The sequence below is a fragment of the Salmo trutta genome, unplaced genomic scaffold (genome assembly GCF_901001165.1).
Source record: "Salmo trutta unplaced genomic scaffold, fSalTru1.1, whole genome shotgun sequence".
NCBI lineage: Eukaryota > Metazoa > Chordata > Actinopteri > Salmoniformes > Salmonidae > Salmo > Salmo trutta.
In genome coordinates this window covers 707,720-779,808 of record NW_021822962.1, presented here as the reverse complement: position 1 = coordinate 779,808, position 72,089 = coordinate 707,720, and the positions used below count along the sequence as shown (strand labels likewise).

Here is a 72,089-nt window from a genome sequence, read left to right as displayed (position 1 = left end):
GGCTACCTGCTGGTTACTGGCCCAACTGCTCTAAACCACTAGGCTACCTGCTGGTTACTGGCCCAACGCTCTAAACCACTAGGCTACCTGCTGGTTACTGGCCCAACGCTCTAAACCACTAGGCTACCTGCTGGTTACTGGCCCAACGCTCTAAACCACTAGGCTACCTGCTGGTTACTGGCCCAACGCTCTAAACCACTAGGCTACCTGCTGGTTACTGGCCCAACGCTCTAAACCACTAGGCTACCTGCTGGTTACTGGCCCAACGCTCTAAACCACTAGGCTACCTGCTGGTTACTGGCCCAACGCTCTAAACCACTAGGCTACCTGCTGGTTACTGGCCCAACGCTCTAAACCACTAGGCTACCTGCTGGTTACTGGCCCAACGCTCTAAACCACTAGGCTACCTGCTGGTTACTGGCCCAACGCTCTAAACCACTAGGCTACCTGCTGGTTACTGGCCCAACGCTCTAAACCACTAGGCTACCTGCTGGTTACTGGCCCAACGCTCTAAACCACTAGGCTACCTGCTGGTTACTGGCCCAACGCTCTAAACCACTAGGCTACCTGCTGGTTACTGGCCCAACGCTCTAAACCACTAGGCTACCTGCTGGTTACTGGCCCAACGCTCTAAACCACTAGGCTACCTGCTGGTTACTGGCCCAACGCTCTAAACCACTAGGCTACCTGCTGGTTACTGGCCCAACGCTCTAAACCACTAGGCTACCTGCTGGTTACTGGCCCAACGCTCTAAACCACTAGGCTACCTGCTGGTTACTGGCCCAACGCTCTAAACCACTAGGCTACCTGCTGGTTACTGGCCCAACGCTCTAAACCACTAGGCTACCTGCTGGTTACTGGCCCAACGCTCTAAACCACTAGGCTACCTGCTGGCTACTGGCCCAACGCTCTAAACCACTAGGCTACCTGCTGGCTACTGGCCCAACGCTCTAAACCACTAGGCTACCTGCTGGTTACTGGCCCAACGCTCTAAACCACTAGGCTACCTGCTGCTACTGGCCCAACGCTCTAAACCACTAGGCTACCTGCTGGTTACTGGCCCAACGCTCTAAACCACTAGGCTACCTGCCGCCCCAACTCCTCCCTCTCTCTACCTCCCAAATGAGGAAGTAGAATACATAGCCTAGCTATGGATTACAAACTATAACAGTGAACCTGAACCATGTCAACATTTGGACACACCCACCCACAGTTTGACCCTGCGCTTCTCATCATCCACAGTACAGCATAATGAAGAGACTGGAACCAGACTGTCTCAACACGCTGTCATTTGGCCCTGAGCCTGGGTGTGTCTCTCTCTCAGTGTAGAGATAGGCTCAGGGCCAAATAAGACTGTCTACAGGCCCTCTGGAGAGAGAGCAGCTCAACTGTAGCTACTCCTGAGGACTCTCTCTCTCTACCTTTGCTCTCCCCTCCTTTCTACTCACCCACCTCTCCATAATCTCCCCCCTCTCTCTCCCCCCACCCCTCGTCAATCTACTCTCAAAGACTGGGTAATTACTATTTCAAGCCCCCAGAGTGTTGGGAACGGGAGACAGAGGGGGAGGGAGGGGAGAGAGACTAGTCCATTTCTCCACCACACAAAAAGCAGAGAAGCTGCTCAGCTTTTCATCGCCATGGCAGCCAGTATTGAGGATAAAAGGGGGGGGTGAAGGAGTATTGGCAGATATGGGGGGCTCTCTTACTGGGACCTGGATTGTATTCATTAGGCAAGAAATAAAAGACAACGGACTAAAATAGGGAGGGACTACTAGAACTTTTCCAACAAGAAATGCTCGTTTTCATTTTCCATTGCAAAAATGGTTTTGCTACGGTGTTCCCTAATGAATACCACCCTGTGTTGATGATGTAAAGCAGTGGAACTTATTCAAGTTCACCATCTATCCATCCATCAATCACACGGTGTGGTGGGGCGCTGTCCCCTGTCCAGAAACTGTCACATGTCTTCCAGCTAGTTTTTCACTCTTTAAGTAATGAGTTTTCAATAAGAACATGCCAGGCAGAATCCCCATATACCGTAGCAGTCAAAAGTTTGGACACACCTACTCATTCCAGGGTTTTTCTTTATTTTGACTATTTTCTACATTGTAGAATAATAGTGAAGACATCAAAATTATGAAATAACACATACAGAATCATGCAGTAAATATTTTATATTTGAGATTCTTCAAAGTAGCCACCATTTGCCTTGACAGCTTTGCATTCTACAATGTAGAAAATAGTTTTAAAAAAGAAACCCTGGAATGAGTAGGTGTGTCCAAACTTTTGACTGCTACGGTATTTGGGGATTCTGCCTGGCATGTTCTTATTGAAAACTCATTACTTAAAGAGTGAAAAACTAGCCGGAAGACATGTGACAGTTTCTGGACAGGGGACAGCGCCCCACCACACCGTGGGATGGATGGATAGATGGTGAACTTGAATAAGTTCCACTGCTTTACATCATCAACCCAGGGTCATATTCATTAGGGAACACCGTAGCAAAACCATTTCTGCAATGGAAAATACCTATACCTAGTGCTAACCGCTAACCCCCGTCAGACCAGAACTCCCCGTATACCTAGTGCTAACCGCTAACCCCCGTCAGACCAGAACTCCCCGTATACCTAGTGCTAACCGCTAACCCCCGTCAGACCAGAACTCCCCGTATACCTAGTGCTAACCGCTAACCCCCGTCAGACCAGAACTCCCCATATACCTAGTGCTAACCGCTAACCCCCGTCAGACCAGAACTCCCCGTATACCTAGTGCTAACCGCTAACCCCCGTCAGACCAGAACTCCCCGTATACCTAGTGCTAACCGCTAACCCCCGTCAGACCAGAACTCCCCGTATACCTAGTGCTAACCGCTAACCCCCGTCAGACCAGAACTCCCCGTATACCTAGTGCTAACCGCTAACCCCCGTCAGACCAGAACTCCCCGTATACCTAGTGCTAACCGCTAACCCCCGTCAGACCAGAACTCCCCGTATACCTAGTGCTAACCGCTAACCCCCGTCAGACCAGAACTCCCCGTATACCTAGTGCTAACCGCTAACCCCCGTCAGACCAGAACTCCCCGTATACCTAGTGCTAACCGCTAACCCCCGTCAGACCAGAACTCCCCGTATACCTAGTGCTAACCGCTAACCCCCGTCAGACCAGAACTCCCCGTATACCTAGTGCTAACCGCTAACCCCCGTCAGACCAGAACTCCCCGTATACCTAGTGCTAACCGCTAACCCCCGTCAGACCAGAACTCCCCGTATACCTAGTGCTAACCGCTAACCCCCGTCAGACCAGAACTCCCCATGTACCTAGTGCTAACCGCTAACCCCCGTCAGAGCAGAACTCCCCATATACCTAGTGCTAACCGCTAACCCCCGTCAGACCAGAACTCCCCATATACCTAGTGCTAACCGCTAACCCCCGTCAGACCAGAACTCCCCATATACCTAGTGCTAACCGCTAACCCCCGTCAGACCAGAACTCCCCATATACCTAGTGCTAACCGCTAACCCCCGTCAGACCAGAACTCCCCATATACCTAGTGCTAACCGCTAACCCCCGTCAGACCAGAACTCCCCATATACCTAGTGCTAACCGCAACCCCCGTCAGACCAGAACTCCCCATATACCTAGTGCTAACCGCTAACCCCCGTCAGACCAGAACTCCCCATATACCTAGTGCTAACCGCTAACCCCTGTCAGACCAGAACTCCCCATATACCTGGTGCTAACCGCTAACCCCCGTCAGACCAGAACTCCCCATATACCTAGTGCTAACCGCTAACCCCTGTCAGACCAGAACTCCCCATATACCTAGTGCTAACCGCTAACCCCTGTCAGACCAGAACTCCCCATATACCTGGTGCTGTCAGGTCAGATAGACTTTGACCAGGGCCCTAAAGTAGTGCACTATAGGGTGTTATTGGACGTGGGTGCATTAGAAATAGAATGACAGTTGTACGTTTGAACCCAGAAACATACCTGCCAGATGACAGTTGTACGTTTGAACCCAGGAACATACCTGCCAGATGACAGTTGTACGTTTGAACCCAGAAACATACCTGCCAGATGACAGTTGTACGTTTGAACCCAGGAACATACCTGCCAGATGATCATGAAGAGGTAGACCCCGGTGACGCGCTGCAGGGAAGACTTGGGGTCAAACCAGCGGACGTAGGTCCAGCTAGCCGGGGTGAACTGGAGCGCAGCACGTTTGATCTTCCCTGTCGTGGTGTGGATGTCCCTGGACAGGTAGAGAGAGACACACACACACACGGCAGAAGAGTTAACAAGGCTTGTGAATAGACATACAAAAAGATAAGTAACACACAGCTAACTAGGGTGAAAACAATGCCATTACATAAATCATTCAAGTCCACCTCATTACCAGGCAACGGGCCTGATAATGCTAAACGAACGCTAAACTGTAAGTGGCTCTGGATCAGAGAGTCTGACAAATGACTAAAAGGTCAATGTAAAAATGTAGGAAGTCAATTTCCATACGGTTTTGTTTCTGAGACGTGAACAAATGTCACTCTATTCCCTAGATACAGCAAGTAGCCTTGTCTGAGCCAGAACGGCCCATAGGGCAGAAGCAGATCTCCTGTTTAGTTAGTGTGAGGCAGCTTGACGAACAAGTACACCCCCAGGACAGGACGCTATTGCAGAGCCCCATGGGCCCTGGTCAAAAGAACTGCTCTAATACAGGGAAAAGGGTGCCAATTGTGACACAGCCAGTAAAGTGAGAGAGGGAGGGGACCTACATGATGATGGAGGCCCAGTGGTAGGGCTAGGAGGACCTACATGATGATGGAGGTCCAGTGGTAGGGCTAGGAGGACCTACACTAAATAGCCAAAAGTATGTGGACACCCCTTCAAATTAGTGGATTCGGCAATTTCAGCTACACCCGGTTGCTGACCTGTATATAAAAATCGAGCACACCGCCATGCAATCTCCATAGACAAACATTGACAGTAGAATGGCACGTACTGAAGAGCTCAGTGACTATCAACGTGGCACCGTCATAGGATGCCACCTTTCCAACAAGTCAGTTTGTCAAATTTCTGACCTGCTAGAGCTGCTCCGGTCAACTGTAAGTAACGTTATTGTGAAGTGGAAACGTCTAGGAGCAACAACAGCTCAGCTGCGAAGTGGTACGCCACACAAGCTCACAGAACACAGAACAGGACCGCTGAGTGCTGAAGCGAGTAAAAATTGTCTGTCCTCGGTTGCAACACTCACAAGGACTTCCAAACTGCCTCTGGAAGCAACGTCAGCACAAGAACTGTTCGTCGCAAGCTTCATGAAATGGGTTTCCATGGCCGAGCAGCCGCACACAAGCCTAAGATCACCATGCGCAATGCCAAGCTTCGGCTAGAGTGGTGTAAAGCTCTCCACCATTGGACTCTGGAAAAGTGGAAATGTGTTCTCTAGAGTGATGAATCACGCTTCACCATCTGGCAGTCAGACGGAAGAATCTGGGTTTGACAGAATAATGGTCTGGGTCTGTTTTTCATGGTTCGGGAAGGGAAATCTTAACGCTACAGCATACAATAACATTCTATATGACTCTGTGCTCCTAACTTTGTGGCAAACATTTGGGAAAGGCCCTTTCCTGTTTCAGCAACAGCCCCCGACCCTACTAATGCTCATGGCTGAATGGAAGCAAGTGCCCACAGTAATGTTCCAACATCTAGTGGAAAGCCTTCCCAGAATTGTTGAGTCTGTTATAGCAGAAAGGTGGGGGGCTAACTCAATTTTTATGCCCATGATTTTGGAATGAGATGTTTGATGAGCAGGTGTCCATATACTTTTGTGTACCCGATGGAGGCCCAGTGACAGGGTCAGGAGGACCTACCCGATGGAGGCCCAGTGACAGGGTCAGGAGGACCTACCCGATGGAGGCCCAGTGTCACAGTTATGGGTACCTACCTGATGGAGGCCCAGTGGTAGGGTTACGTGAACCTACTTGATGGAGGCCCAGTGGTAGGGTTACGGGAATCTACTTGATGGAGGCCCAGTGGTAGGGTTACGGGAACCTACTTGATGGAGGCCCAGTGGTAGGGTTACGGGAACCTACTTGATGGAGGCCCAGTGGTAGGGTTACGGGAACCTACTTGATGGAGGCCCAGTGGTAGGGTTACGGGAACCTACTTGATGGAGGCCCAGTGGTAGGGTTACGGGAACCTACTTGATGGAGGCCCAGTGGTAGGGTTACGGGAACCTACTTGATGGAGGCCCAGTGGTAGGGTTACGGGAACCTACTTGGAGGCCCAGTGGTAGGGTTACGGGAAACTACTTGGAGGCCCAGTGGTAGGGTTACGGGTACCTACTTGATGGAGGCCCAGTGGTAGGGTTACGGGAACCTACTTGATGGAGGCCCAGTGGTAGGGTTACGGGAACCTACTTGATGGAGGCCCAGTGGTAGGGTTACGGGAACCTACTTGATGGAGGCCCAGTGGTAGGGTTACGGGAAACTACTTGATGGAGGCCCAGTGGTAGGGTTACGGGTACCTACTTGATGGAGGCCCAGTGGTAGGGTTACGGGAACCTACTTGATGGAGGCCCAGTGGTAGGGTTACGGGAACCTACTTGATGGAGGCCCAGTGGTAGGGTTACGGGTACCTACTTGATGGAGGCCCAGTGGTAGGGTTATGGGTACCTACTTGATGGAGGCCCAGTGGTAGGTCCTCATCTCCAGGAAGCGACAGACAGTCATACCCATCCAGATGCCTCCTCCATTACACAACAGGATGTCCAGGATCAGCTGGTCCCACCAGCACTCAGCAAAGTTAGGCAGCAGGTGCATGAAGAACAGCTGAGGAGGAGAGGAGAGGATGAGGAGGGGGAAAAGAGGGAGAGGAAGAGGAATCATTTCTAGCTCTCCTAAACTCCTTCTCTGACACTCTCCTAACCAAATGTTCTGACATTTTGTGTGTGTGTGTGTTCGTGCTTTGGGGCGTGTGTGTGTGTGTACCTCAGTGAGCTCCCAGGTGATGCTGATGGTCCAACAGAGGCCGTAGCTGCGGATGAGCAGGGCCTTCATGCCCCAGCCCCAGAAGTGACTGAAGGCAAATATGTCAAAGTGGCTCAGGATTCGCTCCCAGGTGATCACGTGACAGTTCACTGCATACTCCTACAAGCAGAGCACAGCGGCCAGAGCCGACATCAACAACATCCAATCAGAACAAGAGCATGAGGAAGTGAGTGTTGGTGCTAGAAGAGGGCTGTATCCTGTTTCTCCACCCTTTTCCCCAATGTGTGGACTTGCACACTTCCCATCATGGATTAAAAGCATTGGATTGGTGTAAGTATTGGCTGGAAGGAGTTTCCCAATTGTTAAAAGGCATGACAGAAAGTGTGCACCTCAGGTGGAGAATCAGGAAGTGGCCGAGGTCAATGTGCTAACAAAGAGACTGATTGCTAAGAGATCAAAAACTGATAGTAAAGAAAGGGTGCGTCCCAAATGGCACTCTATTCCCCTATTATAACGCACTACTTTTGACCACGGCTCTAGTGAAAAGTAGTGCACTCTATAGGGAACAGGGTGAGTTGGGATGCAGCCACAGAGACTGATAGGAGAGCAAGGCTGCTGCTTACTCACCATGATGTCAGCCTCCCGGGTGGCGTAGCGCAGGTTGGGGTCCAGCCAGTACATGACGTTCTTCACCTGCTCCCAGTTTAGGAAGATGATGAACACCAGGAACAGGAAGTACAGCACACTCAGACCTGACAATAACAGAGAGATATCAGATCACCAGGAACAGGAAGTACAGCACACTCACACCTGGCGTTAACAGAGTAATAACAGATTAAGCGGAATCTCATTCAATCAGGGCAAAACTGGTTTTAGCAATTTAGAAAGCCCTTTTTACGTCAACAGCTGTCAGAAAGTAGGCCTAAACCCCAAAGAGCAACCGAAGCAGAAGCACAGTGGCCAGGAAACACTCCCTAGAAGGAAGGAACCTATAAAGAAACCTAGAGAGAGTACCAACTCTCATGAATTGGGTGGATAATTCATGGTTAAGCTCATTCAAAGTGAACTGGAATGGTAGCTAGGCCTATACAAAAAAAGGGATTGTTATATTTGTCACTTAATGTCACTCACCGAAAACTATTCGCCATATCGCCGGATGTGGTCTGGTAAATGGTCCTAGAGAGAGATGTGTCAAACAACATGGAATCAACAACTTCATACACACAGAAGAGTTACAGGGCTGGTACAATGACATGTGGAGATGTCTGACACATACAACGTTTTAATCTCAACATATTATTGCACCAGCACAATGTTTTTATCTCAACATATTAGTGTACCAACACAACTTTATTACCAGGACCTGGTGTAACAGAGTTACTTCCATCCCTCTCCTCACCCCAACCTGTGATTGAACCAGGGACCCTCTGAACACAGACAACAGTCACCCTCGAAGCATCGTTACCCATCACACCACAAAAGCCACGGCCCTTGCAGAGTAAGGGAAACAACTACTTCAAGATCTCAGAGCGAGTGACATCACCGTTTCAAACACTACTAGCGTGCACTAGCTAGCCATTTCACACTGGTTACACTAGCACCCTATTCCCTATATAGTACACTACATATGACCAGAGCCCAGGTATAAAGTAGTGCACTATATAGGGAATAGGGTGCCATTTGATGTCAGAAGCAGCTTGGACAAGCTTGTCCTTACCGTTAGGGAAGGCCAGAACACTGATGACCAGGAAGAAGGAGATGACCAGGATGAGGCCCACCCACAAGTTAGCGTCTTCGTTTGTCTCATCCCTAACATAACAAAAAGGATTATTAACACACACCAACACCAGCATTAACACATTTCAGAGTCAGTGAGATAAAAACAGTTAGAAAACTGATGCACTGATGGGACAGGTGGGTTTGAAACCCAGATTATATCCCCACCTCTGTCCCCACATATCCTGCTGTACTGTGCTCTCCTTCAATCCCACTTATTAAAGATCAGTGAGAGGGCTGAAATGATATTAGAATTCACTCATCACTGCTGAGTGACCTACTCCAGACACCCCCATTCCATTTGGTTATTGAGGATAAACCACTCTTGATGAGAGCAGCAGATAAGGGATTTGTCCCAAATGGCACCCCATTCCACATAGTGAAATACTTTTGACCAGGGCGCTATATGGAATAGGATGCTATTTGGACACAGACAAGCTGTGCATCATGGGCTGCGTTCAGCACGCAAAAACGTAGCGGAAACGGTGCTGTACGAACGACCAGTTGAAAAACGGGAGAGGTTGGGTTGTGAGTTCAAAATGCACAGCTCTCCTTTAAAATACGTAACTTATTGCTTCAACCACAGCCTGCCACACCCAACAAACGGCGCAAAGTACCTCAAAGACTGTTCAAGAACGGTCAATGCAAACGGTTCCGCAACGTAGCAAATGTTCAATCGAACTGAACGCACCCATGATGTAAGAAACGGCTAGATGCATCTTGCAGATAAAAATGGACCACCCGGAACCAGGATGGGAGATCCTTCCCCACAGTATAGAAAACATACAAACGTGGCACTTTGCCACAATGTGGCAAATAATCAGCCCACTTGCTACATCGTAACCAAACAAATGAAACATTCTCCTTCATTCGAGACGAGAGAGGAGCCAGATGGCCAGTCCCGCACCAGAGAACTTAAACTAGCTAACTACTTCATCGAAAGACCTAAGTTACACATGTCAATTGTCGGAAATACTAGCGAACTGAATTACTTTTTGACTGCATTAACAAACACTTAGCTGCTCTGGCAGTTGGCCCAGTCAATATCGTTAGCATGTAGCTAGCTACTGTTAACTACCAGTAGTTAGCTGGCTAACCACTCTACTTACCTTGTAAATGCGAAATACATCAAGCTGAGCACTGTGCATGTTAACAGTGTTATTGTGTGCGGCTTGTAGAAAAAGTCCAGTGTAATATCCTCCACTTGCTGCTCGTTGATCATACGGAAATGCATCCTGTAGTTCACATCATCTTTGCCTATGGTCCGCGATTCGTACCCATATCCGGACGCCATAACTGCGGGAGGGCGACCAGAGGAATCCGCCTCACCTCCTGCGGGCTCCTTTAGATTGACGTTCAGCGAAATGAATGATTCATGTTGTCCTCTAGTAAAGACCAACACGACCAGACGCACGTCCGTTAAATATGTGCGCAACAGCACAACCTAAAGAAAAACAGAGTCACGCATGAACTGCTGCCTTCTTGCGAGTGCGAACATCACGGGTTAAATTTACTGAAACGTTTTAGGGGAAAAGAAACTCTCGATTTTTTGATTGGTTTGTAAGTCTAGGGGAGTAGCACTATGGAAAGCCGAAGGGTTCAGTTTATGAGATCAATCACGCGCTATTTTCTTAACGTTTGTAAACCACCAAGACAAACCCACATAAATAGAATGGATTATATTTCTATGGTTCAACCAAGCTCAGTTCCACACCGCGTGAGGTTATTTACGTTCATGTCACAGGAGGGCAAAAAGTTATATGAATATTTTCCAACCACAAGCATTGATGTCACGAGTGGCCTGACCTACATTATTCCTAAACTACATTATTCCTAATCTACATTATTCCTAACCTACATTAGTTATCTGAAAAGCGGGAGAGATCGTCATGAAATCACTGCATTATGAAAAGCCATTAGTAAAATGTATATCATTATCATTCTCTGTTAGGGCTTCACATAATGTATGAAAAACCATCAACATGGACATTATAATAATAGAATAGAACATAATGGAATTAAACAACGTTATTCTACTGTCCACTAAGACTGGGAATCGCCAGGGATGTCACGATAAGATATTATCACGATAACTTTGGTGCGAACACCCAGAGAAATGATTTAGTGTAGAGGTGCTGACTAACTGCAAATTAACTGTAAGCTATAAAAACAAAGAAAGATAGTCACACTCTATATAAACTCCCAGTAATGTATTGGGTTAAACACCAACGTTTTGGTCACCCTGAAGAAGGCACAGTGAGGCAGAAACGTTGGTGTTTTACCCAATACATTACTGGGAGTTTATACATAGAATGTGTGACTCTGTTTATTTTTATACCAAACATATTGCTCACCATATGCTGTTGTCTGTGATAGAATATGTTTGTACCATGTTTTGTGCTGCTACCATGTTCGGTTGCTACCATGTTGTTGTCATGTTGTGTTGCTACCATGCTGTGTTGCTGCCTTGCTATGTTGTTGTCTTAGGTCTCTCTTTATGAACAGTAGTGTTGTGTTGTCTCTCTTGTCTTGATGTGTGTTTTGTCATATATATAAAAAAATATATATATATAGAATTTTTTTTTTTGAGCCCTGTCCCATCCCAATAAATAAGAATTTGTTCTTAACTGGCTTACATAGTTAAATAAAGGTCTAATTAAAATTAAAAAGAGCCACGAGAAAACAAGTTTTGATCAGTCATGGAAATAAAAGTGCTGAAAACCAATTGGCTCCCTATTTAAGAAGAAGATGGAGAACAAGTTATGAAGGAAAAATACTGGAGTTTTGGAGCAGGTACAGCAAACTAGAGCAAAAATAATATTGCAAAAATGTGAAAATGATACGATATATTGTCAAAAAGAATATCCTGATATGTAACTGTGGATTATTTCCCCCATCACTACTGTCTACTGTCAACTTGACTAATGGTCTCTTGTTTACCAACTAAACATCACAATGACTGTATTGCCCCACAGTCTGGTATTTTTTCACATAGCCTAATGTTATCTATTTCTGTGCCTCTGACACCCTCAAGTGGTGACTTTTAGGGCTTGATAAAGCCTATCAGAAACAAAATAGTCTCAGCCCAGTCAAAGAACTTCTCTATCCTGGCACCACAATAGTAGAACCAGCTTCCCCTTGAAGTTAGGACAGCAGAGTCCCTGCCCATCTTCTGAAAACATCTGAAACCCTATCTCTTCAAAGACTATCTTAAATAATCCCACGGCACCCCCCTGCACCCTCAAAATGCCTTTCGTGAACTAACACTGGTACTTGACTTTCCCCTACTAGCTCTGACTTTACTGATTAGCTCTGGGATTTTGCCTGTGCTTACCCCCATTCCATGTATTTTGTATCCTGAAAAACTCCCCAGTCCTTAACGATTACAAGCATCAAATCAAATCGTATTTGTCACATGCGCCAAATACAACAGGTGTAGACCTTACAGTGAAATGCTTACTTACAAGCCCTTAACCAAAAATGCAGTTTTAAGAAAAATAAGTGTTAAGTAAAAAATAGGTAAGTAAAAAATAAAAGTAACAAATAATTAAAGAGCAGCAGTAAAGTAACAGTAGCGAGGCTATATACAGGGGGTGCCAGTACAGAGTCAATGTGCGGGGGCACCAGTTAAAGTTCCTTGGTGTCCACAAGCTGTTGAGCTGTTTTGAAACTTCTCTTTTGTGGAACCTCACATGCACCCTGCTAACTCCCCAGAGGCCTGAGTGTTGTGCTTCTCAGGGGCCACTCCGGATAGTGTGGTGTAGGTGACACAGCATCAGCACATCAAGCCTAGACCCTAGACCTCTGTTAAAACAAACCTCAATTATGTCCAAAGAAATAGTTCCTCTCTGAGAACTCATGTACTTCTCAGTCTCACCAAAATAAAATGCCATATAACATATAAAATATATACAGAATATTCAATTAAAAATACTTTTTTGATCGTGCTATTCATTGGTGATCATTTGTAGTTTAATAAGTCCTATTTTTTGGTATATTATCTAAGAGTTGGTTGGAAAATATTCTGTTGGCTTTGGTGCGTAAAATATAGCTGTATTATTATGACAACGTGATCAGGAAGGCAGGGAATTACAGGTCTATTGTTACAAAAAGAAGACATTAAACAATACATGTTTATATTCATTTTAGTCAGATACAAGTCAAATGAAAATATAGCCTACATTTTAAAATGTCATTTTTACTATTATTAACCTTTAACCTGTAATTTTGTATTTTTATTAACCTTGATTTAACTAGGCAAGTCAGTTAAGAACAAATTCTTATTTCCAATGACGGCCTACCGGTTAACAGGGGGTTAACTGCCGTGTTCAGGGGCAGAATGACAGATTTTTACCTTGTCAGCTCGGGGATTCGACCAAGCAAGCTTTCGGTTACTGCCCCAAAACTCTAACCACTAGGCTACCTGCCGCCCCTATTACACTATTAATCACTATTACATCATAGGTAATCACTAATACATCATAGGTAATCACTAATACATAATAAGTCATCAATACTACATTACAGGTAATCACTACCACACCGTAGGTAATCACTACTACATCATAGGTAATCACTAATACATAATAAGTCATCAATACTACATTACAGGTAATCACTACCACACCGTAGGTAATCACTACTACATCATAGGTAATCACTAATACATAATAAGTCATCAATACTACATTACAGGTAATCACTACCACACCGTAGGTAATCACTACTACATCATAGGTAACGACTACTACATCATAGATAATCACTACTACATTATAGGTAATCAATACTACATCATAATAACAAACACAAAGTGAAGACTATCTGTATCCACTATAAATTGGCACAAGTAAAACAAATGTCATACAAGTTTAGTAATGATTTCACTTCATTGTTTGTTGCTGGTTCATACGTCCTGCTTCAGGGTGACCATGGGCTGGAGAGAGAAATTGCAAGCATCTTATTTTATTTATTTAACCAAACAGGAAGTCATCATTGAGACCCATGTCTCTTTTTTGAGTGAGCTCTGCAAGGAATGTGGTGTTTGGTTATTTAGTGTGTGCACTCAGTAAATACACTTCTCGCTATATAAGAAGTATATAAATAATTATATGTACACTCCAGTATAATAAATGTACACAGTCTCACCAGAATGTTCAGCCCAGTCAGTATAATAAACAGTAGAGTCTCAGCAGAATGTTCAGCCCAGTCAGTATAATAAACAGTAGAGTCTCAGCAGAATGTTCAGCCCAGTCAGTATAATAAACAGTAGAGTCTCACCAGAATGTTCAGCCCAGTCAGTATAATAAACAGTAGAGTCTCAGCAGAATGTTCAGCCCAGTCAGTATAATAAACAGTAGAGTCTCACCAGAATGTCAGCCCAGTCAGTATAATAAACAGTAGAGTCTCAGCAGAATGTTCAGCCCAGTCAGTATAATAAACAGTAGAGTCTCAGCAGAATGTTCAGCCCAGTCAGTATAATAAACAGTAGAGTCTCAGCAGAATGTTTCAGCCCAGTCAGTATAATAAACAGTAGAGTCTCAGCAGAATGTTCAGCCCAGTCAGTATAATAAACAGTAGAGTCTCAGCAGAATGTTCAGCCCAGTCAGTATAATAAACAGTAGAGTCTCAGCAGAATGTTCAGCCCAGTCAGTATAATAAACAGTAGAGTCTCAGCAGAATGTTCAGCCCAGTCAGTATAATAAACAGTAGAGTCTCAGCAGAATGTTCAGCCCAGTCAGTATAATAAACAGTCTCACCAGAATGTTGAAGTGCTGTCTGCACACTGCTTTACTCTCCCAGTAGATCACCACCATGGCAACAACCAGTTCAATGACCAGGAGAACTACAATCATCCATTTGATTCCAGAAAATACCTGACAAAGTAAAGAGAATAGTAACTTAATACACAAATAACTTAATACACTAATAACTTAATACACTAATAACTTAATAACTTAATACACTAATAACTTAATAACTTAATACACTAATAACTTAATACACAAATAACTTAATACACAAATAACTTAATACACTAATAACTTAATACACTAATAACTTAATACACTAATAACTTAATACACTAATAACTTAATAACTTAATACACAAATAACTTAATACACTAATAACTTAATAACTTAATACACTAATAACTTAATACACTAATAACTTAATAACTTAATACACTAATAACTTAATACACTAATAACTTAATACACTAATAACTTAATACACTAATAACTTAATAACTTAATACACTAATAACTTAATAACTTAATACACTAATAACTTAATACACTAATAACTTAATAACTTAATACACTAATAACTTAATAACTTAATACAATAACTTAGTACCTTAATACACTAATAATTTAACTTAACTTAATACACTAATAACTTAACTTAATACACTAATATCTTAACTTAACTTAATACACTAATAACTTAACTTAATACACTAATAACCTAATACACTAATAACTTAACTTAACTTAATACACTAATAACTTAATACACTAATAACTTAATACACTTAATACACTAATAACTTAATACACTAATAACTTAACTTAACTTAATACACTAATAACTTAATACACTAATAACTTAATACACTAATAACTTAATACACTAATAACTTAATCACTTAATACACTAATAACTTAACTTAACTTAATACACTAATAACTTAATACACTAATAACTTAATCACTTAATACACATGTTTTTTTCTGGTTTCATTTTATGTTGATAAGCTATTGTGGTTTAGTATTTTGTTTGTGTAGAACATTTACACAGAATTACAAAGCAAACAAAAAATTCAGTATCCGTATTGCATTATCTAATTTCAATGCTTGTACTCTTCCACCTCATTAAAAAATCAATACTAATGAATTAACTCATTGTAATAACCAAACAATTAAGTCATTAACTCTGGAACCTGTTGATGGTCCCCGTAGAAACCATGAGAGACGTCGACAGTGCAGAGAACAACAGCAGCTACTGTCCAGAAACAGCTGACGATGTTCAAGGTAAATGACAGTTTGGCCTGTTGATAGTGGAGAAAAACACAATCACCTCACTATTCAATTGGTATGTTTTGATATATTTCATGTGTAATATTTTCATAATAATTTAAATAATCTACAATAATTTCATATTTGATCCATGACTGAATTTAGGTATGTTTATAAAGCTTGAACTTACCACACACATATCTGGAGAATGACCTGCAGCATAGGTCAGCATTCCGGCAGCAACAAACTTTATAAAACAAATATGGTTTTTTGTTCCTTCATTATTTGGGAGACTGATTACAAATTCAATCAACAGTACATGTATTATCCTCATTGTAGAGTACACACTTCACACACAATGCACACTGACGACAGGAGAGAATAACACATAGAGACGACACAGAGCTTTGGTCCAACATCGGCTTTATCAACATGTGTCTAATCTAATAACTGATGATGACACAAACTACTTAGTGGGCTGATTGCCGTGGTTCTTACCAGGACACTGGGCATGGTGTAGATCAGAACTATTGCGCTGTGCTGGACAAGCAGCAGCCCCAGAATCAAGACAAGGACTCCAGCAATGAGCTGAGCCGTCTAAAAACGAGAATAAGATGTAATCAGACTAACAGAGGAGAAAATATCCCGGAAACTGGCCTTTACATGAACATGTACCAAATGTTCAACGTAACTTCTGCTCGTCATGAATGTATTTTAATAATCCACAGATCAGCCTGCCTGAAATAAATGTTTACTCGGCTGTATAGGAACATGTTTGCCATTCATACCCCCAGAGCTTTAGGCTGACCCTTGAGGAAGACCTTGTAGACATCTTTGAAGACACAGTGGAACTTCTCAGGCATCAGCTGGCCCTCCTGAGCATCTCTGAGACTGCCCAGAGGTATAGTGATGACCATGCACTCATCTGACTGAAATGTGTACTTCATTTACCTGGGAACAATACATTTCATTAAAGGGAGAAAAATAAAATAAAAACTACTTTAGTGAATATAGAGGAAGACAACTACTTCCAATGACATAATTAGTAAAGAATGAATAGGTAATTAGTAGGCAATGCCTCCTCACAACTGGTCAAAATCACACGATGCACAATGATGATGTCATTGGAAACACATCTTTCTCTATATTATTTTACTACAGAACATAGAAACGCACAATTTCCACATATGTTGGTGTTGGGGTGGTGCTGGAGACGATGAATATGAAGTTTCCCTTTATTAAGACATCATGTAGACAATAACACTACTGATGTAATGAGGACACTGTAATGTAACGTGTTACCAATAAAAACTATCGGAATAATATTGCTGAAATAAACCATAAACTGTTGTAATAACTCTATGGATATTGTTATTAAATGGGAAACACGTCATGAATGGTTAAAGATAATAGCAGAACAAGCTTTCATGAAGTTTACATACCTGCTGCTGTTTGTTTCTAACTTTATGGAGGAAGTCACACTTGGAGGGCATCTGCGCTGGTCTGGTAAGCAAGCTGTGATGGACAAAGACATTTTCAGAGAGAGAGAGAGAGAGAGAGAGAGAGGGAGAGAGAGAGAGAGAGAGAGAGAGAGAGAGAGGAGAAGAGAGAGAGATGAGAGAGGAGAGAGAGAGAGGAGAGGAGAGAGAGAGAGAGATAGGAGAGAGAGAGAGAGACGAGAGATAGAGAGAGAGAGAGAGAGAGAGAGAGAGAGGGAGAGAGAGAGAGAGAGAGAGAGAGAGAGAGCAGAGAGAGAGATAGAGAGAGAGAGAGATGAGAGAGAGAGAGAGAGAGAGTAAGTGTACACTGTTTGTTGAAAACACTAAAGCTGAGTGGATGAGCTCCGGGTACAAGGTCAAGGTGAACTGAATTCACAGGTGGAAAACTTCTTCAGAAACTGAACCGTATACATACAACAAAGTTCATTAAGTGTTGTAGTGTGTTTCTGAGCGCTTCACACCATCTCGCTCATCACCTGAAACTAACAGCACGTTTGTGGTTTGAACAATTGGAGGACGTGGCGCATCTTGTCTTTAAATCAGCAGATATCTCATATGATAGGGTGGCCATTGTGGTCAACAGTTTAGAAGAGCTTCCTCCACGTCAGTAGAGTGAATTGTGAGAAGCTAAGCCTTACAGGGATCAGGCACAGTGATGCTGAAGAAGGCACTTCAAGTGCATATTTTTTAGGGGACAACAGTACGAGCATTAAATCAACTCTGGTGAGTGTGAACGTGAGAAATGTCAATATAATAATAGTGATAGTTTTAATGTAAATGTATGAATGCAGTTGTCAATATTTTATGTTAATGATCCTATATGTAAAAGTAGGCGAGACACTCGGATTTCTCTCACAACAGTTTCAAGCTAAATGTAGGCTACAATGACTGTTTTGTTAAGATATTGATGGTGATGATGATGTTGATGATGACGATGGTGATGATGGTGAGGATGATGATGGTGATGTTGATGATGACGATGGTGATGTTGATGATGATGGTGATGATGGTGAGGATGGTGATGATAATGATGAGGATGATGGTGGTGGTTATGACGATGAATTCAGGAGATAAAACATGATCAGGACTATTTTGGACAATAATAGATTGGATGTTGCAATTAAAGAAATAGATGAAGGGTATACAGTGTATATATATATATATATATATATATATATATATATATATATATATATATATATATATATATATATATATATATATATATGTATGTATATCAAAGTGTTATGATTGCATTATAACTTCAGAAGTTTATACTCATCAGCGAAACAACATCATATTCCCACAGGTATTGTGATTGAGACGTCATGGCTTGTGCAGACATCCCCATGGACATCCTGGGTCCTGAATCTGAGGAGCAGGAGTATGAGGAGCCCGGGGACCAGAGAGGAGAACCACTGATCAAGTATTACCAAGCAACTGAACTAATGCCTGCTCCCAAAGGACCACTCCATGACCTGTTGCTGAAGCAGCCTGCCGTGTTGGGGGTAAGAGCATAGATACTAAGAGCTCTATATAATACCATATTATACTGCTCTTTATCTATGGGCATAGATACTAAGAGCTCTATATAATCTCATGCTCTTTGTCTATGGTCATAGATACTAAGAGCTCTATATAATCTCATGCTCTTTGTCTATGGGCATAGATACTAAGAGCTCTATATAATCTCATGCTCTTTGTCTATGGGCATAGATACTAAGAGCTCTATATAATCTCATGGTCTTTATCTATGGGCATAGATACTAAGAGCTCTATATAATCTCATGCTCTTTGTCTATGGGCATAGCCGTGGGAAGTAGTTTAGGGGTGGGGGTGCTGTCACTTTTTCACCGACTACGGGACTAGTAAAGGCCCAGCACACTAATTCTGTGATTTTAAAAATATATACACTACCGGTCTTTTTAGAAGTTTTAGAACACCTACTCATTTAAGGGTTTTTCTTTATTTTTACTATTTTCTACATTGTATAATAATAATGAAGACATCAACACTACGAAATAACACATATGGAATCATGTAGTAACCAAAAAAGTGTTAAACAAATCAAAATATATTTTATATTTGAGATTCTTCAAATAGCCACCCTTTGCCTTGATGACATCTTTGCACACTCTTGGCATTCTCTCAACCAGCTTCATGAGGTAGTCACCTGGAATGCATTTCAATTAACAGGTGTGCCTTCTTAAAAGTGTGTTTTTTTATTTATTTTATTTTACCTTTATTAACCAGGTAGGCAAGTTGAGAACAAGTTCTCATTAACAATTGCGACCTGGCCAAGATAAAGCAAAGCAGTTCGACACATACAACAACACAGTGTTACACATGGAGTAAAACAAACTTACAGTCAATAATACAGTAGAAAAATAAGTCTATATACAATGTGAGCAAATGAGGTGAGATAAGGGAGGTAAAGGCAAAAAAGGCCATGGTGGCAAAGTAAATACAATATAGCAAGTAAAACACTGGAATGGTAGATTTGTAGTGGAAGAAAGTGCAAAGTAGAAATAGAAATAATGGGGTGCAAAGGAGCAAAATAAATAAATAAATACAGTAGGGGAAGAGGTAGTTGTTTGGGCTAATTATAGATGGGCTATGTACAGGCGCAGTGATCTGTGAGCTGGTCTGACAGCTGGTGCTTAAAGCTAGTGAGGGAGATAAGTGTTTCGAGTTTCAGAGATTTTTGTAGTTCGTTCCGTCATTGGCAGCAGAGAACTGGAAGGAGAGACGGCCAAAGGAGGAATTGGCTTTGGGGGTGACCAGAGAGATATACCTGCTGGAGCGCGTGCAACAGGTGGGTGCTGCTATGGTGACCAGTGAGCCGAGATAAGGGGGGATTTTACCTAGCAGGGTCTTGTAGATGACCTGGAGCCAGTGGGTTTGGCGACGAGTATGAAGCGAGGTCCAGCCAACGAGAGCGTACAGGTCGCAGTGGTGGGTAGTATATGGGGCTTTGGTGACAAAACGGATGGCACTGTGATAGACTGCATCCAGTTTATTGAGTAGGGTATTGGAGGCTATTTTGTAAATTATATTGCCGAAGTCAAGGATCGGTAGGATGGTCAGTTTTACGAGGGTATGTTTGGCAGCATGAGTGAAGAATGCTTTGTTGCGAAATAGGAAGCCAATTCTAGATTTAACTTTGGATTGGAGATGTTTGATGTGAGTCTGGAAGGAGAGCTTACAGTCTAACCAGACACCTAGGTATTTGTAGTTGTCCACATATTCTAAGTCAGAACCGTCCAGAGTAGTGATGCTGGACGGGCGGGCAGGTGCAGGCAGCGATCGGTTGAAGAGCACGCATTCAGTTTTACTTGTATTTAAGAGCCAATCAGTTGTGTTGTGACAAGGTAGGGGTGGTATACAGAAGATAGCCCTATTTGGTGAAAGACCAAGTCCATATTATGGCAAGAACAGCTCAAATAAGCAAAGAGAAATGACAGTCCATCATTAACTTTAAGACATGATGGTCAGTCAATCTGGAAAATGTCAAAAACTTTGAAAGTTTCTTCAAGTGCAGTCGCAAAAACCATCAAGCGCTATGATGAAACTGGCTCTAATGAGGACCGCTACAGGAATGGAAGACCCAGAGTAACCTCTGCTGTAGAGGATAAGTTCATTAGAGTTACCAGCCTCAGAAATTGCAGCCCAAATAAATGCTTCACAGAGTTCAATTAACAGACACATCTCAACATCAACTGTTCAGAGGAGACTGCGTGAATCAGGCCTTCATGGTCGAATTGCTGCAAAGAAACCACTACTAAAGGACACCAATTAAAAGAAGAGACTTGCTTGGGCAAAGAAACACGAGCAATGGACATTGGACCGGTGGAAATTTGTCCTTTGGTTTTGAGTCCAAATTGGAGATTTTTGGTTCCAAACGCTGTGTCTTTGTGAGACGCGGTGTGGATAAACGGATGATCTCTGCATGTGTATTTCCCACGGTAAAGCATGGAGGAGGAGGTGTTATGGTGTGGGGGTGCTTTGCTGGTGACACTGTCTGTGATTAATTTAGAATTCAAGGCACACTTAACCAGCATGTCTACCACAGCATTCTACATTAATACGCCATCCGATCTGGTTTGGGCTTAGTGGGACTATCATTTGTTTTTCAACAGGACAATGACCCAACACACCTCCAGGCTGTATAAGGGCTATTTGACCAAGAATGAGAGTGATGGAATGCTGCATCAGATGACCTGGCCTCCACAATACCCCAACCTCAAACAAATTGAGATGGTTTGGGATGAGTCGGAGTGAAGGAAAAGCAGCCAACAAGTGCTCAGCATATGTGGGAACTCCTTCAAGACTTTTGGAAAAGCATCCCAGGTGAAGCTGGTTGAGAGAATGCCAAGAGTGTGCAAAGCTGTCATCAAGGCAAAGAGTGGTGTCACGTCCTGACCAGTAAAGGGGTCATTTTGTTATTGTAGTTGGTCAGGACGTGGCAGGGGTGTGTTTGTTTTGTGTTGTTGTGTTTTATGGGTACTGTTCTATGTCATCTATTTCTATGTAGTTATCTAGTTGTTCTATTTCTATGTTCAGGGTTTTGGTTTGGCCTTCAGTTGGAGGCAGCTGTTCTTCGTTGCCTCTAATTGGAGGCCATATTTAAGTTGGGGTTTTCTGCTTTTGTTTTTTGGGTGGTTGTCTCCGTGTATAGTCAATGTACCTTACAGGACTGTTTTCGTCGTTCTTTTGTTCAGTGTTCATTTTCTTTCAATAAAACAAGAAGATGATTCACATACCCGCTGCAGTTTGGTCCCATCACTACGACGAGTATGACAGAACCACCCACCAAAAAAGGACCAAGCAGCGGAGGAAGGAGCAACAGGAGAGCTGTCTCGAGTCCTGGACATGGGAGGAGATATTAGCTGGAGAAGGACCATGGAGGAGGGCTGGAGAGGACCGGGAGTGTTATGTGGGAACACGGCTGGCAAGGAAGCCTGAGAGGCATCCCCAAAAAAACTTTGGAGGGGAGGCACACGGGGAGAATGGCTAAGTCAGGCAATAGACCTGAGCCAACTCCCCGTGCTTATTATGGGGAGCGTTTGGCGTGGAGAACACCGTGCTATGCTGAAGTGCGCATGGTCTCGCCCATCCGCACGCACAGTCCGGTGCGGTCGATACCAGCCCCCCGCAAGTGCTGTGCTAGAGTGGGCATCCAGCCAGGAAGGAGTATGCCTGCTCAACACATCTGGCCACCAGTGCGCCTCCTAGGCCCAGGCTACCCTGTGCCTGCTCTACGCACGGCAGCCATCATTCCTCAGCACAGCCCAGTTCGCCCTGTGCCAGCACTCCGCCCGTGCAGGGTTACAGTTACAACCCAGCCAGGACGGGTTGTGCAGGCGGTGCGCTCCAGACCTCCCGTACATCCTCAAGACCCAGTCTATCCAGTTCCTGCTCCTCGCACTAGCCCTGTGGTGCGTGTTACTAGTCTGGCGCCTCCAAAGCCAGTCCCACGCATCAGGCCTCCAGTGCGTCAGCCCAGTCCAGTACGTCCTGTTCCTGCTCCTCGCACTAGCCTTGAGGTGTGTGTCACTAGTCTGGCCACCTCCAAAGCCAGTCCACGCATCAGGCCTTTTGTGCGTCTGTCCAGTCCGGCGCTGCCAGAGTCGCCCGCCAGTTCGGCGCTGCCAGAGTCGCCCGCCAGTCCGGCGCTGCCAGAGTCGCCCGCCAGTCCGGCGCTGCCAGAGTCGCCCGCTGCGAGGGTCCCCAGTCCGGGGTCGGCAGCGAGGGACCTCGTACTAGAGGCGCCACCAAAGTGGGGTGAGCCAGTGGTGGAGCGGGGTCTGCGTCCCGCTCCTGAGCCACCTCCGTAGGGGGGAGGATTGGGAAGGGGGGTGTTGCACAAGAACCGTCGGTGACGGTGGCCACCCTCCCTTCCCTCCCTTTAGTTTAGGGTTATTGTTTTTGTGAGTTTTTGTCTCAGGTGCATTCGGGGTCTGCACCTTTGGGGGGGGAGGGGGGTACTGTCACGTCCCGACCAGTAAAGGGGTCATTTTGTTATTGTAGTTGGTCAGGACGTGGCAGGGGTGGGTTTGTTTTGTGTTGTTGTGTTTTATGGGTACTGTTCTATGTCATCTAATTCTATGTGGTTATCTAGTTGTTCTATTTCTATGTTCAGGGTTTGGTTTGGCCTTCAATTGGAGGCAGCTGTGCTTCGTTGCCTCTAATTGGAGGCCATATTTAAGTAGGGGTTTTCTGCTTGTGTTTTGTGGGGGGTTGTCTCGTGTATAGTCAGTGTACCTTACAGGACTGTTTTCGTTGTTCTTTTGTTCAGTGTTCATTTTCTTTCAATAAAACAAGAAGATGATTCACATACCCGCTGCAGTTTGGTCCCATCACTACGACGAGTATGACAAGTGGCTATTTGAAGAATCTCAAAAATAAAATATATTTTGATTTGTTTAACACTTTTTTGGTTACTACATGATTCCATATGTGTTATTTTATAGTTTTGATGTCTTCACTATTATTCTACAACGTAGGAAATAGTAAAAATAAAGAAAACCCTTGAATGAGTAGATGTGGTAAAGTGGATATACTGTATATATACAGTATCAGTCAAAAGTTTGGACACACCTACTCATTCAAGGGTTTTTCTTTATTTTTACTATTTCTACATATACTTATATATATATATATTTATTTTTTAATTTTTAATTTTATTTATTATTCCGAGTTTTCAAGGGGTGCTGTAACATCCTCAGCACCCCTACTTCCTATGGCTATGTCTATTGGTAAGACTCAGAGACAGGCCTTTACAGTGTCTCTGTTATAGGTTAAGTGGACATGCACAGTGAGGGGAATTTCTAAGAGGAACTAATGCAGTTATTAGTATGTTTGTTCATGAGACGAGTGTGAAAAGTCTATTTGAATGTGGAACTGGTAACCAAACGTTTTTCTTTTAATAGAATGTATACTGTCTCATGAGTTCTCATGGTTCCATGCATGCATGAATGCCGATCTCAAGTTTATGGATTGTTTAGTCTCCATAGTTTCGACCTGTGATATTTAAATACAATATAATTTAAGTCCTGTATTATATACTGTGATATTTAAATACCTTGTCATGTATTATACAATGAGATATTTAAATACCGTGTCATGTATTATACACTGTGATATTTAAATACCTTATCATTTAAGTCCTGTATTATAAACTGTGATATTTAAATACCTTGCCATGTATTATACACTGAGATATTTAAATACCTTATCATGTCATTCATGTATTATACACAGTGATATTTAAATACCTTATCATGTATTACACACTGATATTTAAATACCTTATCATGCCAGTCGAATTATAGTGGTGATATTTATATACCTTGTCATTTAAGTCATGTATTGTACACTGTGATATTTAAATACCTTGTCATGTAAGTCATGTATTATACACTGAGATATTTAAATACCTTATCATGTATTATACACTGTGATATTTAAATACCTTATCATGAATTATACACTGTGAGATTGAAATACCTTGTCATGTAAGTCATGTATTATACACTGTGATATTTAAATACCTTATCATGTCAGTCCTGTATTATACACTGTGATATTTGAATACCTTATCATGTATTATACACAGTGATATTTAAATACCTTATCATGTAAGTCCTGTATTATACACAGTGATATTTAAATACCCTATCATGTATTATACACTGTGATATTTAAATACCTTATCATGTATTATACACAGTGATATTTAAATACCTTATCATGTAAGTCCTGTATTATACACTGTGATATTTCAATACCTTATCATGTATTATACACAGTGATATTTAAATAACTTATCATGTCAGTCATGGATTATACACTGTGATATTTAAATAACTTATCATGCATTATACACTGTGATATTTAAATACCTTATCATGTATTATACACTGTGATATTTAAATACCTTATCATGTCAGTCATGTATTATACACTGTGATATTTAAATACCTTGTCATGTAAGTCTTGTATTATACACTGAGATATTTAAATACCTTATAATGTCAGTCCTGTATTATACACTGTGATATTTAAATACCTTATCATGTATTATACACTGTGATATTTAAATACCTTACCATGTAAGTCCTGTATTATACACTGTGATATTTAAATACCTTATAATGTATTATACACAGTGATATTTAAACACCCTATCATGTATTATACACAGTGATATTTAAATACCTTATAATGTATTATACACTGTGATATTTAAATACCTTATAATCTATTATACACAGTGATATTTAAATACCTTATAATGTATTATACACTGTGATATTTAAATACCTTATAATCTATTATACACAGTGATATTTAAATTCCTTATCATGTATTATACACTGTGATATTTAAATACCTTACCATGTATTGTACACAGTGATATTTAAATACCTTATCATGAATTATACACAGTGATATTTAAATACCTTATCATGTATTATACACTGTGATATTTAAATACCTTATCATGTATTGTACACAGTGATATTTAAATACCTTATCATGTATTATACACTGTGATATTTAAATACCGTATCATGTCAGTCATGTATTATACACTGTGATATTTAAATACCTTGTCATGTCAGTCATGTATTATACACTGGGATATTTAAATACCTTGTCATTTAAGACATGTATTATACACTGTGAGATTGAAATACCTTGTCATGTAAGTCATGTATTATACACTGTGATATTTAAATACCTTATCATGTAAGTCCTGTATTATACACAGTGATATTTAAATACCTTATCATGTATTATACGCTGTGATATTTAAATACATTATCATGTATTATACACTGTAATATTTAAATACCTTATAATGTATTATACACAGTGATATTTAAATAACCTATCATGTATTATACACTGTGATATTTAAATACATTATAATGTCAGTCCTGTGTTATACACTGTGATATTTAAATACCTTATAATGTCAGTCCTGTATTATACACTGTGATATTTAAATACATTATAATGTCAGTCCTGTGTTATACACTGTGATATTTAAATACCCTATAATGTATTATACCCTGTGATATTGAAATACCTTATAATGTATTATACACTGTCATATTTAAATACCTTATCATGTATTATACACTGTGATATTTAAATACCTTATCATGTCTGTCATGTATTATACACTGTGATATTTTAATACCTTATCATGTCAGTCATGTATTATACACTGTGATATTGAAATACCTTATCATGCATTATACACTGTGATATTTAAATACCTTATCATGTAAGTAAGTTATACACTGTGAGCAGGAAAGAGATGTAATGACACTGTTTACATGAAACATTTTCACAGAAATTCTCTTCCCTTTTTTTTTAGAGCATCTGTCGTCATTAAAGGTCAATTAAAAAATAACTACCAGACTATGACAGGACTGTGTAACAGTTAACTATATAACTATATAACTATATGACAGGACTGTGTAACAGTTAACTATATAACTATATAACTATATGACAGGACTGTGTAACAGTTAACTATATAACTATATAACTATATGACAGGACTGTGTAACAGCTAACTATATAACTATATAACTATATGACAGGACTGTGTAACAGCTAACTATATAACTATATAACTATATGACAGGACTGTGTAACAGTTAACTATATAACTATATAACTATATGACAGGACTGTGTAACAGTTAACTATATAACTATATAACTATATGACAGGACTGTGTAACAGCTAACTATATAACTATATAACTATATGACAGGACTGTGTAACAGTTAACTATATAACTATATGACAGGACTGTTTAACAGTTAACTATATAACTATATGACAGGACTGTGTAACAGTTAACTATATAACTATATAACTATATAACTATATAACTATATAACTATATGACAGGACTGTGTAACAGTTAACTATATAACTATATAACTATATGACAGGACTGTGTAACAGTTAACTATATAACTATATAACTATATGACAGGACTGTGTAACAGTTAACTATATAACTATATGAATATATATGCATTTGAAGAAGTGTATGTTTAGTTAAAGGTCTTGCTTCTAGTGGCACAGAAATGCATTTCACAGAAAATACATTTATGAATGATCATTTTCAATGGTTAATTTGTGAGGGTTTGTGTTTGCAACAGTCTTTGCAGATGACGAGCGGTCTACTAAGTGTTGCAGTAGGAGTTGTGTTTGCTGCAACTCGGGATGCGAGGCAGTCCCTTTTAACCACGTTCAGAGTCGCACCCTTCACTGGACTACTAGTGAGTGGTGGTAGCATTGTCTTTTAATCGTTACATGTTATTTGTTTTAACTCCGAGGACCACTTTGGAAATACTGAAAGTCTTCTGATGAAGGTTTTCGGGAGTACTACTCTGGGGTCAAATTCACAGCTTATTGGATGCATATATTGTTTTTACTCACAAATCAATAGCACTGACTGAAATGTAAGAGTGAACATGTTTTACATGAGATTCTGAATGTCATCTTGTTATTTCAGTGTATAATATACTGATCATGTAACTAGAACTAAATGATCATTTAAGCAATTAAGTTAAATCAATTAGTAAAAAACTGTTCACCCAAATTTCTGTTCATTAAGCAATAGTAAAATATTGATTAACACGCTTATAAAACCTATTGATAATTGCTGTCAATGTGAGGACCTTTAAATGTTATCCTTCTCTTCTCTCTCTTCTCTCTCCTCAGTTCTTCATCGCTGGGTTGTTATCCAACCTGTTGTTCAAATTCCCCAGACTATTACCTGTAAGTCAATAGTTTTACCTGTAAGTCAATAGTTTTACCTGTAAGTCAATAGTTTTACCTGTAAGTCAATAGTTTTACCTGTAAGTCAATAGTTTTACCTGTGAGTCAATAGTTTTACCTGTGAGTCAATAGTTTTACCTGTGAGTCAATAGTTTTACCTGTGAGTCAATAGTTTTACCTTCAATAGTTTTACCTGTGAGTCAATAGTTTTACCTGTGAGTCTATAGTTTACCTGTGAGTCAATAGTTTTACCTGTGAGTCAATAGTTTTACCTGTGAGTCAATAGTTTTACCTTCAATAGTTTTACCTGTGAGTCAATAGTTTGACCTGTGAGTCAATAGTTTTACCTGTGAGTCAATAGTTTTACCTGTGAGTCAATAGTTTTACCTGTGAGTCAATAGTTTTACCTGTGAGTCAATAGTTTTACCTGTGAGTCAAATAATCGCAATGCAGAAATACCCAAAACAGATTGAACTCCAACCAGATTAGCGTCATAATCGCTGCATTGGAACCAGTTTTGCCCCCTGGGTAGATTAGATTACGATAGATTAGTTTAGATTAGAAAACCTTTATACAATATAATGTACATTGGGATACAGACAAAATCACAAATGAAAAAACAACAGATCAGCAAGCAGTTAAATGTTTTAATTGATTAAAGATTAAAAAATGTGTTAATACATTGACTGTTCTGATATTCATGTTTATAATAGACTAGATTTACTACAAACCTTGATTGAATCGTTGGAGGCTTTGATGAGTTTCATTTCATTTTAACACACAGTAGCCGACAGTAGAAGATCCATGTAACACTCTGTCTTGTGAACCTGTAGGTCTGTCTGTGTGTGAACATTGGCAGCATGGTCGTAGCAGTAGTTGGAGGAGTGTTGATATGCGTTGACTTGGGCATGGACATGCTTACCTGGGATCCCAATGTTCAACATCATATAAGGTAATTAGTTGTAAAAGTCGATTTTTGTTCTCATCAAAGTTGACGTACTGTAGTAATGGGATATGACAGCATCATGCTTGATGAAGGTCTGTCCCTGACAGTTTTCTTTTGACTATTTATTGTTGTGTTTCTGTAACAGCTGGAGGTGCTGATGCTCTGTGTGTTGGTTATGGAGGTGACCCTCTCTGCTGTCCTCTCCTTCTGGATCCGGGGAGCCAAACGCAGCCATTCACTGTGAGCTGTTATCTGTCTGCCAGCTATTCATGGACGACCACATTTAAAAAATAAAATGATAGTGAGCGAGGATGACAATGGGGAAATGTAGTCTCTACTTGATTGTAAATGAACCACCATCTGAATTTCCAAGATAGAGAGTACTTTAAAAACTGTTTAGCTTCGACCATCAGTATGTGCCTCAATGTATGAGAAAGTAGAGCAGCCTCAGATATCTTTACCCACTATCCATTTTTTTACGCCCCTACACCTATCTGTGGGTTTTAGGGTATTGTCTCAGCCTCGGTGATTGCCTGCCTGCCTCCCTCCCTCCCTGCCTGCCTGGCTGCTGCGAGTCCTGTCTGTGTGGTTCTCTCTGAGCAGGCTGGTTGTGGTCTAACTCTGCTGCATAGCTACACGCTCCACTCAGACTGAGAACAACAGTCTTGTGGTCAAAACCAGAATACGTCCCAAATGGCACCCTATTCCCTATTTAGTGCATAACTTCTGACCAGGGCAGGGTAGGGAATAGGGTGCCATTTGGGAGCCGATCATATTGTGTTCTCTGAGGTGTCGAGGCAACCATTCTTCATTAGCATTGCCTCCTCGTTGGTTTGTTGTTCCCTAATTCAACCAGTATCAGTTCTTCCTGTGTGACTCTATCTATCTCAGTGTGTGTGTAGGGGTCTGTTTGTGGTTAATGATAAGACTGTGTCTGTATCTAGCAGTAGCTTTATGCACTAACTAAAGGCTGACAGCATCAGTACATAGCTTAGGCCTACCAGAGAAACAGAGACATTTAGAAACAAAGCCCCTATGTTGTTGTTTTCAACTGATACGCTCACATTTTGTCATCTAACAGACTCTGTTATCCAGAGAGAGTGCTTTGCCTTGCTCGCTTGTAACAGTGTAATTGTTGTTTGAGTAAAAATCATTTCCATATTAGGGCAGTGGGGAAAAAGCTGAAGTAATATCATGTCAGATGTAGCTGTGGTGCTAAAAATCAAAGAGCGTTTTAATATCCTGTTTAATACTCTGTACAGAGAGACACATTGTACTGGCAACGATAAGAAAAGCCAGAGAGACAGGGAAATGCCGCTGATTCTGACGCCTCGGTCACTCCGACAGCGTCATTGTGCAAAATGTTACGCAGCATCATCTGGATATGTGTGAAACAAAAGTTCAACATTCACCTTTCTGCTACCGTTTCTGTCAAGCCGTCTACACACACAGTTTGATGCATAAGTTTGATTAAGTTCTATAAATCCAACGTATGCACCACACAGAACGCACTGCAACTGCCTCTGTAACGCAATGCTGCAAGACAAACGCAGTGTTCCATTGGAAATGAATGTACTTCTGGTGGACCACAATGCAATGTCACTGTCGGTGTGATCGAGGCGTTAATCAACAGAATAGCTGGTAGTGAATCCCCACTAGTGTCTGTCTGGCTGTCTGCTGAGTACTTTCCATCTGTTTGCTTCCTTCAATAAGACTTAATAAAACAACAACTGTTCTACATTATAAACAGTGATACATATCTAGTTCATTAAAACACATATACAGTCAGAACATGACGTACCAGCATTTGTGAAACTATTTCTTTAAGTACTGCATACATAGCAATGTCAAATTTTCACTCATCGTTATGAAATGCCAAAGGCCATCAGTCTCAAGGGCGAGGGTTTGTTGTGTGTCTGTTGTCGTCAGAGTGGTCTGTTGTCGTCAGAGTGGTCTGTTGTCGTCAGAGTGGTCTGTTGTCGTCAGAGTGGTCTATTGTCGTCAGAGTGGTCTGTTGTTGTCAGAGTGGTCTGTTGTTGTCAGAGTGGTCTGTTGTGTGTCTGTTGTTTTCAGAGTGGTCTGTTGTTGTCAGAGTGGTCTTTTGTCGTCAGAGTGGTCTGTTGTTGTCAGAGTGGTCTGTTGTTGTCAGAGTGGTCTGTTGTTGTCAGAGTGGTCTGTTGTGTGTCTGTTGTTGTCAGAGTGGTCTGTTGTGTGTCTGTTGTTGTCAGAGTGGTCTGTTGTTGTCAGAGTGGTCTGTTGTTGTCAAAGTGGTCTGTTGTGTGTCTGTTGTTGTCAGAGTGGTCTGTTGTTGTCAGAGTGGTCTGTTGTTGTCAGAGTGGTCTGTTGTGTGTCTGTTGTTTTCAGAGTGGTCTGTTGTTGTCAGAGTGGTCTTTTGTCGTCAGAGTGGTCTGTTGTTGTCAGAGTGGTCTGTTGTTGTCAGAGTGGTCTGTTGTTGTCAGAGTGGTCAGTTGTGCGTCTGTTGTTGTCAGAGTGGTCTGTTGTTGTCAGAGTGGTCTGTTGTTGTCAGAGGGGTCTGTTATATGTCTGTTGTCAGTGGTCTGCTGTGTGTCTGTTGTTTTCAGAATCCAGTAGAGTCCAGTAGAGACACAGTAGAGTCCACTAGAGTCCAGTAGAGACACAGTAGAGACACAGTAGAGACACACTAGAGTCCAGTAGAGTCCAGTAGAGACACAGTAGAGTCCAGCAGAGACACAGTAAAGTCCAGTAAAGACACAGTAGAGTCTAGTAGAGCCCAGTCGAGACACAGTAGAGTCCAGTAGAGTCCAGTAGAGACACAGTAGTCCAGTAGAGACACAGTAGAGACACAGTAGAGTCCAGTAGAGTCCAGTAGAGACACAGTAGAGTCCAGTAGAGACAGAGTGGAGACCAGTAGTCCAGTAGAGTCCAGTAGAGACACAGTAGTCCCGTAGAGAGCAGTAGAGACACAGTAGAGTCCAGTAGAGTCCAGTAGAGACACAGTAGAGTCCAGTAGAGACCAGTAGAGACCGGGTAGAGTCCAGTAGAGACCAGTAGAGTCCAGTAGAAACAGAGTGGAGACCAGTAGTCCAGTAGAGTCCAGTAGAATCCAGTAGAGACACAGTAGAGTCCAGTAGAGACACAGTAGAGTCCAGTAGAGTCCAGTAGAGTCCAGTAGAGTCCAGTAGAGACCAGTAGAGACACAGTAGAGACCAGTAGAGTCCAGTCGAGACACAGTAGATTCCAGTGGAGACAGAGTGGAGACCAGTAGTCCAGTAGAGTCCAGTGGAGACAGAGTGGAGACCAGTAGTCCAGTAGAGTCCAGTAGAGACACAGTAGAGACCAATAGAGTCCAGTCGAGACACAGTAGAGTCCAGTAGAGACACAGTAGAGTCCAGTGGAGACAGAGTGGAGCCCAGTAGTGCAGTAGAGTCCAGTAGAGACACAGTAGAGTCCAGTAGAGACACAGTAGAGACCAGTAGAGACACAGTAGAGTGCCCAGTGTTACAGGCGTCACTGAGCATGCTTAACAGGATAGCTTCCTCACTCACAAGTCCTTACTGATCCTCTGTAACACCAGTTCTCAGTGCAGTGGCCTCACAGCTAGAAGAGGAAGACACATTGACAGGGTTAACAAAAAGGATTTACAAACTGTCAAACATTGCAAACGTTCAACCCCAACTGTCTGGTTACTACTGAGCTAGAGAAAGGTTGATTTAACATTACTGTCTAACATCTAGACTGTAAATCTATTGATTAGGCTCCTTCTACGTCTTGACCGTAAGAGTAGATGATTACAATGTAGTACTGTCATAACCTTTTATTAAAACAGATTTCTGCACCAAGGATCTGCTGCCCCCTAGCTGCTGAGCTACGGTATGAACAACGAGTGAACCTTTTAACATAATGACCGTGCATCAACAATGTCAGCAAAAGCAGAACAAACATACAGCTATGTAACATGCTATAGCACACATGGCAGAAGGACAAGAGGAGCATGAGACATGATATATGAGACATGAGATATGAGACATGAGACATGAGATATGAGACATGAGACCTGAGACATGAGACCTGAGACATGAGACATGAGACATGAGACATGAGACATGAGACCTGAGACATGAGACATGAGATATATCATGTCCCATATCTCATATGAGACATGAGACATAAGACCTGAGACATGAGACATGAGACCTGAGACATGAGACATGAGATATGAGACCTGAGAACCCAAAAGCTTGACACAACAAATCATCCATCACTAGGACACGGAGTGTTAACTGGTCAGGTCACATGGTCAGGGAAAACTCCTGGACCAACACAGCAGTCATTTAACCCTAGCAGGACACTGCCATACATATACACACACACACACACACACACACACACACACACACACAACACACACACACACACACACACACACACACACACACACACACACCACACACACACACACACACACACACACACAGATTTGTATTCATGGTACAGACAGAGGGAGATCCCCACAGTTGTTAATGAGGCTGTGAAGCAAACAGAACACCAGGACACAGACCACCACTCTGGTCAGACCCAATTACTTACTGAGCTAAACAGCCCTCTCTCTCTCTGTGAGTCAGACCACTGTAGAGAGGCCTATTGTAATATGAGAGGTCTTGCTCTGGCAAAAACAAAACACACAAAATGCTGGTGAGAGAGAAACCAGGGAGAGCCAATGGCTGCAATGTTCACTCTTCACTCCACTGGAATGACATGATTGATTGGACAGGATGATGTTGGATGACAGATAGTGGGTGAGTTAGGAAACCTCAGAATAAACAGAATCATTCATGTCCTAGTGTATAAAAACCTTCAGAAGATACTTCACTTCAGCAGAGAGTATTCAGCAATCAGCGCAAGAATAGAGATCTTTACCTACCGACCAGACCTGGGTTCTAATACTATTTGAAATCTTTTAATGACTGAGCGTTTGCTCTAGTCTGCCTGAAGCGCTTGGGACTTTTCTAAAAATCCATTAAGCCAAGCAAGATCAATCAAGCACAGATTAAGTATGATCAATCAAGCACAGATAAATTATTTGAAATGATTTCATATAGTATTTGAACCCAGGTCTGTTAGCTACTTTAAACTTGTCTACACAATGTCACTATTATGTGTAAAAACCACCATTCTACTCACTGCTGTGATGAAGGTGCTGCCCTGGGCTTGGAGGACCTGGTCCTTAGGGAACAGGGCTGGGGGAGGGGCCATCTGAGGGTGGGAGGAGCCGGGACACAGGAAGGAGGAAGTGGAGTCGCTGGGTAAGGCATCGATGATGATGTTGGGGTGGCCGTGGCCTGGGATAGGGAGGGTGAGGCTGTTCAGACCCGTCACATTGTCACTGGAGGTACACTGGGACGACGTCTCCCCCGAGCTCTCTGTGACTGTTGGACAACACACAGAAGATACAATAGTCATTTAGTTTTGGGAGACTTTCAGGGGGACAGAGAGGAACATGAGCACAGTTTCAAAGAGGAATTAGACATCCTTAGTAATGAGTTAGGGACAGTAAGACACTTTAAGCCGAGGACATGGTATGCATACCAAATGGCTCCCTATTCCCTATATAGTGCACTATGGTTGACCAGGACTTATAGGGCTCTGGTTAAAAGTAGTGCACTAAATAGAGAAGAGGGTGCCATTTGGGACTCAGGCATGGATACCTGTTAGGGCCTGCCTGTCACTCACTCACTCACTCACTCACTCACTCACTCACTCACTCACTCACAGAAGGCTGCCTGTCTGTCACTCACTCACAGAAGGCTGCCTGTCTGTCACTCACTCACAGAAGGCTGCCTGTCTGTCACTCACTCACAGAAGGCTGCCTGTCTGTCACTCACTCATAGAAGGCTGGTTGCCCGTGTCCTGCTCCAGCTCGTCCTCCTCAATGCAGTCGTAGGGCCAGTGGCTGAAGGAGGGAACGCTGCCCAGGGCGTGGGGGTGCTGGTGGGCGTGGGGGTGCTGGTGGGCGTGGGGGTGCTGGTGGGCGTGGGGGTGCTGGTGGGCAGGTGAGGGGTACAGGTGCAGGTTGAGGGAGCCCAGCAGTGAGGAAGAGGACTGGGAGGAGGAAGAGGAGGTGCTACTGTTGGAGATGGTGGAGTGAGGCCGCTTAAAGGGCGTGGAGTGGTCGAAGGAGGACACCGCGATGGACGCCCTGGTCCTGGACTCTGGAGGGAGAGAGGGAAAGATTGGGTAGAGAACATGAACATTTCACTGTACACATTTCTATCTATGGATCATGTCGCCATGGAAGGATGTGTCAGGCTACTCTGGGACAACCACAGGAGGTATCAGGCTACTCTGGGGACAACCACAGAACACAGGAGGTATCAGGCTACTCAGGGGACAACCACAGAACACAGGAGGTATCAGACTACTCAGGGGACAACCACAGAACACAGGAGGTATCAGGCTACTCAGGGGACAACCACAGAACACAGGAGGTATCAGACTACTCAGGGGACAACCACAGAACACAGGAGGTATCAGGCTACTCAGGGGACAGCCACAGAACACAGGAGGTGTCAGGCTACTCTGGGACAACCACAGAACACAGGAGGTATCAGACTACTCAGGGGACAACCACAGAACACAGGAGGTATCAGGCTACTCAGGGGACAACCACAGAACACAGGAGGTATCAGGCTACTCTGGGACAACCACAGAACACAGGAGGTATCAGACTACTCAGGGGACAACCACAGAACACAGGAGGTATCAGGCTACTCAGGGGACAACCACAGAACACAGGAGGTATCAGACTACTCAGGGGACAACCACAGAACACAGGAGGTATCAGGCTACTCAGGGGACAGCCACAGAACACAGGAGGTATCAGGCTACTCTGGGACAACCACAGAACACAGGAGGTATCAGGCTACTCAGGGGACAACCACAGAACACAGGAGGTATCAGGCTACTCAGGGGACAACCACAGAACACAGGAGGTGTCAGGCTACTCTGGGACAACCACAGAACACAGGAGGTATCAGACTACTCAAGGGACAACCACAGAACACAGGAGGTATCAGGCTATCAGGGGACAACCACAGAACACAGGAGGTGTCAGGCTACTCTGGGACAACCACAGAACACAGTAGGTATCAGGCTACTCAGGGGACAACCACAGAACACAGGAGGTATCAGGCTACTCTGGGACAACCACAGAACACAGGAGGTATCAGGCTACTCAGGGGACAACCACTGAACACAGGTTGATGTTACATTGTGTCTAGTGTTTGAGTTGATGTTACATTGTATCTAGTGTTTGAGTTGATGTTACATTGTGTCTAGTGTTTGAGTTGATGTTACATTGTGTCTAGTGTTTGAGTTGATGTTACATTGTATCTAGTGTTTGAGTTGATGTTACATTGCATCTAGTGTTTGAGTTGATGTTACATTGTATCTAGTGTTTGAGTTGATGTTACATTGTATCTAGTGTTTGAGTTGATGTTACATTGTGTCTAGTGTTTGAGTTGATGTTACATTGTATCTAGTGTTTGAGTTGATGTTACATTGTATCTAGTGTTTGAGTTGATGTTACATTGTATCTAGTGTTTGAGTTGATGTTACATTGTATCTAGTGTTTGAGTTGATGTTACATTGTATCTAGTGTTTGAGTTGATGTTACATTGTATCTAGTGTTTGAGTTGATGTTACATTGTATCTAGTGTTTGAGTTGATGTTACATTGTATCTAGTGTTTGAGTTGATGTTACATTGTATCTAGTGTTTGAGTTGATGTTACATTGTATCTAGTGTTTGAGTTGATGTTACATTGTATCTAGTGTTTGAGTTGATGTTACATTGTGTCTAGTGTTTGAGTTGATGTTACATTATATCTAGTGTTTGAGTTGATGTGACATTGTATCTAGTGTTTGAGTTGATGTTACATTGTATCTAGTGTTTGAGTTGATGTTACATTGTATCTAGTGTTTGAGTTGATGTTACATTGTATCTAGTGTTTGAGTTGATGTTACATTGTATCTAGTGTTTGAGTTGATGTTACATTGTATCTAGTGTTTGAGTTGATGTTACATTGTATCTAGTGTTTGAGTTGATGTTACATTGTGTCTAGTGTTTGAGTTGATGTTACATTATATCTAGTGTTTGAGTTGATGTTACATTGTGTCTAGTGTTTGAGTTGATGTTACATTGTATCTAGTGTTTGAGTTGATGTTACATTGTATCTAGTGTTTGAGTTGATGTTACATTGTGTCTGGTGTTTGAGTTGATGTTACATTGTGTCTAGTGTTTGAGTTGATGTTACATTATATCTAGTGTTTGAGTTGATGTTACATTGTATCTAGTGTTTGAGTTGATCTTACATTGTGTCTAGTGTTTGAGTTGATGTTACATTGTATCTAGTGTTTGAGTTGATGTTACATTGTATCTAGTGTTTGAGTTGATCTTACATTGTGTCTAGTGTTTGAGTTGATGTTACATTGTATCTAGTGTTTGAGTTGATTGTGTACAAAATCCAGAAAAATGTTGATTACAAAACAGACCGTGAGGCTGGGTAGAAACTGAGTGCAGAACGAGGAGAGCTAAATGTTTTGTAATTCTTGCGGTAGCTAGCAGCCATTCATTAAGGTCTACAGGTACTGTTGAAAGAGAATTCCATCTTGAAAGAAAAGTAATTTGATTATGAATGCTGGCAAATTAGATGACTTTGGTTAAGGCTGAAGGACTGGAATGTCAACGGGAACGGTCTGTACGGCCCTGACTCCACCTGCAGCGTTAACTTCAACATCCGTAGATATCTGACATGCACCAAATCACCTGCTACAGACACAAGTCCAGACAACCTCCTTCCTCCAAACAGGACACTGTGTCAGTACATAAGAGCTGCCTGGTGGAGTATGAGTGTAGAAGTAGACTTTGAGAGGATATTTCAGCTGGAACAGAACATCTAATGGGTTAAAGGGAGAACAGGGGAGATGTGCTCTGAGATGCTGGGATGTTGTGCTTTGATTCAGTCAACTTGACAACACACCCCTATCCTGGGAGAGAGAGCATTTACAAATCAGCCTTTCTCATCAGCAGCTGCATTGGCAGACATGTTGTTGAAAGTCACATTCAAGAGAGAGAGAGAGAGAGAGAGAGAGAGAGAGAGAGAGAGAGAGAGAGAGAGAGAGAGAGAGAGAGAGAGAGAGAGAGAGAGAGAGAGAGAGAGAGAGAGAGAGAGAGAGAGAGAGAGAGAGAGAGAGAGAGAGAGAGAGAGAGAGATATTATGTGGATTTTGTATGCTAACCTCACAAAATGAATTTCCAGGTAAATTAGGTTATGATAGCATATCATAGAGACAGCTCACCTGACCCCTTCATGATGTAATCAATGGCTCGGTCACTAATGGCAGCATCACTAGGCTTGATGTCCATGAAAGGCTTGCTGCCAATCCCCATGGAAACCATCTCTTTCAAGCGCACCTCTGTAGTTAAGAGAATAAACACGTTATGACCCTCAATCAGACCCACAACGAGAGGTTCTATTTGATGTACCTGAACTAGAACCAGACATGTCACCTCTTAATGACTGGTCCAGAAGGTTATCAACACAGGCCTCAGGTCAGACAAGAGACATGTCACCTCTTAATGACTGGTCCAGAAGGTTATCAACACAGGCCTCAGGTCAGACAAGAGACATGTCACCTCTTAATGACTGGTCCAGAAGGTTATCAACACAGGCCTCAGGTCAGACAAGAGACATGTCACCTCTTAATGACTGGTCCAGAAGGTTATCAACACAGGCCTCAGGTCAGACAAGAGACATGTCACCTCTTAATGACTAGTCCAGAAGGTTATCAACACAGGCCTCAGGTCAGACAAGAGACATGTCACCTCTTAATGACTGGTCCAGAAGGTTATCAACACAGGCCTCAGGTCAGACAAGAGACATGTCACCTCTTAATGACTGGTCCAGAAGGTTATCAACACAGGCCTCAGGTCAGACAAGAGACATGTCACCTCTTAATGACTGGTCCAGAAGGTTATCAACACAGGCCTCAGGTCAGACAAGAGACATGTCACCTCTTAATGACTGGTCCAGAAGGTTATCAACACAGGCCTCAGGTCAGACAAGAGACATGTCACCTCTTAATGACTGGTCCAGAAGGTTATCAACACAGGCCTCAGGTCAGACAAGAGATAAAGAGGAATCACTTGTTCCATAACACAACAACAAAGATGATGAGCTCATGTCCAGATATGACCCACGACCCCCCCTCTGTGGCCGTGGTTACTCACCCCTGTTTCGTAGCGCCTGTCTCCAGAGGATCTTTCCGATGATGGCTGTCCACACGGCCTTGACCTCTCCAGAGCTGGCCTGTAGGATGAACGTGTCCTGGGACTTCCTCCTCCGGAACCAGATCTCGAAACGCAGCCCGCTGTCGCCCACGCTCTCTGTCATTCCTATCTCTGCCGTCTGAATGAGTAGCCAGAAACAGTCAACTTTCCAGGAAAACACTGACTGTGGTGGTTTTGAGATTTCACATGGTGGCACAGCAAACTGAACATACTGGTGCAGCGCCTCCATTGTGGAGAACCCTGCTAAATGTGGTTCCACACCTCACAATAAACAATACAAACATCACTGCCTGAACACAACAACATAGCATAATGTTAGCCAACTGGTTGAAATGATTTCAGGTAGAACGGCATATTACTTCACAGTTCCTAACTTCATAGTACATGTGTTGTCATTGTCACCTTGTAGGACTGCTTGTAGATGTACAGGTCGTATCCTCCCTCAATCTTTTTGCTTTTGCTGAAGAGGATGAGGTCCTCGAACAGGAAGACGTGACGGAGGTACTTCCTGCGGCCACACCACACGATGAACTCATCCTGACACCTCAGCTGACCCTGTTCCTTCAGGTTCACCTACAGCAGCAGAGACCAGAGGAGACCTTTCACATGACCTACTCTGACATCTTCTTCCAAACAAATAATTATACATAATGTGAACCTTTCTATTTGCTCTCTCTCAATTCAATTTCAATTTAAGGGCTTTATTGGCAAGGGAAACATATGTTTACATTGCCAACTCTCTCTCTCTCTCTCTCTCTCTCGGTATCTGTGTGTATCTCTCTCTCTCTGTATCTGTGTGTATCTCTCTCTCTCTGTATCTGTGTGTATCTCTCTCTCTCTGTATCTGTGTGTATCTCTCTCTCTCTGTATCTGTGTGTATCTCTCTCTCTCTGTATCTGTGTGTATCTCTCTCTCTGTATCTGTGTGTATCTCTCTCGCTCTGTATCTGTGTGTATCTCTCTCTCTGTATCTGTGTGTATCTCTCTCTCTCTGTATCTGTGTGTATCTCTCTCTCTCTCTGTATCTGTGTGTATCTCTCTCTCTGTATCTGTGTGTATCTCTCTCTCTGTATCTGTGTGTATCTCTCTCTCTGTATCTGTGTGTATCTCTCTCTCTCTGTATCTGTGTGTATCTCTCTCTCTGTATCTGTGTGTATCTCTCTCTCTCTGTATCTGTGTGTATCTCTCTCTCTCTCTGTATCTGTGTGTATCTCTCTCTCTGTATCTGTGTGTATCTCTCTCTCTGTATCTGTGTGTATCTCTCTCTCTCTGTATCTGTGTGTATCTCTCTCTCTCTGTATCTGTGTGTATCTCTCTCTCTCTGTATCTGTGTGTATCTCTCTCTCTCTCTGTATCTGTGTGTATCTCTCTCTCTGTATCTGTGTGTATCTCTCTCTCTGTATCTGTGTGTATCTCTCTCTCTGTATCTGTGTGTATCTCTCTCTCTCTGTATCTGTGTGTATCTCTCTCTCTCTGTATCTGTGTGTATCTCTCTCTCTCTGTATCTGTGTGTATCTCTCTCTCTCTGTATCTGTGTGTATCTCTCTCTCTCTGTGTCTCTTTCTCTCTTTATATCTCTCTCTCTCTGTATATCTCTCTCTCTCTGTATATCTCTCTCTCTCTGTATACAGCTCTACTGTTCTACAGCTCTACTGTTCTACTGTTCTACTGTTCTACTGTTCTACTGCTCTACTGTTCTACAGCTCTACTGTTCTACTGTTCTACTGCTCTACTGTTCTACTGTTCTACAGCTCTACAGCTCTACAGCTCTACTGCTCTACAGCTCTACTGTTCTACTGTTCTACAGCTCTACAGCTCTACTGTTCTACTGCTCTACTGCTCTACAGCTCTACAGCTCTACTGTTCTACTGTTCTACAGCTCTACAGCTCTACTGTTCTACAGCTCTACAGCTCTACAGCTCTACTGTTCTACAGCTCTACAGCTCTACAGCTCTACTGTTCTACTGTTCTACAGCTCTACAGCTCTACAGCTCTACTGTTCTACAGCTCTACTGTTCTACTGTTCTACTGTTCTACAGCTCTACAGCTCTACTGTTCTACAGCTCTACAGCTCTACTGTTCTACTGCTCTACAGTTCTACAGCTCTACAGCTCTACTGTTCTACAGCTCTACAGCTCTACAGCTCTACAGCTCTACTGCTCTACAGCTCTACAGCTCTACAGCTCTACTGTTCTACTGCTTTACTGCTCTACAGCTCTACTGTTCTACTGCTCTACTGCTCTACTGTTCTACTGCTCTACTGTTCTACTGTTCTACAGCTCTACAGTTCTACAGTTCTACAGCTCTACTGTTCTACTGTTCTACTGCTCTACTGCTCTACTGCTCTACTGCTCTACTGTTCTACAGCTCTGCTCTACTGTTCTACTGCTCTACTGTTCTACTGTTCTACAGCTCTACTGCTCTACTGCTCTACTGTTCTACTGTTCTACAGCTCTACTGTTCTACAGCTCTACAGTTCTACAGTTCTACAGCTCTACTGTTCTACTGTTCTACTGCTCTACTGCTCTACTGCTCTACTGCTCTACTGTTCTACAGCTCTGCTCTACAGTTCTACAGCTCTACTGTTCTACTGTTCTACTGCTCTACTGCTCTACTGCTCTACTGTTCTACAGCTCTGCTCTACTGTTCTACAGCTCTACAGCTCTACAGCTCTACTGCTCTACTGTTCTACTGTTCTACAGCTCTACAGCTCTACTGCTCTACTGTTCTACTGTTCTACAGCTCTACAGCTCTACTGCTCTACAGCTCTACTGCTCTACTGCTCTACTGTTCTACAGCTCTACAGCTCTACTGCTCTACTGCTCTACAGCTCTACTGTTCTACAGCTCTACTGCTCTACTGTTCTACAGCTCTACAGCTCTACTGTTCTACTGCTCTACTGCTCTACTGTTCTACAGCTCTACAGCTCTACAGCTCTACTGCTCTACTGCTCTACAGCTCTACTGCTCTACTGTTCTACAGCTCTACAGCTCTACTGCTCTACTGCTCTACTGCTCTACAGCTCTACAGCTCTACTGCTCTACTGCTCTACAGCTCTACAGCTCTACTGTTCTACTGTTCTACTGCTCTACAGCTCTACTGCTCTACTGTTCTACTGCTCTACTGCTCTACTGCTCTACAGCTCTACTGCTCTACTGCTCTACTGCTCTACAGCTCTACTGCTCTACAGCTCTACAGCTCTACTGCTCTACTGCTCTACTGCTCTACTGCTCTACTGCTCTACAGCTCTACTGCTCTACTGCTCTACAGCTCTACTGTTCTACAGCTCTACTGCTCTACTGCTCTACTGCTCTACTGCTCTACAGCTCTACTGCTCTACAGCTCTACAGCTCTACTGTTCTACTGCTCTACTGTTCTACAGCTCTACAGCTCTACTGTTCTACTGCTCTACTGCTCTACTGTTCTACTGCTCTACTGCTCTACAGCTCTACTGTTCTACAGCTCTACAGCTCTACTGTTCTACTGCTCTACTGCTCTACTGTTCTACTGCTCTACAGCTCTACTGTTCTACAGCTCTACAGCTCTACTGTTCTACTGCTCTACTGCTCTACTGCTCTACTGCTCTACAGTTCTACAGCTCTACAGCTCTACTGTTCTACAGCTCTACAGCTCTACAGCTCTACAGCTCTACTGCTCTACAGCTCTACAGCTCTACAGCTCTACTGTTCTACTGTTCTACTGCTCTACTGCTCTACTGCTCTACTGCTCTACAGCTCTACTGTTCTACTGTTCTACTGCTCTACTGTTCTACTGTTCTACAGCTCTACAGTTCTACAGTTCTACAGCTCTACTGTTCTACTGTTCTACTGCTCTACTGCTCTACTGCTCTACTGCTCTACTGTTCTACAGCTCTGCTCTACTGTTCTACTGCTCTACAGCTCTACAGCTCTACAGCTCTACTGCTCTACTGTTCTACTGTTCTACAGCTCTACAGCTCTACTGTTCTACTGCTCTACTGTTCTACTGTTCTACAGCTCTACAGCTCTACTGCTCTACAGCTCTACTGCTCTACTGTTCTACTGTTCTACAGCTCTACTGTTCTACTGCTCTACTGCTCTACTGTTCTACAGCTCTACAGCTCTACTGCTCTACAGCTCTACTGCTCTACTGCTCTACAGCTCTACAGCTCTACTGCTCTACTGTTCTACTGTTCTACAGCTCTACAGCTCTACTGTTCTACTGCTCTACAGCTCTACTGCTCTACTGCTCTACTGTTCTACAGCTCTACAGCTCTACTGTTCTACTGTTCTACTGTTCTACTGCTCTACAGCTCTACTGCTCTACTGTTCTACAGCTCTACTGCTCTACTGTTCTACTGCTCTACTGTTCTACAGCTCTACAGCTCTACTGCTCTACTGTTCTACAGCTCTACAGCTCTACTGCTCTACTGCTCTACTGTTCTACAGCTCTACTGCTCTACTGCTCTACAGCTCTACTGCTCTACTGTTCTACTGTTCTACAGCTCTACTGCTCTACAGCTCTACTGTTCTACAGCTCTACTGCTCTACAGCTCTACTGTTCTACAGCTCTACAGCTCTACTGCTCTACTGCTCTACTGTTCTACTGTTTTACAGCTCTACAGCTCTACTGCTCTACTGCTCTACTGCTCTACTGCTCTCCCCCCGACTTACATCACATCCTCGGATGGCGTCCATGGCCAGCAAGTCGTTGCCATGGCGCAGCTGGAACTTAACCATCTCCTCTGCGGTGCGGAGGTCAGAGAGCTCCTGTTCCTGGGACTGACCACACTCCTTGATCAGGTCCTTCAGCAGCAGGGCGTACTTAGACATCCTCTGGATGGGCTTCAGCAGGTAGGACGCCAGGTCCATCTTATCACCCAGCTCCAACTGCTTGTTCTGGGGAGACAGAGAGGTTAGAGGTCAGAGGTTAGAGGTCAGAGGTCAGGATACATACATACAGAAAGATAAACAGACCAACAGACAGGTAGGACACCAGGTCCATCTTATCACCCAGCTCCAACTGCTTGTTCTGGGGAGACAGAGAGGTTAGAGGTCAGAGGGTAGAGGTCAGGATACATACAGAAAGATAAACAGACCAACAGACAGGTAGGACGCCAGGTCCATCTTATCACCCAGCTCCAACTGGTTGTTCTGGGGAGACAGAGAGGTTAGAGGTCAGAGGTCAGGATACATACAGAAAGATAAACAGACCAAAAGACAGGTAGGACACCAGGTCCATCTTATCACCCAGCTCCAACTGGTTGTTCTGGGGAGACAGACGCACACATAGAGGAGGATGAGAGGGGATGTAGGACTCTGTATGCAGACCTACAATAGCTTTTCTAAATGGGAATTCTGATGTCAATTCAACTCTTCCATTCTACACAGGTAGACGTCCAGTAGCTATGTAAAGTTTGACAATGGGAATTGTAATGTTACTGAATGTAGAACTAGCAGATGTATACTAGTAGCACCCTATATGACGTCAGGCTCACACAACCTTACAATTATCCTGTTGCTGTGAAGTAGTTTGGTTCATATTGGTTAAAGGTCAGGGCTGGTGTTTGTACAGCTGATCCTAGAACGTTAGTAACCACAGCTGTTTCCAGACGCACCTTAAAGAATCCATTCCCGTGGCTGGTGAGTAGAGCATCAGACTGCGGCTTGTTCTTGCTGTAGAGAGCGTACATTCCAAACTGATCCTCCTGCACACAGGAATAACAAGTTACCACTCTGATTACAGTCAAACTGATCCTCCTGCACACAGGAATAACAAGTTATCACTCTGACTACAGTCAAACTGATCCTCCTGCACACAGGAATAACAAGTTACCACTCTGACTACAGTCAAACTGATCCTCCTGCACACAGGAATAACAAGTTACCACTCTGACTACAGTCAAACTGATCCTCCTGCACACAGGAATAACAAGTTACCACTCTGACTACAGTCAAACTGATCCTCCTGCACACAGGAACAACAAGTTACCACTCTGACTACAGTCAAACTGATCCTCCTGCACACAGGAATAACAAGTTACCACTCTGACTACAGTCAAACTGATCCTCCTGCACACAGGAATAACAAGTTACCACTCTGACTACAGTCAAAGGTACACACACAGGATGTGTTCCAAATGGCACCCTATTCCCTATATAGTGCACAACTTTTGAATAGGGCCCATAGAGAATAGGGTGCATTATTTAGGGAATAGGGTGCCATTTGGGACGCGGACCCGGGGTTCTGTGCTAGGCCTAAACACAGAGACTCATTTAGCTCATGAGGCCTGGATTCCATCAACCAACTATTAGAATACCATCAACCAACCATTAGAATACCATCAACCAACCATTAGAATACCATCAACCAACCATTAGAATACCATCAACCAACCATTAGAATACCATCAACCAACCATTAGAATACCATCAACCAACCATTAGGATTCCATCAACCAACCATTAGGATTCCATCAACCAACCATTAGGATTCCATCAACCAACCATTAGGATTCCATCAACCAACCATTAGGATTCCATCAACCAACCATTAGAATACCATCAACCAACCATTAGAATACCATCAACCAACCATTAGAATACCATCAACCAACCATTAGAATACCATCAACCAACCATTAGGATTCCATCAACCAACCATTAGTATACCATCAACCAACCATTAGAATACCATCAACCAACCATTAGAATACCATCAACCAACCATTAGAATACCATCAACCAACCATTAGAATACCATCAACCAACCATTAGAATACCATCAACCAACCATTAGAATACCATCAACCAACCATTAGAATACCATCAACCAACCATTAGAATACCATCAACCAACCATTAGAATACCATCAACCAACCATTAGAATACCATCAACCAACCATTAGGATTCCATCAACCAACCATTAGGATTCCATCAACCAACCATTAGGATTCCATCAACCAACCATTAGGATTCCATCAACCAACCATTAGAATACCATCAACCAACCATTAGAATACCATCAACCAACCATTAGAATACCATCAACCAACCATTAGAATACCATCAACCAACCATTAGAATACCATCAACCAACCATTAGAATACCATCAACCAACCATTAGGATTCCATCAACCAACCATTAGAATACCATCAACCAACCATTAGGATTCCATCAACCAACCATTAGGATACCATCAACCAACCATTAGAATACCATCAACCAACCATTAGAATACCATCAACCAACCATTAGAATACCATCAACCAACCATTAGGATTCCATCAACCAACCATTAGAATACCATCAACCAACCATTAGAATACCATCAACCAACCATAAGGATTCCATCAACCAACCATTAGAATACCATCAACCAACCATTAGGATTCCATCAACCAACCATTAGAATACCATCAACCAACCATTAGAATACCATCAACCAACCATTAGAATACCATCAACCAACCATTAGGATACCATCAACCAACCATTAGAATACCATCAACCAACCATTAGGATTCCATCAACCAACCATTAGAATACCATCAACCAACCATTAGGATTCCATCAACCAACCATTAGGATTCCATCAACCAACCATTAGGATTCCATCAACCAACCATTAGAATACCATCAACCAACCATTAGAATACCATCAACCAACCATTAGGATACCATCAACCAACCATTAGAATACCATCAACCAACCATTAGGATACCATCAACCAACCATTAGAATACCATCAACCAACCATTAGAATACCATCAACCATCCATTAGAATACCATCAACCAACCATTAGAATACCATCAACCAACCATTAGAATACCATCAACCAACCATTAGAATACCATCAACCAACCATTAGAATACCATCAACCAACCATTAGGATTCCATCAACCAACCATTAGAATACCATCAACCAACCATTAGGATTCCATCAACCAACCATTAGAATACCATCAACCAACCATTAGAATACCATCAACCAACCATTAGAATACCATCAACCAACCATTAGGATACCATCAACCAACCATTAGAATACCATCAACCAACCATTAGGATTCCATCAACCAACCATTAGAATACCATCAACCAACCATTAGGATTCCATCAACCAACCATTAGGATTCCATCAACCAACCATTAGGATTCGATCAACCAACCATTAGAATACCATCAACCAACCATTAGAATACCATCAACCAACCATTAGGATACCATCAACCAACCATTAGAATACCATCAACCAACCATTAGGATACCATCAACCAACCATTAGAATACCATCAACCAACCATTAGAATACCATCAACCAACCATTAGGATTCCATCAACCAACCATTAGAATACCATCAACCATCCATTAGAATACCATCAACCAACCATTAGAATACCATCAACCAACCATTAGAATACCATCAACCAACCATTAGAATACCATCAACCAACCATTAGAATACCATCAACCAACCATTAGAATACCATCAACCAACCATTAGGATTCCATCAACCAACCATTAGGATACCATCAACCAACCATTAGAATACCATCAACCAACCATTAGAATACCATCAACCAACCATTTGAATACCATCAACCAACCATTAGAATACCATCAACCAACCATTAGAATACCATCAACCAACCATTAGAATACCATCAACCAACCATTAGGATTCCATCAACCAACCAACCATTAGGATATCATCAACCAACCATTAGAATACCATCAACCAACCATTAGAATACCATCAACCAACCATTAGGATTCCATCAACCAACCATTAGGATTCCATCAACCAACCATTAGGATTCCATCAACCAACCATTAGAATACCATCAACCAACCATTAGAATACCATCAACCAACCATTAGAATACCATCAACCAACCATTAGAATACCATCAACCCATCAACCAACCATTAGAATACCATCAACCAACCATTAGGATTCCATCAACCAACCATTAGAATACCATCAACCAACCATTAGAATACCATCAACCAACCATTAGAATACCATCAACCAACCATTAGGATTCCATCAACCAACCATTAGGATCCCATCAACCAACCATTAGAATACCATCCATCAACCAACCATTAGGATTCCATCAACCAACCATTAGAATACCATCAACCAACCATTAGGATACCATCAACCAACCATTAGAATACCATCAACCAACCATTAGGATTCCATCAACCAACCATTAGAATACCATCAACCAACCATTAGGATTCCATCAACCAACCATTAGGATTCCATCAACCAACCATTAGGATTCCATCAACCAACCATTAGAATACCATCAACCAACCATCAACCAACCATTAGAATACCATCAACCATCCATTAGAATACCATCAACCAACCATTAGAATACCATCAACCAACCATTAGGATTCCATCAACCAACCATTAGAATACCATCAACCAACCATTAGAATACCATCAACCAACCATTAGGATTCCATCAACCAACCATTAGGATTCGATCAACCAACCATTAGAATACCATCAACCAACCATTAGAATACCATCAACCAACCATTAGGATTCCATCAACCAACCATTAGGATACCATCAACCAACCATTAGAATACCATCAACCAACCATTAGGATTCCATCAACCATCCATTAGAATACCATCAACCAACCATTAGGATTCCATCAACCAACCATTAGGATTCCATCAACCAACCATTAGAATACCATCAACCAACCATTAGAATACCATCAACCAACCATTAGAATACCATCAACCAACCATTAGGATTCCATCAACCAACCATTAGGATACCATCAACCAACCATTAGAATACCATCAACCAACCATTAGGATTCCATCAACCAACCATTAGAATACCATCAACCAACCATTAGAATACCATCAACCAACCATTAGGATACCATCAACCAACCATTAGAATACCATCAACCAACCATTAGAATACCATCAACCAACCATTAGAATACCATCAACCAACCATTAGGATTCCATCAACCAACCATTAGGATTCCATCAACCAACCATTAGGATTCCATCAACCAACCATTAGAATACCATCAACCAACCATTAGAATACCATCAACCAATTATTAGGATTCCATCAACCAACCATTAGGGTTCCATCAACCAACCATTAGAATACCATCAACCAACCATTAGGATTCCATCAACCAACCATTAGGGTTCCATCAACCAACCATTAGGATACCATCAACCAACCATTAGGATACCATCAACCAACCATCAGGATTTCATCAACCAACCATTAGAATACCATCAACCAACCATTAGGATTCCATCAACCAACCATTAGAATACTATCAACCAACCATTAGAATACCATCAACCAACCATTAGAATACCATCAACCAACCATTAGGATTCCATCAACCAACCATTAGGAGACCATCAAGCAACCATTAGGATTCCATCAACCAACCATTAGGATACCATCAACCAACCATTAGAATACCATCAACCAACCATTAGAATACCATCAACCAACCATTAGAATACCATCAACCAACCATTAGGATTCCATCAACCAACCATTAGAATACTATCAACCAACCATTAGAATACCATCAACCATCCATTAGAATACCATCAACCAACCATTAGGATTCCATCAACCAACCATTAGAATACCATCAACCAACCATTAGAATACCATCAACCAACCATTAGAATACCATCAACCAACCATTAGAATACCATCAACCAACCATTAGGATTCCATTTGATTTCAACTAAAACCTCTACATATATTAGTTTATAGTTGAGTTAGTTTGGTACCCACCAATAGTAACATGTTTAAAAGAACATTTCTTATTTTAAAGTAACTGTCCAATAAAAATCATATTCTCTCAACTCATACCCAGGTCATGTCGTTAACTCGTCTTATACTTGTAGTTGAGAAAAAGCATTCGGTAAAAGCCTGCCTCAAAGGTCACCTCAAAGGTCAAATATTAAAAAGGGTGTTTATGTTTTCTTAAGAAGGTTAGTGAACGACAGACAGTCCAATATGTAGATCACTCTGCTATGCTAGAACTAGGGCACTGGGTTTTAGTGTGTCAGTTCCCAGCCCCAGGGCGCTCTCTCTCTCTCTCTCTCTCTCTCTCTCTCTCTCTCTCTCTCTCTCTCTCTCTCTCTTTCCTCTTTCTCTCTCTCTCTCTGACTTCCCTACAGGACCTGGACCAGAGATCTGATGAAAGGCCTCATTGACTGAAACATCACAATCGTTCAATCTTTTCAACCTAATATTTAATCAAATGATACTTTTTTTATATATGGAGAGAGTTGCACCTTACATTCATTTGCAGTAGTTTGGGACACATTGTTGGTGACTTCTTTAACGTACTTGTTTAATTCTCTCATAATAAAGGATATGGAATGTATCTGGTCTGACTGAGCTGACTGAGGGACATGTATATCAACCAGCATGTCAGAGAGAGAGGTCATTGGGTCTCTCTGGTGTATTGTCTTGTATTGTGTTTCCAGCAGTGTGCTTGTTTCTAGCCTGAGGCTACAGGCTAAAGTCTGTCCGTCTAGGACAGGGATGGGCAACTTTGATGGGGGTGGGGACCACAACATATCTGATCATCATGAGGGGACACAGTTGCTCACAGTTTGCCATGGGGTGTCGAGAAATGTTGCTGTTTTAAAGCTAGTTTGCTGCAATTCTACACATTTTGCCATGGGGTGTCGAGAAATGTTGCTGTGTTAAAGCTAGTTTGCTGCAATTCTACACATTTTGCCATGGGGTGTCGAGAAATGTTGCTGTTTTAAAGCTAGTTTGCTGCAATTCTACACATTTTGCCATGGGGTGTCGAGAAATGTTGCTGTTTTAAAGCTAGTTTGCTGCAATTCTACACATTTTGCCATGGGGTGTCGAGAAATGTTGCTGTGTTAAAGCTAGTTTGCTGCAATTCTACACATTTTGCCATGGGGTGTCGAGAAATGTTGCTGTGTTAAAGCTAGTTCGCTGCAATTCTACACATTTTGCCATGGGGTGTCGAGAAATGTTGCTGTTTTAAAGCTAGTTTGCTGCAATTCTACACATTTTGCCATGAGGTGTCGAGAAATGTTGCTGTTTTAAAGCTAGTTTGCTGCAATTCTACACATTTTGCCATGAGGTGTCGGGAAATGTTGCTGTTTTAAAGCTAGTTTGCTGCAATTCTACACATTTTGCCATGGGGTGTCGAGAAATGTTGCTGTTTTAAAGCTAGTTTGCTGCAATTCTACACATTTTGCCATGAGGTGTCGAAAAATGTTGCTGTTTTAAAGCTAGTTTGCTGCAATTCTACACATTTTGCCATGAGGTGTCGAGAAATGTTGCTGTTTTAAAGCTAGTTTGCTGCAATTCTACACATTTTGCCATGGGGTGTCGAGAAATGTTGCTGTTTTAAAGCTAGTTTGCTGCAATTCTACACAGTTTGCTTTCGAGTTGTGTAGTCCACTTGTGTAGCTAGCAGGACTGACTTTGTGTTAGCTAGCCAACGTTTAATTACTTCTGCGTTGTGAAAGGAACTAGACACGGACACGAATGATCCATTGGTAGTTTGTTGTAACCAAGTATTGGTGCTAACCGTGTGTTATTGGATGCTAGCATGCTAGTTAGCTACGGCGTCATAGGATACGGTGCACTGGGTGGGTTTCACGGAAGAATACTGTACCAAGTTATCTAGCTGAATAAACTAAGTTTGAGCCTATTCCTGGAAACATTGAACCACTGTAGCTTACATCAATTATAATTTCTAAAGTGGAAGTTCGAAAAGTTATATTTGAGTGTTTCAGTGAATGGTTAGTGAGGGAGGCCCTGCTCTCTCGCTTCCCCAGTTGTTTAGTTAATTTTCATTCCAATCTCCTTTGCATTAGCGTAGCCTCTCCTGTAGTAGCCTGTCAACTATGTGTCTGTCTATCCCTGTTCTCTCCTCTCTGCACAGGCCACACAAACGCTTCACACCGCATGGCCGCTGCCACTCTAACCTGGTGGTCCCAGCGCACACGACCCACGTGGAGTTCCAGGTCTCCGGCAGCCTCTGGAACTGCCGGTCTGCGGCCAACAAGGCAGAGTTCATCTCAGCCTATGCTACCCTCCAGTCCCTCGACTTCTTGGCACTGACGGAAACATGGATCACCACAGAAAACACTGCTACTCCTACTGCTCTCTCCTCGTCTGTCCACGTGTTCTCGCATACCCCTAGAGCATCGAGCCAGCGGGGTGGTGGCACTGGAATCCTCATCTCTCCCAAGTGGACATTCTCTCTTTCTCCCCTGACCCATCTGTCTATCTCCTCCTTTGAATTCCATGCTGTCACAGTCACTAGCCCATTCAAGCTTAACATCCTTATCGTTTATCGCCCTCCAGGTTCCCTTGGAGAGTTCATCAATGAGCTTGACGCCTTGATAAGTTCCTTTCCTGAGGATGGCTCACCCCTCACAATTCTGGGTGACTTTAACCTCCCTACGTCTACCTTTGACTCATTTCTCTCTGCCTCCTTCTTTCCACTCCTCTCCTCTTACCTCACCCTCTCACCGTCCCCCCCCTACTCACAAGGCAGGCAATACGCTTGACCTCATCTTTACTAGATGCTGTTCTTCTACTAATCTCACTGCAACTCCCCTCCAAGTCTCCGACCACTACATTGTATCCTTTTCCCTCTCGCTCTCCTCCAATCACTACTCACTCTGCCCCTACTCAGATGGTATTGCGCTGTCGCAACCTTCGCTCTCTCTCTCCTGCTACTCTTCATCTTCCATCCTATCATCTCTTCCCTCTGCTCAATCCTTCTCCAACCAATCTCCTGATTCTGCCTCCTCAAACCTCCTCTCCTCCCTTTCTGCATCCCTTGACTCTCTATGTACCCTATCCTCCCGGCCGGCTCGGTCCTCCCCTCCTGCTCCGTGGCTTGACGACTCACTGCGAGCTCACAGAACAGGGCTCCAGGCAGCCGAGCGGAAATGGAGGAAAACTAGCCTCCCTGTGGACCTGGCATCTTTTCACTCCCTCCTCTCTACATTTTCTTCCTGTTTCTGCTGCTAAAGCCACTTTCTACCACTCTAAATTCCAAGCATCTGCCTCTAACCCTAGGAAGCTCTTTGCCACCTTCTCCTCCCTCCTGAATCCTCCTCCCCCTCCCCCCTCCTCCCTCTCTGCGGATGACTTCGTCAACCATTTTGAAAAGAAGGTTGATGACATCTGATCCTCGTTTGTTAAGTCAAACGACACCGCTGGTCCTGCTCACATTGCACTACCCTATGCTTTGACCTCTTTCTCCCCTCTCTCTCCAGATGAAATCTTGCGACTTCTGACGGCCGGCCGCCCAACAACCTGCCCGCTTGACGCTATCCCCTCCTCTCTTCTCCAGACCATTTGCGGAGACCTTCTCCCCTACCTCACCTCGCTCATCAACTCATCCTTGACCGCTGGCTACGTCCTTTCCGTCTTCAAGAGAGCGAGAGTTGCACCCCTTCTCAAAAAACCTACACTCGATCCCTCCGATGTCAACAACTACAGACTAGTATCCCTTCTTTCTTTTCTCTCCAGAACTCTTGAGAGTGCTGTCCTTGGCCAGCTCTCTTGCTATCTCTCTCAGAATGACCTTCTTGATCCAAATCAGTCAGGTTTCAAGACTGGTCATTCAACTGAGACTGCTCTTCTCTGTGTCACGGAGGCTCTCCGCACTGCTAAAGCTAACTCTCTCTCCTCTGCTCTGATCCTTCTAGACCTATCTGCTGCTTTTGATACTGTGAACCATCAGATCCTCCTCTCCACCCTCTCCGAGTTGGGCATCTACGGCGCGGCTCACACTTGGATTGCGTCCTACCTGACAGGTCGCTCCTACCAGGTGATGTGGCGAGAATCCGTCTCCGCACCACGTGCTCTCACCACTGGTGTCCCCCAGGGCTCAGTTCTAGGCCCTCTCCTATTCTCGCTATACACCAAGTCACTTGGCTCTGTCATATCCTCACATGGTCTCTCCTTTCATTGCTACGCAGACGACACACAATTAATCTTCTCCTTTCCCCCTTCTGATAACCAGGTGGTGAATCGCATCTCTGCATGTCTGGCAGACATATCAGTGTGGATGACGGATCACCACCTCAAGCTGAACCTCGGCATTACGGAGCTGCTCTTCCTCCCGGGGAAGGACTGCCCGTTCCATGATCTCGCCATCACGGTTGACAACTCCATTGTGTCCTCCTCCCAGAGTGCTAAGAGCCTTGGCGTGACCCTGGACAACACCCTGTAGTTCTCTGCTAACATCAAGGCGGTGACCCGATCCTGTAGGTTCATGCTCTACAACATTCGCAGAGTACGACACTGCCTTACACAGGAAGCGGCGCATGTCCTAATCCAGGCACTTGTCATCTCCCGTCTGGATTACTGCAACTCGCTGTTGGCGGGGCTCCCTGCCTGTGCCATTAAACCCCTACAACTCATCCAGAACGCCGCAGCCCGCCTGGTGTTCAACCTTCCCAAGTTCTCTCACGTCACCCCGCTCCTCCGCACACTCCACTGGCTTCCAGTTGAAGCTCGCATCTGCTACAAGACCATGGTGCTTGCCTACGGAGCTGTGAGGGGAACGGCACCTCCATACCTTCAGGCTCTGATCAGTCCCTACACCCAAAGAAGGGCACTGCGTTCATCCACCTCTGGCCTGCTCGCCTCCCTACCTCTGCGGAAGCACAGTTCCCGCTCAGCCCAGTCAAAACTGTTCGCTGCTCTGGCACCCCAATGGTGGAACAAGCTCCCTCACGACGCCAGGACAGCGGAGTCAATCACCACCTTCCGGAGACACCTGAATCCCCACCTCTTTAAGGAATACCTGGGATAGGATAAAGTAATCCTTCTAACCCCCCCCTACCCTCCCCCCCAAAAAAATATATAGATGTACTATTGTAAAGTGGTTGTTCCACTGGATATCATAAGGTGAATGCACCAATTTGTAAGTCGCTCAGGATAAGAGCGTCTGCTAAATGACGTAAATGTAAATGTAAATGTAGTTTGCTGCAATTCTACACATTTTGCCATGGGGTGTCGAGAAATGTTGCTGTTTTAAAGCTAGTTTCCTGCAATTCTACACATTTTGCAGTTTTTAATATGATATCTGAGTGAGACTGACTAACAAAAATCAGTGGGGCTCTAATTCGACATTGATTACTACACGTTTAGATAGCTGGCCACTAGACTAATTTACCAATCTAAAACCTGTTAGCTGACCTGGCTATTTGAGTGACTGTCAGTGACTGACATATCAAGAGAAAAACCGATGATCCACAGCCACATTGTATTATTACATTCTGAGGGGAAATTGATCCGAGGGCCCGTGGGCCGCCAGTTGCCCATCCCTGGTCTAGGAGGAACTGGGACTGCGTCCCGAATGACACCCATTCCTTTTCGAGTGGACTACCAGGGCATATACGGCTCTGGTCAAAAGTAGTGCACTATATAGGGAATAGGGTGTCATTTGGGAGTCTCGCTCTGTCTGGGTCCCAGTCCCCTGCAGCTTCCCAAATTCATCTCCATCTAAACAAAGTTCAAATCAAATCAAAATGTATTGGTCGCCATACATAGATTTGCAGATGTTATTGCAGGTGCAACGAAATGCTTGTGTTTTCTAGCTCCAACAGTGCCCAGCAGTACAAAACGTTACCCTCATGTTGATGTTTGTGACCCTGGTAACAAACAAAAAAAGTAGTGCACTATATAGGGAATAGGGTGCCATTTGTGACTCATCTTAAGACTCGTGTGTTTGAGGAAGCAGCTGCTGATGGACAGGGGAGAGTGTCTGCCTGCCTGTCTGTCTGCCTCTCTCTCTGCCTGTCTGTCTACCTTTTTGTCTGTCTGTCTGTCTGTCTGTCAACATGACTCACGTGTCTGAGGAAACAGCTGCTGATGGACAGGGGAGAGTGTCTGCCTGCCTGTCTGTCTGCGTGTCAGTCTGCCTCTCTCTCTGCCTGTCTGTCTACCTTTTGTCTGTCTGCCTGTCTGTCAACATGACTCACGTGTCTGAGGAAACAGCTGCTGATGGACAGGGGAGAGTGGGCCGAGGCCTCCAGCTCTTTCAGGAAGTACTGGCAGTGGAAGTTACACAGTTTCTCCATGTTGCCAAAGATAATGCTGCGCTTCCCCCAGAGGTCCTGAGGCAGGTCCAGACGCTCCATCTCTGGGAAGTAGTGCTCGATGACGTAGCTGAGGGAACGCACATACTCCCTCTCCGTGGAAATCATCTCAGCCATGATGTGCTGCACTTTACTGTTGAGGAGGGAAGAGACAGAGATCCTATCATTTACTGTTGAGGAGGGAAGAGACAGAGATCCTATCATTTACTGTTGAGGAGGGAAGAGACAGAGATCCTATCATTTACTGTTGAGGAGGGAAGAGACAGAGATCCTATCATTTACTGTTGAGGAGGGAAGAGACAGAGATCCTATCATTTACTGTTGAGGAGGGAAGAGACAGAGATCCTATCATTCAATGAATTCAAGTTTTTCTGACCAAAATGGCAGATTTTTCATTAATGTTGCTAGGATGCCATGGCCACTCTAGTGTTCTATTTAATTATGTGGTAAGAGATATGGAGCCGTGAAGCCATATGGGTCCTGGTTTAAAGTAGTGCACTATATAGGAAATAGGGTGCCATTTGGGACACAGACAGTATTATTTTGTTAATTTAGCTGACAGTGTGTCCTGTAGCATTGCGGGTAGGGCCAGTAACTGAAAGGTTGCTGGGTTGAATCCCCGGTGCCGAAGACGTGGATGTTGATTAACCTGTTAGGGCTAGGGGGCAGTATTTACACGGCCGGATAAAAAACGTACCCGATTTAATCTGGTTACTACTCCTGCCCAGTAACTAGAATATGCATATAATTATTGGATTTAGATAGAAAACACCCTAAAGTTTCTAAAACTGTTTGAATGGTGTCTGTGAGTATAACAGAACTCATATAGCAGGCAAAAACCTGAGAAGATTCTGAACAGGAAGTGGCCTGTCTGACAAGTTCTTGTTAATCTTGGCTCTTTTTATTGAAGACTGAGGATCTTTGCTGTAACCTGACACTTCCTACGGCTCCCATAGGCTCTCAGAACCCGGGAAAAAGCTGAATGATATCGAGGCAGCCCCAGGCTGAAACACATTATCGCGTTTGGAAAGTGGCCGATCAGAGGGCCGTCAGACTAAGGCTCGTGCACGAGGGGATCCCATGCTTTTACTTTCTCTCTCGTTGAATGTAAACAGGCTTTGCCGGTCGGAATATTATCGCTTTTTTACGAGAAAAGTGGCATAAAAATTGATTTTAAACAGCGGTTGACATGCTTCGAAGTACGGTAAGGGAATATTTAGAATTTTTTTGTCACGAAATGCGCCATGCTCGTAACCCTTATTTACCCTTTCGGATAGTGTCTTGAACGCACGAACAAAACGCCACTATTTGGATATAACAATGGATTATTTGGGACCAAACCAACATTTGTTATTGAAGTAGAAGTCCTGGGAGTGCATTCTGACGAAGACAGCAAAGGTAATAACATTTTTCTTATAGTAAATCTGACTTTGGTGAATGCTAAACTTGCTGGGTGTCTAAATAGCTAGCCCTGTGATGCCGGGCTATCTACTTAGAATATTGCAAAATGTGCTTTCACCGAAAAGCTATTTTAAAATCGGACATATCGAGTGCATAGAGGAGTTCTGTATCTATAATTCTTAAAATAATTGTTATGTTTTTGTGAACGTTTATCGTGAGTAATTTAGTAAATTCACCGGAAGTGTTCGGTGGGAATGCTAGTCACATGCTAGTCACCTGCTAATGTAAAAAGCTGGTTTTTTATATAAATATGAACTTGATTGAACAGACATGCATGTATTGTATAACATAATGTCCTAAGATTGTGATCTGATGAAGATCATCAAAGGTTAGTGCTGCATTTAGCTGTGGTTTGGGTTTATGTGACATTATATGCTAGCTTGAAAAATGGGTGTCTGATTATTTCTGGCTGGGTACTCTGCTGACATAATCTAATGTTTTGCTTTCGTTGTAAAGCCTTTTTGAAATCGGACAGTGTGGTTAGATTAACGAGAGTCTTGTCTTTAAAATGCTGTAAAATAGTCATATGTTTGAGAAATTGAAGTAATAGCATTTCTACGGTATTTGAATAATGCGCCACGGGATTCAACTGGCTGTTGAGTAGCCCAGAGAGGTTAAGGCAGCCCTCCGCACCTCTCTGATTCAGAGGGGTTGGGTTAAATGCAGAAGACACATTTCAGTTGAATGCATTCAGTTGTACAACTGACTAGGTCTCCCTCTTTCCCTTTCCCTCACCTGCTATGCTTCTTTCCATCTCCCTCTGGGTGTCTGGTGGGGGAGGACATGCTGCGGCTGCGTCCCAGCGCCGGGCTCACCACGTCAGGCCTCTGCAGCTTCTTCTCCACCGACACGTTGTTGGCCACCTCCAGCCCCTTGATGTACACCCCCGTGTAGCCATGCAGGTGGCTGGTGTCAACGTGGCCACCGCCACCGTCCTGCGCCGCCGGCAGCTCATAGCTCAGCGTCTTCTTCATAATCTTCTTGAGTGGCTGTTTGCGGTGCTGGTGGTGATGGTGGAGATGGTGGAGTGGCGTCCCAGACGACGAATAGACAGGCTCCGAGTGGCAGGAGGCGGCCCCCAGGGAGTCGATGGTGCAGTCGCTGTCCGTGTCGTCGAACAGAGAGGGGCTCTGCCGCAGCTTGAGGAGGAGGGGGTCTCCCTCTGGGGCGGGGGGGAAGGGGAAGAGGGAGGAGGAGGTGAAGGAGCAGGAGGAGGGGCTCTTGTTGTTGTTGGAGGAGATGTGCCCTGTGGAGTGAGGCTTGGTTTCTTCCTCCAGAGACGACACAATGATCCTTGACCCCAGAGTGGGCAACTCAGGTAAAACAAGATCCCCTGCAGTAGCCCCATGCTGCTCCGTGTGAGTGCAGCCCCCCTGTCTGTCTGCAGTCTCTGACGGGTCTTTGGTTAGATTTCTGGCTGCAGAGTCAGAGGCTGCAGAGCCAGAGGCTGCAGAGTCAGAGGCTGCAGTAGCTGCTGCTGTGGCCTGGACCAGGGTTTCCTCCAGCTGGTTCTTGGTCTGTTGACACTTGGTCCACAGGAGGTTCCACTGATGGGTCTGCCGGGGGCTGGCCAGAGGGAGAGAGACAAGGTCAGTGGAAAAAAAACAGCTGTAGTGTGAAGTTGCCCCAAGACACTCATCTGGGGTAAGTTTTTCATTTCCCCCACTAATGGTGAAGGTTAGGATTGAGGGAGGTGAAGCTGATCCTAGATCTGTACTAAAAAAGGCCCCTAAATGATTTATTTATTATTTGAAATAAAAACAACTAACAAACAAATAATACTTAGTAGCAATAATAATATGGCAACTACAGTCTAATAATAATAACTATGAAATAATAATAATAATATTAACTATGACATAATAATAATAATAATAACATGGTAACTACTGTCAAATAATAATAACTATGACATAATAATACAAATAATAACTATGACATAATAATACTAATAATAACTATGACATAATAATAATATGGTAACTACTGTCAAATAATAATAACTATGACATAATAATACAAATAATAACTATGACATAATAATACTAATAATAACTATGACATAATAATAATATGGTAACTACTGTCTAATAATAATAACTATGAATAATAATAATAATATTAACTATGACATATAATAATATGGTAACTACTGTCTAATAATAATAACTATGAAATAATAATAATAATATAACTATGACATAATAATAATAATAATAACATGGTAACTACTGTCAAATATAATAACTATGACATAATAATACAATAATAACTATGACATAATAATACTAATAATAACTATGACATAATAATAATATGGTAACTACTGTCTAATAATAATAACTATGAAATATAATAATAATATTAACTATGACATAATAATAATATGGGTAACTACTGTCAAATAATAATAACTATGACATAATAATACTAATAATAACTATGACATAATAATACTAATAATAACTATGACATAATAATAATATGGTAACTACAGTCTAATAATAATAACTATGACATAATAATAATAATATGGTAACTACTGTTTAATAATAATAACTATGACATAATAATACTCATAATAACTATGACATAATAATAATATGGTAACTATTGTTTAATAATAATAACTATGACATAATAATAATATGGTAACTACTGTTTAATAATAATAACTATGACATAATAATAATAATAATATGGTAACTATTGTTTAATAATAACTATGACATAATAATAATATGGTAACTATTGTTTAATAATAATAACTATGACATAATAATACAAATAATAACTATGACATAATAATATGGTAACTACTGTTTAATAATAATAACTATGATATTATAATAATAATAGTAACTATGACATAATAATATGGTAACTACTGTTTAATAATAATAACTATGATATTATAATAATAATAATAATTATGACATAATAATACTAATAATAACTATGACATAATAATAATATGGTAACTACAGTCTAATAATAATAACTATGACATAATAATAATAATATGGTAACTACTGTCAAATAATAATAATTATGACATAATAATACTAATAATAACTATGACATAATAATAATATGGTAACTACTGTCAAATAATAATAACTATGACATAATAATACAAATAATAACTATGACATAATAATACAAATAATAACTATGACATAATAATAATATGGTAACTATTGTTTAATAATAATAACTATGACATAATAATAATAATAATATGGTAACTACTGTTTAATAATAATAACTATGACATAATAATAATATGGTAACTATTGTTTAATAATAATAACTATGACATAATAATAATATGGTAACTATTGTTTAATAATAATAACTATGACATAATAATATATGGTAACTACTGTTTAATATAATAACTATGACATAATAATAATAATAATAATAATAATAATAATAACTATGACATAAATAATAATAATATGGTAACTATTGTTTAATAATAATAACTATGACATAATAATAATAATAATAATATTGGTAACTATTGTTTAATAATAATAACTATGACATAATAATACAAATAATAACTATGACATAATAATATGGTAACTACTGTTTAATAATAATAACTATGATATTATAATAATAATAATAACTATGACATAATAATATGGTAACTACTGTTTAATAATAATAACTATGATATTATAATAATAATAATAACTATGACATAATAATATGGTAACTACTGTTTAATAATAATAACTATGATATTATAATAATAATAATAACTATGACATAATAATATGGTAACTACTGTTTAATAATAATAACTATGATATTATAATAATAATAATAACTATGACATAATAATACAAATAATAACTATGACATAATAATACTAATAATAACTATGACATAATAATAATATGGTAACTACTGTCTAATAATAATAACTATGACATAATAGCTCCTTGTCAATCTTCCGCAATAGGTGACCGCCTAATCCTGCCTAATGAGCGGGCCGGCCGTGGTCCAAGAAGTTTTGATTTGTGTCCTTCTATGAAAACACATCGTTTTCTATTCCTAAAACAGCAATGGCAGGTGGAATCCAAAAAAGACAAAAAGGCGGCCAATATGATGCAGAAAACTTAAGTTAAACTTTCACAAAGAAATTAACAAAAATATAGCGATACTATTAGGATGTAGGATCTTATTTGGATCTGCATTAGCTGTTGCTGAAGCTATTTTACTCTTTCCTTTCCCATACTACCCTATCCTACCTTTTCATATTCTACCCCATCCTACCCTACCCTATCCCATTCTACTCTACCCTATCCCATCCTACTCTTTCCTATCCTACCCCATCCTACCCTACCCTACCCTACCCCATCCTACCCTACCCTATCCCATTCTACTCTACCCTATCCCATCCTACTCTTTCCTATCCTACCCCATCCTACCCTACCCTACCTTACCCCATCCTACCCTACCCTATCCCATTCTACTCTACACTATCCCATCCTACTCTTTCCTATCCTATCCTACCCTATCATATCTTACTCTTTCCTATCTTACCCTATCCTACTCTTTCCTATCCTACTCTTTCCTATCTTACCCTATCCTACTCTTTCCTATCCTACTCTTTCCTATCCTATCCTACCCTATCATATCTTACTCTTTCCTATCCTACCCTATCCTACTCTTACCTATCTTACCCTATCCTACTCTTTCCTATCCTACACTTTCCTATCCTACCCTATCATAATATTTCCTATCCTACCTTAGCCTACTCTTTCCTATCCTACCCTATCCTATCTTACTCTTTCCTATCCCATCCTACTCTTTCCCATTCTACACTACCCCACTCTACCCTATCCTACCCTACCAAACCTTACCCCACCCTATCCTTCCCCAGCCTATCTTACAGCAGGTGGTATACCTGTCCAAGGACAGGACCATATCATTGAGGGGGCTGAAGTTGTCCAGGGAGAACGTGGAGGCCTCCATCTGATAGTCCTGGAGGATCTCAAGTACTGCAGAAGGGAGGCTCACACCACTGCTGTCCAGGTTCAGCTGCCTGAAGTAGTCCTGGCAGTGCTCCATCCACTGGTTAGCCTGCAGGACAGGACGGATAGCACGTAGAAATACAATTACAACAGACACTGAGTGGACAAAACATTAAGAACACCGGCTCTTTCAATGACACAGACTGACCAGGTGAATCCAGGGGAAAGCTAAGATCCCTTATTGATGTCACTTTGTTAAATCCACTTCAATCAGTGTAGATGAAGGGGAGGAAACAGGTTAAATAAGAATGTTTAAGCCTTGAGACAATTGAGACATGGATTGTCTATGTGTGCCATTCAGAGCGTGAGCAATGGGCAAGACAAAATATTTTTAAGTTCCTTAGAACGGGGTATGGTAGTAGGTGCCAGGCGCACCGCTTTATGTCATGAACTGTAACGCTGCTGGGTTTTTCACACTCAACAGATTCCAGTGTATCAAGAAGGATTCACCACCCAAAGGACATTCAGCCAACTTGACACAACTGTGGGAAGCATTGGAGTCAACATGGGCCAGCATCCCTGTGGAATGCTTTTGATGCCTTGTAGAGTCCATGTCCTGATGAATTGAGGCTGTTCTGAGGGCAAAAGGGGGTGCAACTCAATATTAGTAAGGTGTTCTTAATGGTTTGTACACTCAGTGTATATGATTGATATAATGTTTAAAATCTGTATCTATTGTATCTATCAAAAGGTCAAGGTTCAAACACAGCATCATAGTAAGGAGGATCAACCCTTACAGTATTCTGTGTCACAAATGGCTCCCAGGATTTTACCAGGATTCATAGTGCCATTTGGGATGCAGCCCAAGACATCTCATCACATCCTTTTTCCTCAACCTCTCTTGCTTGAGAAATAAACGAAGAATCAGAAATGATCCTGGGTCTGTCTTTACCGAGCCGTAGAACTCGTAGAGGTTGGTGAGGATGTCTAGCTGGTTCTTCCTCCTCTCCACTCTGCCCAGGATGGATCCCAGGTGCTGTTTGAAGTCCAGCAAGGCCGAGCTGGGGAGAGACTCTCCTGACTGCCTGACCAGCAGTAAACCCTGCTTCTGCTGCTGCTGTACGTGGACAGAGATTAGAGGATCATGGGAAATTCAGTTTATAAGAGTCTTAGAAGCAGTTTTCAAAGCAGAAAACAACAAGTCAGGAAGAAATGTACAATGTTGAAACGTACAACTGACTCTTCAAAGAACTGTTCCAAACTCTGCCTCATGTCTTTGACCGCAGCCAGAGAGAGATGGAGAGAGTCCAGGGGAGTGAGGTGCTTCTCTCCTTCCACACTGAACCATACTTTGATCTGGAGAGAGAGACAGAATGAGATGGGATGTAGGCTTTTATATAATACGCTAACATCCAATACTTCAGAATCAGGGCCACCGTAGCTCATATTATGACATTACTAGCAGCTTATTAGTCATTAGTAGATCAAGTTAGAAATGACTTTAACATACTGTATGTAAGCACAATCACAACGCCAGAATGAAATGTCAAAAGACAAGCCATCTGTCTGACTGAAGCACAATCACAACGCCAGAATGAAATGTCAAAAGACAAGCCATCTGTCTGACTGAAGTGAAATCACAACGCCAGAATGAAATGTCAAAAGACAAGCCGTCTGTCTGACTGAAGCACAATCACAACGCCAGAATGAAATGTCAAAAGACAAGCCATCTGTCTGACTGAAGTGAAATCACAACGCCAGAATGAAATGTCAAAAGACAAGCCATCTGTCTGACTGAAGTGAAATCACAACGCCAGAATGAAATGTCAAAAGACAAGCCATCTGTCTGACTGAAGTGAAATCACAACGCCAGAAATGAAATGTCAAAAGACAAGCCATCTGTCTGACTGAAGTGAAATCACAACGCCAGAATGAAATGTCAAAAGACAAGCCATCTGTCTGACTGAAGCACAATCACAACGCCAGAATGAAATGTCAAAAGACAAGCCATCTGTCTGACTGAAGCACAATCACAACGCCAGAATGAAATGTCAAAAGACAAGCCATCTGTCTGACTGAAGTGAAATCACAACGCCAGAATGAAATGTCAAAAGACAAGCCGTCTGTCTGACTGAAGTGAAAATCCCACCTGCTCTGTCTGTTCCTCAAACCTGCGGACCTCCAGCAGACTCTCCAGCTGTTTCAGGGACTTGTTGGAGAGGATCACCAGTTTATGGACCTCCTCATCCACCTGGTTATAAAGGACATTCACCATGTCCACTGAATCCCTGGATGGACAACAAGGACAACAGTAGGTTGGCAACAAATGGTGATGGGTAATAGATGTATCATCAGTGACCATAGCTATATATGCTTGTGTTGAGTGTTATGCATGCACCACTGTCTGAATGCTTTATAAAGGCGTTATACATCATCTCTACAGAGATTTAATGCATCCAACACTCTGATCTTTGGATTGAACTCAGATGTGTCTCAAATGGCACACTCTTCCCTATATAGTGCTCTACATTTGATCCAATAGTAAGTTCTGGTTATGCAGACCCTCTCCCAGCAGTACCTGTAGTTGTCATTCTCACAAGCCTCGTCCTTCCTGATACGGGCCAGGACTGTTCCTCCCTCCAGCCTCAGTCTGTTCAGACAGGTGTCCTCCAACACACACTTCATCAGAGACCTCTGCTGCTCCAGCACCTCAGATACCTCCTGAACCACACACACACACACACACACACACACACACACACACACACACTTCATCAGAGACTTCTGCTGCTCCAGCACCTCAGATACCTCCTGAACCAGACACACACACACACTTCATCAGAGACTTCTGCTGCTCCAACACATCAGATACCTCCTGAACCAGACACACACACACACACACACTTCATCAGAGACCTCTGCTGCTCCAGCACCTCAGATACCTCCTGAACCCACACACCACTTCATCAGAGACCTCTGCTGCTCCAACACCTCAGATACCTCCTGAACCAGACCACACACACACACACACACACACCACTTCTCAGAGACCTCTGCTGCTCCAACACCTCAGATACCTCCTGAACCAGACACACACACACACACACACACAACACACACACCACACACACACAACACACACACACCCACACACACACACACAACACACACACACACAACACACACAACACACACTTCATCAGAGACCTCTCTGCTGCTCCAACACCTCAGATACCTCCTGAACCAGACACACACACACACACACACACACACACACACTTCATCAGAGACCTCTGCTGCTCCAACACCTCAGATACCTCCTGAACCAGACACACACACACACACACACACACACACACTTCATCAGAGACCTCTGCTGCTCCAGCACCTCAGATACCTCCTGAACCAGACACACACACACACACACACACACACACACACACACAAACACACACACACACACACACACACACACACACACTTCATCGAGACCACTGCTGCGCCAACACCTCAGATACCTCCTGAACCAGACACCACACACACTTCATCAGAGACCTCTGCTGCTCCAACACCTCAGATACCTCCTGAACCAGACACACACACACACACACACACACTTCATCAGAGACCTCTGCTGCTCCAGCACCTCAGATCCTCCTGAACCAGACACACAGACACACAGACACAGACAGACACACACACACACACACACAGACCTTAGTGCTCTCCAGGTTGCTGCTGCTGCTCAATGTAGAGATAGAAGACTGGAGGGAGGAGAGAGCCACGCTGCAACTGCTGGCAAACGGCTCAATTTTCTGACAGACGGGATGAAGAGAGAGAGAGAATGAGCAAGAGCGAGAGCGAGAGAGAGAGCGAGAGAGAGAGAGAGAGAGATAGAGAGAGAGAGAGAGAGAGAGAGAGAGAGATGTTACAGACAGATTGAGATCGGGAATACCAGACCATTTAAGTGATAATGCCCTTGAAGCGGTGTTTGGAGCATATATTGGTGCAGGTGGTGTTAGTCTCGGGCCTAACAACACCCGTGGATTGCACAGTCAGATGAAACAGAGTAAATAGACATTTTAAAGTCATAGATTAAGCCGTGGTAACTTGTGGAATAGACACCGGCTGGATGCGGTTTAACCATCAGCATCCACGATTAGACCCACCCGTTGTATGAAGTGCACTACTTTTGACCAGACACCTATGGGCCCTGGTCAAACGCAGTGCACTACATAGCTAATAGGGTGCCATTTGAGACAACTGTAACCGTGGTGATGTGATTCCTACCTGTCTGAAGGCGACCCAGTGGTTGTGGTCGTAGGGGAACGTTCCGTCCAGGTCTCTAGTGAGCTGACTGGAGTCTATGTGCTTCAACAGAGCCTTCAGGGATGTCAGGATCTCCGTCTGCATGGGGACAGAGGGACACACACTCACTGTAACTCCCCACCAGGGTCGGGGCCTGTGGGTAGCAGGGTTGGAGTCAATTCCATTTCAATTCCATCGATTCAGGAAGTAAACTGAAATTCCTATTCCAATATCAATTATCTTCAATGCTTTTCCAATAAGGAAACTAAAGCTCTCACATCCTACCTTGCTACAGATATCATATATAACTGAGTTCAATCATATAACTTCCACAGCAAAAACGACCATCCTGTCATGTTCTGACCAGTAAGGGGTTATTTGTTATTGTAGTTTGGTCAGGACGTGGCAGGGGGTATTTGTTTTATGTGTTTATGTAGAGTGGGTTGTTGTTTAGATATTCCAGGGTTTTTGGTTATGTTCTATGTTTCGTATTCTAGGATCTATCTATGTTGTGTATTTCTTTGTGTTGGCCTGGTATGGCTCTCAATCAGGAACAGCTGAGGTGCATGTCCCGTCTGGCACATCCAAAGCCAGCACCACGCACCAGGCCTCCAGTACGTCAGCCCAGTCCAACTCGTCCTGTTCCTGCTCCTCGCACTAGCCCTGAGGTGCGTGTACCAGTCTGGCATAACCAAGCCAGCACCACGCACTTCCCACAAAGGGACAGGTGAAAACAGGCTACCTAAGTATGGCTCTCAATCAGGAACAGCTGTACATCGTTGTTGCTGATTGAGAGTCATACTTAGGTAGCCTGTTTTCACCTGTCCCTTTGTGGGAAGTTGTTTGTGCATTGCTATGTTTAGCCTGCAGAACTGTTCAGCTGTCGGTCGTTTTTTCATTTTCTTATTTTGTGTCTCTAATAAAAGTTAAGATGAGCACTCAACCCGCTGCATTTTGGTCCACTTCATACGACGACCGTTACACATCTACTATAATATTAAATGACAGGTAACCTTGATGATGTAAGTAAAGAAATGTAACTCAGAAAAATCCTCATGAGAGACAGAATGATCTGTAATACATATCGCCTCTGTTGCAGGTTTCATCAAGAAACTAACCAATCACATCCTTTTATCCCCGTGTCATGTAGTTTCAATAGGAACAGACATGTCTTGAACTTAACTGTAGAGAAACCTATGGAGGAATTCCAGAGATAATCCCTTAACTCGACGTTGGACCTAAACCCTGTTCTCATTAGATGTGCCTGGCTGTGTGATGGATGTGTGGTCTTTCAGTATGTTTTCAGTGGGACAGACGTGTGTGTGGTCACAGTCAGAAGTAGGTAGGTAAGGCTGGTGATGAAGAGATGATTACATTTTCCACAGTCAGACATGCAGCTTCATGCAAACCTACATAGCACAGATACCCCAGCTCTCAACAACACACATGACCCGACACGCTACACGCTAAACGCACGCACGCACGCACGCACGCACACACACACACACACACTGCCTCACTCAGGTCAAGGACATGACATGACAGGCTGCCAGCTACGACTCAATACAACAGCCTTGGTGTATCTGAATAGACTTGGAGTGTCTGTGAAAACGCTGTAGCCTTCCTGATGTTACATTGTGTTGGTCACTGCGTGTGGAAAATGTAGGATTGTAAGAAATACTCCCAAGATATGTGATTTGAAGTCTTGAATTAGACAAGAACGCGCAATGCAATATCACAGCAAATGAGTCATTATTTAATATTTTACCTGCACAGTAGTAATGTCTCTTTCAGGCTTGATAGTTGTCTCCTTGTCCAAGTAGCAGGACGGAGTAAAGTGCATTTGGTAATAAAGCCTGGGGGAAAAGCAACACAAATTGACATGTACAGTATTAGGGGGGCGCTACATGAACTAAAACACCACAATAGATCATCATTATATAAATCAGAACTCTTCATGTGCCTGTTGTGTGCAGGCTGGATGCTGGTGGACCTGTACACGTGTGTATTTGTGTGTGTGTGTCACATTTAAAACAATCACGTGAAAAAAACAAGTGGTTTTCAGAATGCACATGTCAACAAATCACATGTGAACAAATCACATGTGAACAAATCACATGTGAACAATCACATGTGAACAAATCACATGTGAACAAATCACATGTGAACAAATCACATGTGAACAAACGTGTTTTAACCCTTTTCCACATTATTACTTTCACCACTTCCAACTACATCCAGGGACTGAGCAGGACTGCTAGAATGAATGTGCCAAAACCTGCAACTGGTGAAAAGGCAGTGAAAGCAAAGGCCAGGGTAACATAAGGAAAGGCAGGGTAACATAAGGAAAGGCCAGGGTAACATAAGGGAAGGCCAGGGTAACATAAGGAAAGGCCAGGGTAACATAAGGGAAGGCCAGGTTAAAATAAGGAAAGGCCAGGGTAACATAAGGGAAGGCCAGGGTAACATAAGGAAAGGCCAGGGTAACATAAGAAAAGGCCAGTTAAAATAAGGAAAGGCCAGGGTAACATAGGGGAAGGCCAGGGTAACATAAGGAAAGGCCAGGGTAACATAAGGGAAGGCCAGGGTAACATAAGGAAAGGCCAGGGTAACATAAGGAAAGCCAGGGTAACATAAGCAAAGGCCAGGGTAACATAAGGAAGGCCAGGGTACATAAGGAAGGCCAGGGTAACATAAGGAAAGGCCAGGGTACATAAGGAAAGGCCAGGGTAACATAAGGGAAGGCCAGGTTAAATAAGGAAAGGCCAGGTAAATAAGGGAAGGCCAGGGTAACATAAGGAAAGGCCAGGGTAACATAAGAAAGGCCAAGTTAATAAGGAAAGGCCAGGGTAACATAAAAAAGGCCAAGTTAAAATAAGGAAAGGCCAGGGTAACATAAGAAAAGGCCAAGTTAAAATAAGAAAAGGCCAAGTAAAATAAGGAAAGGCCAGGGTAACATAAGAAAGGCCAGGGTAATATAAGGGAAGGCCAGGGTAACATAAGGAAAGGCCAGGGTAACATAAGAAAAGGCCAGGGTCCCATAAGCAAAGGCCAGGGTAACATAAGGAAAGGCCAGGGTAACATAAGAAAAGGCCAGGGTCCCATAAGCAAAGGCCAGGGTAACATAAGGAAAGGCCAGGGTAACATAAGGAAAGGCCAGGGTAACATAAGGAAGGCCAGGTAACATAAGGAAAGGCCAGGGTAACATAAGGAAAGGCCAGGGTAACATAAGGAAAGGCCAGGGTAACATAAGGGAAGGCCAGGGTAACATAAGGAAAGGCCAGGGTAACATAAGGAAAGGCCAGGGTAACATAAGGAAAGGCCAGGGTAACATAAGAAAGAGAGGGAACATTGCAGGAAAGAGGGAGACGTTTTTTTGAATTGCATCATAAAAATGTTTCACTGAAAAAATGTTTGCATTAATTTACAATTAATTTGCTCTCATGTTAAAACATTATTTCCTTGCATATTAAGTTTTGCCATCAATACCTTGGGGCTTTTGTTTTGCCATCAATACCTTGGGGCTTTTGTTTTGCCATCAATACTTGGGGCTTTTGGTTTGCCATCAATACCTTGGGGCTTTTGTTTTGCCATCAATACCTTGGGGCTTTTGGTTTGCCATCAATACCTTGGGCTTTTGGTTTGCCATCAATACCTTGGGGCTTTTGTTTTGCCATCAACCTTGGGGCTTTTGTTTTGCCATCAATACCTTGGGGCTTTTTGTTTTGCCATCAATACCTTGGGGCTTTTGTTTTGCCATCAATACCTGGGGCTTTTGGTTTGCCATCAATACCTTGGGGCTTTTGTTTTGCCATCAATTTGGGGCTTTTGGTTTGCCATCAATACCTTGGGGCTTTTGGTTTGCCATCAATACCTTGGGGCTTTTGGTTTGCCATCAATACCTTGGGGTTTTTGTTGTTTTTCAATATCTTATTGTTTGGATACTAATAATTCTGATGTCAACTTCAGAAGTTTTGCTTGATTAATGGCTGAAAAGTAACTCTCTCACTAGAGTAGTGCACCACGTAACAACACTAGACTCTATGAAAGGTGCTTAAAGTGGCCATCTTTAATTGAATCACTAACAGTGTTCTCACCGCCACAGTAAAAAGTTGAGGGATGGGTCTGGAGAAATGCAGCCACTCTCCAATCCATAGACTATGCTATGGATGCAAGGACTGACCGTCCATGATGTCAAATAGTAGTAACCATGTTTAGAGGCTATACAATGTTTGTTTACATTTACTTTGTTTACAAACATTGGCATTTTCTTACATGTGAAACCGCAAATTTGACAAGTGCTTTTTTGGCAGGGAGTGTGTGCATGTCTGTGTGTGTGTGTGAACAGACAAGTAAGAACAGGTCCTCCCCACTAGCCCTGAGGCCCAGCCTTTCTGCCAGTGAAATGATGGACCAAGTCATTACACAGAAATCAAAGTACCCCTCCAGAAATCAACCTTCTCTAGACCAAGAAAGGGACGGAAAACAATAGTAAAGAAGATATATGTGCTGTGCTCCTAAAGTACTATACTATACCATTACTATAGTACTATACCAGAACATTACTATAGTTTTATTCTAGAACATTACTATAGTATTATTCTAGAACATTACTAAAGTACTAAACTAGAACATTACCACAGTACTATACTATAACATTAATAGTACTATACTATAACATTACTATAGTACTATACTAGAACATTACTATAGTTTATTCTAGAACTTAGATAGTATATTCTAGAACATTACTAAAGTACTAAACTAGAACATTACCACAGTACTACTATAACATTACTATAGTACTATACTATAA

At 42.6% G+C, this 72,089-nt stretch overlaps 4 protein-coding genes across 4 annotated transcripts in view; 1 reads left to right on the top strand and 3 right to left on the bottom strand.

Moving 5' to 3' along the window:
• LOC115187625 (phosphatidylserine synthase 1) overlaps positions 1-10,285 on the bottom strand; it is a 12,847-nt gene extending 2,562 nt beyond the window's left edge. The window contains exons 1-7 of the mRNA XM_029746595.1: positions 9,872-10,285; positions 8,704-8,795; positions 8,118-8,162; positions 7,614-7,738; positions 6,987-7,145; positions 6,676-6,827; positions 4,111-4,252 (exon numbers count right to left, since the gene is read on the bottom strand). Of these exons, the coding sequence (XP_029602455.1) occupies positions 4,111-4,252; positions 6,676-6,827; positions 6,987-7,145; positions 7,614-7,738; positions 8,118-8,162; positions 8,704-8,795; positions 9,872-10,056 (900 nt within the window). The 5' untranslated portion in view covers positions 10,057-10,285. The remainder of the gene's footprint in view (positions 1-4,110; positions 4,253-6,675; positions 6,828-6,986; positions 7,146-7,613; positions 7,739-8,117; positions 8,163-8,703; positions 8,796-9,871) is intronic.
• Positions 10,286-13,267: 2,982 nt separating this feature from the next.
• LOC115187801 (membrane-spanning 4-domains subfamily A member 4D) lies at positions 13,268-17,771 on the bottom strand. The gene is made up of 8 exons (XM_029746846.1): positions 17,700-17,771; positions 17,228-17,300; positions 16,574-16,736; positions 16,284-16,382; positions 15,976-16,032; positions 15,710-15,817; positions 14,522-14,638; positions 13,268-13,698 (listed from the first exon to the last, which is right to left on the bottom strand). The coding sequence occupies exons 3-8, from the start codon at positions 16,730-16,732 to the stop codon at positions 13,669-13,671; spliced, it is 570 nt and encodes a 189-aa protein (XP_029602706.1). The 5' UTR covers positions 16,733-16,736; positions 17,228-17,300; positions 17,700-17,771; the 3' UTR covers positions 13,268-13,668.
• Positions 17,772-32,466: 14,695 nt separating this feature from the next.
• Positions 32,467-69,129, bottom strand: LOC115187799 (pleckstrin homology domain-containing family G member 4B; the record flags this gene model as incomplete). The annotated part of the gene is given in 19 exon segments (XM_029746845.1): positions 32,467-32,624; positions 33,615-33,690; positions 34,209-34,453; positions 34,910-35,236; positions 38,382-38,498; positions 39,313-39,490; positions 39,775-39,945; positions 44,024-44,248; positions 44,968-45,057; positions 56,394-56,643; positions 58,707-59,537; positions 62,899-63,074; positions 63,918-64,082; positions 64,199-64,321; positions 65,115-65,253; positions 65,544-65,686; positions 66,682-66,780; positions 67,256-67,372; positions 69,042-69,129. Coding segments are annotated over 18 exon segments (3,516 nt in total). The 3' UTR covers positions 32,467-32,624; positions 33,615-33,645.
• LOC115187798 (uncharacterized) lies at positions 35,233-36,372 on the top strand. The gene is made up of 2 exons (XM_029746844.1): positions 35,233-35,392; positions 35,471-36,372. Exons 1-2 carry the CDS (start codon positions 35,324-35,326, stop codon positions 36,167-36,169), a joined length of 768 nt encoding a protein of 255 aa, XP_029602704.1. The 5' UTR covers positions 35,233-35,323; the 3' UTR covers positions 36,170-36,372.
• Positions 69,130-72,089: the final 2,960 nt, after the last annotated feature.

Bases quoted from the DNA above. Each gene is read 5' to 3' on its own strand.
- LOC115187801 (XM_029746846.1), bottom strand. From the start codon at position 16,732: ATGAAGTACACATTTCAGTCAGATGAGTGCATGGTCATCACTATACCT. The intron at 15,818-15,975 runs GTAAGTTCAAGC...CACTATCAACAG, and splicing joins ATTCTCCAGATATGTGTGTG to GCCAAACTGTCATTTACCTT. The intron at 13,699-14,521 runs GTGAGACTGTTT...TTCTCTCTCCAG, and splicing joins GACAGCACTTCAACATTCTG to CCCATGGTCACCCTGAAGCA.
- LOC115187798 (XM_029746844.1), top strand. From the start codon at position 35,324: ATGTGTCAGGCTACTCTGGGACAACCACAGGAGGTATCAGGCTACTCT. The intron at 35,393-35,470 runs GAGGTATCAGGC...CACAGAACACAG, and splicing joins GGGACAACCACAGAACACAG to GAGGTATCAGGCTACTCAGG.